The sequence below is a fragment of the Rutidosis leptorrhynchoides genome, chromosome 3, assembly GCF_046630445.1.
Source record: "Rutidosis leptorrhynchoides isolate AG116_Rl617_1_P2 chromosome 3, CSIRO_AGI_Rlap_v1, whole genome shotgun sequence".
NCBI classification, from domain to species: Eukaryota; Viridiplantae; Streptophyta; class Magnoliopsida; order Asterales; family Asteraceae; genus Rutidosis; species Rutidosis leptorrhynchoides.
Genome location: NC_092335.1, coordinates 192,252,325 through 192,324,413, shown reverse-complemented (window position 1 = coordinate 192,324,413; position 72,089 = coordinate 192,252,325). Strand labels below are relative to the sequence as shown.

Here is a 72,089-nt window from a genome sequence, read left to right as displayed (position 1 = left end):
TACTGAGATACGTATACACTGGGTCGTGGATTGATTCAAGATAATATTTATCGATTTATTTCTGTATATCTAACTGTGGACAACTAGTTGTAGGTTACTAACGAGGACAGCTGACTTAATAAACTTAAAACATCAAAATATATTAAAAGTGTTGTAAATATATTTTGAACATACTTTGATATATATGTATATATTGTTATAGGTTCGTGAATCAACCAGTGGCTAAGTCTTACTTCCCGACGAAGTAAAAATCTGTGAAAGTGAGTTATAGTCCCACTTTTAAAATCTAATATTTTTGGGATGAGAATACATGCAGGTTTTATAAATGATTTACAAAATAGACACAAGTACGTGAAACTACATTCTATGGTTGAATTATCGAAATCGAATATGCCCCTTTTTATTAAGTCTGGTAATCTAAGAATTAGGGAACAGACACCCTAATTGACGCGAATCCTAAAGATAGATCTATTGGGCCTAACAAACCCCATCCAAAGTACCAGATGCTTTAGTACTTCGAAATTTATATCATATCCGAAGGGTGTCCCGGAATGATGGGGATATTCTTATATATGCATCTTGTTAATGTCGGTTACCAGGTGTTCACCATATGAATGATTTTTATCTCTATGTATGGGATGTGTATTGAAATATGAAATCTTGTGGTCTATTGTTACGATTTGATATATATAGGTTAAACCTATAACTCACCAACATTTTTGTTGACGTTTTAAGCATGTTTATTCTCAGGTGATTATTAAGAGCTTCCGCTGTCGCATACTTAAATAAGGACGAGATTTGGAGTCCATGCTTGTATGATATTGTGTAAAAACTGCATTCAAGAAACTTATTTTGTTGTAACATATTTGTATTGTAAACCATTATGTAATGGTCGTGTGTAAACAGGATATTTTAGATTATCATTATTTGATAATCTACGTAAAGCTTTTTAAACCTTTATTGATGAAATAAAGTTTATGGTTTGTTTTAAAATGAATGCAATCTTTGAAAAACGTCTCATATAGAGGTCAAAACCTCGCAACGAAATCAATTAATATGGAACGTTTTTAATCAATAAGAACGGGACATTTCAGTTGGTATCCGAGCGTTGGTCTTAGAGAACCAGAATTTTGCATTAGTGTGTCTTATCTAGTTTGTTAGGATGCATTAGTGAGTCTGGACTTCGACCGTGTTTACTTGAAAAATGATTGCTTAACAAATTTTGTTGGAAACTATATATTTTTAACATGTGAATATTATGTGATATATTAATCTCTTAACGCGTTTGATATTATGTGATAGATGTCTACCTCTAGAACAAGTTCCATTGACTCACCTAATAATAATGAAGAGTCAAATGTAAATTGAAATGATTCGTGGACTGATTCACAAGTTCCCGAAGAGGAACCGGAAGAAGAGTCGGAACCGGAAGAAGAATCGGAACAGGAAGAAGAATCGGAACTGGATGAAGAAATAGAACCGGTGGGGGAAATAATAAAATGGTTAAGTAAAAGAAAATCCTCAACCAACCGACCAAGGTTAATTATGGTCAATGGTGTTTCCGCCAAGGAAGCAAAATATTGGGAGGATTACCAATTCTCCGATGAATCGGATTCTGACGAGAATTCCGATGATGTTATAGAAATTACCCCAACTGAATTTAAAAAGGCAAAAGAAAATAATAAGGGAAAGGGCATAAAAATAGAGAAATCTAATTCTAACCCCGATGAACTTTATATGTATCGTCAACCCCCTTAGTCCTTAAGTTGTAACAATGACCCGGGAACCTCTAAACCACCAGGTTTTTCTAAACCAATGTGGAAAATGACGGATCGTATTAGGGGAACATCATATATCCCTAGAAACTTGGCAAAACGAACCAAAACCGAAGAAGAAGAAACAAGCGAGTCGGAATAAGATAGTTATATTCGTGTGGTGTAATATAGTGTGCTTATGCTTTATGATATATGTAAAAATTGTTTGTATTAATAAGTATTTTTTTATGAATTTAACTCTTGTCTATTTTACAGTATAAAAACACAAAATGGATAGACAACCCAATATTTTAAGAGACCTACCCGGAGACATGATTGATGAAATCTTGTCTAGAGTCGATCAGAATTCTTCGGCATAACTATTTAAGGCGAGATCAGTTTGTAAGACATTCGAAGAACGTTCCAAGAATGCCTTGATTTATAAAAGGCTTTCGTTCGAAAGATGGGGGATATCACATTGGGAAATCCATAAGTTACGATGTGTTTACTTTGACGCATATATTGCGGGGAACCCAAATGCTATTTTACGCAATGGGTTAAGAAATTATTTTGACTCAATATATCCGAATATTGGACTTCGTGATTTAGAAAAAGCGGCTAACATGCAACATAAAGAAGCATGTTATGCTTACGGATTAGTAATGTTCGCTTCTCACCAAAGTGAGAACAAGAACATCGGGCTACAACTATTAAACAAAACGTTCCCACAAGTGACGGAGTCGGTAATTGGGGTAAGAAATGAGGTTTTTAGATTGTTACGGGACTATTGGACATTACGTAACCCTCATCCCTTTGACGACGTTACAACACGCTGTCTTATCAACGGCCATAACGGTTATGTTCCACAAGACCAAGGATGGGAAGTAATCCTAGTAAAACCAGAATGCATGACTTGTTTCTAGACGTATGAATTACGTGTCTTTATTGCCTTTGCTGAATGACTTGTGTACTAGCTAGAATTATCTTCACAACCATCTTGTATCTAATTTATTGTGTGCTATATTTCATGCTATATGTAAAATAAGCGGTATTGTAAGTTTGTAAATTATTGTGTAAAAGTTTGAACGCGAAATATTATTATAATCAGTTTTTCATATAGAATTGTAGTAGTTGAATTGTATATTAGCTACTAAGTATGAACTTAACGGGTAGGTACTACCCGAATTTAAACTTATAAAACGCTAATATGAAGAAAAAGCTTTTATAAATGAGTTCATATTATGCTACGAAATACTATTAACTACTCTTAATATTCTGTATGATTAACTTGTTCCATTTGACTATTTTGAAGGAAATGGCACCGACTACTCGACACACCGTGAATATGAATGAAGAGGAATTCCGTACTTTTCTAGCTTCAAACATAGCCGCAGTACAGGCTGCGCTACATACCAACAATAACCTTAGATCTAGCAGTACAGGAAATCGTGTAGGATGCACCTACAAAGAATTCACTTCCTGCAAACCATTGGAATTTGATGGAACCGAAGGACCGATCGGATTGAAACGGTGGACCGAGAAGGTCGAATCGGTGTTTGCCATAAGTAAGTGTACTGAAAAGGACAAAGTGAAGTACGCTACGCATACCTTCACAGGTTCTGCGTTAACTTGGTGGAATACCTATCTAGAGCAAGTGGGACAAGACGATGCGTACGCACTACCGTGGTCAGCATTCAAGCACTTGATGAACGAGAAGTACCATCCCAGAACCGAGGTCAATAAGCTCAAGACAGAACTTAGAGGGTTACGAACCCAAGGATTTGATATTACCACGTACGAAAGACGATTCACAGAATTGTGCCTATTGTGTCCGGGAGCATTCGAAGATGAGGAAGAGAAGATCGACGCATTTGTGAAAGGATTACCGGAAAGAATCCAAGAAGATATAAGTTCACACGAGCCCGCCTCCATACAACAGGCATGTAGAATGGCTCACAAACTAGTGAACCAGATTGAAGAAAGAATTAAAGAACAGACTGCTGAAGAGGCCAATGTGAAGCAAGTCAAAAGAAAGTGGGAGGAAAACGGTGATAAGAATCACCAATACAACAACAACAGCAATTACAACAATAATCGCAACAATTATCCCAACAATCGCAGCATCAATCGCAACTACAACAAATGGCCCAACAACAACAACAATAACAACAGCAACTACAACAATCATCCCAACAACAATAATAACCGCAACAACAACAACAATCAGAAGCAGCTATGCCAAAGGTGTGAAAAGTATCACTCGGGGTTCTGCACCAAATTTTGCAACAAGTGTAAAAGAAATGGTCATAGCGCGGCGAAGTGTGAGGTTTACGGACCAAGGGTTAATAGAACGAAAGGAACAAATGGTGTCGGAATGAGTAATGGCGGAGCAAGTAGTGTCGGAGCAAGTTATGCCAATGTAGTTTGTTATAAATGTGGAAAACCGGGCCACATTATTAGAAATTGCCCGAACCAGGAGAACACGAATGGACAAGGCCGCGGAAGAGTTTTCAATATTAATGCGGCAGAGGCACAGGAAGACCCGGAGCTTGTTACGGGTACGTTTCTTATTGACAATAAATCTGCTTACGTTTTATTTGATTCGGGTGCGGATAGAAGCTATATGAGTAGAGATTTTTGTGCTAAATTAAGTTGTCCATTGACGCCTTTGGATAGTAAATTTTTACTCGAATTAGCAAATGGTAAATTAATTTCAGCAGATAATATATGTCGGAATCGAGAAATTAAACTGGTTAGCGAAACATTTAAGATTGATTTGATACCAGTAGAGTTAGGGAGTTTTGATGTGATAATCGGTATGGACTGGTTGAAAGAAGTGAAAGCAGAGATCGTTTGTTACAAAAATGCAATTCGCATTATACGAGAAAAAGGAAAACCCTTAATGGTGTACGGAGAAAAGGGCAACACGAAGCTACATCTTATTAGTAATTTGAAGGCACAAAAACTAATAAGAAAAGGTTGCTATGCTGTTCTAGCACACGTCGAGAAAGTACAAACTGAAGAAAAGAGCATCAATGATGTTCCCATTGCAAAAGAATTTCCCGATGTATTTCCGAAAGAATTACCGGGATTACCCCCACATCGATCCGTTGAATTTCAAATAGATCTTGTACCAGGAGCTGCACCAATAGCTCGTGCTCCTTACAGACTCGCACCCAGGGAGATGAAAGAACTACAAAGCCAATTACAAGAACTTTTAGAGCGTGGTTTCATTCGACCAAGCACATCACCGTGGGGAGCTCCTGTTTTGTTTGTCAAGAAGAAAGATGGTACATTCAGGTTGTGTATCAACTACCGAGAGTTGAACAAACTTACCATCAAGAACCGCTACCCACTACCGAGAATCGACGACTTATTTGATCAACTACAAGGCTCGTCTGTTTATTCAAAGATTGACTTACGTTCCGGGTATCATCAAATGCGGGTGAAAGAAGATGATATTCCAAAGACTGCTTTCAGAACGCGTTACGGTCATTACGAATTTATGGTCATGCCGTTTGGTTTAACTAATGCACCAGCTGTGTTCATGGACCTTATGAACCGAGTGTGTGGACCATACCTTGACAAGTTTGTCATTGTTTTCATTGATGACATACTTATTTACTCAAAGAATGACCAAGAACACGGTGAACATTTGAGAAAGGTGTTAGAAGTATTGAGGAAGGAAGAATTGTACGCTAAGTTTTCAAAGTGTGCATTTTGGTTGGAAGAAGTTCAATTCCTCGGTCACATAGTGAACAAAGAAGGTATTAAGGTGGATCCGGCAAAGATAGAAACTGTTAAAAATTAGGAAACCCCGAAAACTCCGAAACACATACGCCAGTTTTTAGGACTAGCTGGTTACTACAGAAGGTTCATCCAAGACTTTTCCAGAATAGCAAAACCCTTGACTGCATTAACGCATAAAGGGAAGAAATTTGAATGGAATGATGAACAAGAGAAAGCATTTCAGTTATTGAAGAAAAAGCTAACTACGGCACCTATATTGTCATTGCCTGAAGGGAATGATGATTTTGTGATTTATTGTGATGCATCAAAGCAAGGTCTCGGTTGTGTATTAATGCAACGAACGAAGGTGATTGCTTATGCGTCTAGACAATTAAAGATTCACGAACAAAATTATACGACGCATGATTTAGAATTAGGCGCGGTTGTTTTTGCATTAAAGACTTGGAGGCACTACTTATATGGGGTCAAAAGTATTATATATACCGACCACAAAAGTCTTCAACACATATTTAATCAGAAACAACTGAATATGAGGCAGCGTAGGTGGATTAAATTATTTAATGATTATGACTTTGAGATTCGTTACCACCCGGGGAAGGCAAATGTGGTAGCCGATGCCTTGAGCGGGAAGGACAGAGAACCCATTCGAGTAAAATCTATGAATATAATGATTCATAATAACCATACTACTCAAATAAAGGAGGCGCAACAAGGAGTTTTAAAAGAGGGAAATTTAAAGGATGAAATACCCAAAGGATCGGAGAAGCATCTTAATATTTGGGAAGACGGAACCCGGTATAGGGCTGAAAGGATTTGGGTACCAAAATTTAGAGATATGAGAGAAATGGTACTTAGAGAAGCTCATAAAACCAGATACTCAATACATCCTGGAACGGGAAAGATGTACAAGGATCTCAAGAAACATTTTTGGTGGCCGGGTATGAAAGCCGATGTTGCTAAATACGTAGGAGAATGTTTGACGTGTTCTAAGGTCAAAGCTGAGCATCAGAAACCATCAGGTCTACTTCAATAACCCGAAATCCCAGAATGGAAATGGGAAAACATTACCATGGATTTCATCACTAAATTGCCAAGGACTGCAAGTGGTTTTGATACTATTTGGGTAATAGTTGATCGTCTCACCAAATCAGCACACTTCCTACCAATAAGAGAAGATGACAAGATGGAGAAGTTAGCACGACTGTATTTGAAGAAAGTCGTCTCCAGACATGGAATACCAATCTCTATTATCTCTGATAGGGATGGCAGATTTATTTCAAGATTCTGGCAGACATTACAGCAAGCATTAGGAACTCGTCTAGACATGAGTACTGCCTATCATCCACAAACTGATGGGCAGAGCGAAAGGACGATACAAACGCTTGAAGACATGCTACGAGCATGTGTTATTGATTTCGGAAACAGTTGGGATCGACACCTACCGTTAGCAGAATTTTCCTACAACAACAGCTACCATTCAAGCATTGAGATGGCGCCATTTGAAGCACTTTATGGTAGAAAGTGCAGGTCTCCGATTTGTTGGAGTGAAGTGGGGGATAGACAGATTACGGGTCCGGAGATTATACAAGAAACTACCGAGAAGATCATCCAAATTCAACAACGGTTGAAAACCGCCCAAAGTCGACAAAAGAGCTACGCTGACATTAAAAGAAAATATATAGAATTTGAAATTGGAGAGATGGTCATGCTTAAAGTTGCACCTTGAAAAGGCGTTGTTCGATTTGGTAAACGAGGGAAATTAAATCCAAGGTATATTGGACCATTCAAGATTATTGATCGTGTCGGACCAGTAGCTTACCGACTTGAGTTACCTCAACAACTCGCGGCTGTACATAACACTTTCCACGTCTCGAATTTGAAGAAATATTTTGCTAAAGAAGATCTCACTATTCCGTTAGATGAAATCCAAATCAACGAAAAACTTCAATTCATCGAAGAACCCGTCGAAATAATGGATCGTGAGGTTAAAAGACTTAAGCAAAACAAGATACCAATTGTTAAGGTTTGATGGAATGCTCGTAGAGGACCCGAGTTCACCTGGGAGCGTGAAGATCAGATGAAGAAGAAATACCCGCATCTATTTCCAGAAGATTCGTCAGCACCTTCAACAGCTTAAAATTTCGGGACGAAATTTATTTAACGGGTAGGTACTGTAGTGACCCGAACTTTTCCATGTTTATATATATTAATTGAGATTGATATTTACATGATTAAATGTTTCCAACATGTTAAGCAATCAAACTTGTTAAGACTTGATTAATTGAAATATGTTTCATATAGACAATTGACCACCCAAGTTGACCGGCGATTCACGAACGTTAAAACTTGTAAAAATGGCATGACGATATATATATGGATATACATATGGTTAACATGAGATTATGATAAGTAAGTATCTCCATAAGTATATTAACAATGAGTTATATACATATAAACAAGACTACTAACTTAAGGATTTCGAAACGAGACATATATGTAACGATTATCGTTGTAACGACATTTAAATGTATATATATCATATTAAGATATATTAATATATCATAATATCATGATAATATAATAATTTAACATCTCATTAGATATAATAAACAATGGGTTAACAACATTAATTGAGATCGTTAACTTAAAGGTTTCAAAACAACACTTACATGTAACGACTAACGATGACTTAACGACTCAGTTAAAATGTATATACATGTAGTGTATTTAGATGTATTAAAATACTTTTGGAAGACTTCAAGACATATATCAAAACACTCATACTTAACGAAAATGGTTACAGTTACTTTCCCATTCTTTTCTTTCATCAAGAATTCTAGTCGTATTCTTACCCGTATTATACACAGCTTCAAAACGTACTTACTATGGGTATATACCAATAGGAACTAGCATGGGATTCCACTCTTGATTATGTCATGTATGACTAATCAATTTTAACTTCTACCATGAGCTAGTCAACTAACTAGAACTCCTTTTAACCCCACTCACCACTCACCAATTACCACTCATCATTCACTCCATTTCACTTCCAATTCTCTTTCTAATTCTCTCTCAACACACACACACTATTATGAACGTATTTTTCCAGTAGTTAATCATCATCTTCATCAAAAATCACTTCAAGAATCAAGCTATAATCATCATAGGAAGAACACTTCAAGAACACTTCAAAAATCCCTTCAAGTTTACTAATTTACTTCCAAGCTTTCTAATCCATTCCAAGTAATCATCTAAGATCAAGAAACCTTTGTTATATACAGTAGTTTATCTTTCTTATTCAAGGTAATATTCATATTCAAACTTTGATTCAATTTCTATAACTATAAACTATCTTAATTCGAGTAAAAATCTTACTTGAACTTGTTTTTGTGTCATGATCCTACTTCAAGAACTTTCAAGCCATCCAAGATCCTTTGAAGCTAGATCATTTCTTGTCACTTCCAGTAGGTTTACCTACTAAACTTGAGGTAGTAATGATGTTCATAACATCATTCGATTCATATATATAAAACTATCTTATTCGAAGGTTTAAACTCGTAATCACTAGAACAAAGTTTAGTTAATTCTAAACTTGTTCACAAACAAAAGTTAATGCTTCTAAATTGACTTTTAAAATTAACTAAACACATGTTCTATATCTATATGATATGCTAACTTAATGATTTAAAACCTGGAAACACGAAAAACACCGTAAAACCGGATTTACGCCGTCGTAGTAACACCGCGGGCTGTTTTGGGTTAGTTAATTAAAAACTATGATAAACTTTGATTTAAAAGTTGTTATTCTGAGAAAATGATTTTTATTATGAACATGAAACTATATCCAAAAATTATGGTTAAACTCAAAGTGGAAGTATGTTTTCTAAAATGGTCATCTAGACGTCGTTCTTTCGACTGAAATGACTACCTTTACAAAAACGACTTGTAACTTATTTTTCCGACTATAAACCTATACTTTTTCTGTTTAGATTCATAAAATAGAGTTCAATATGAAACCATAGCAATTTTATTCACTCAAAACGGATTTAAAATGAAGAAGTTATGGGTAAAACAAGATTGGATAATTTTTCACATTTTAGCTACGTGAAAATTGGTAACAAATCTATTCCAACCATAACTTAATCAACTTGTATTGTATATTATGTAATCTTGAGATACCATAGACACGTATACAATGTTTCGACCTATCATGTCGACACATCTATATATATTTCGGAACAACCATAGACACTCTATATGTGAATGTTGGAGTTAACTATACAGGGTTGAGGTTGATTCCAAAATATGTATAGTTTGAGTTGTGATCAATATTGAGATACGTATACACTGGGTCGTGGATTGATTCAAGATAATATTTATCGATTTATTTCTGTATATCTAACTGTGGACAACTAGTTGTAGGTTACTAACGAGGACAGCTGACTTAATAAACTTAAAACATCAAAATATATTAAAAGTGTTGTAAATATATTTTGAACATACTTTGATATATATGTATATATTGTTATAGGTTCGTGAATCAACCAGTGGCCAAGTCTCACTTCCCGACGAAGTAAAAATCTGTGAAAGTGAGTTATAGTCCCACTTTTAAAATCTAATATTTTTGGGATGAGAATACATGCAGGTTTTATAAATGATTTACAAAATAGACACAAGTACGTGAAACTACATTCTATGGTTGAATTATCGAAATCGAATATGCCCCTTTTTATTAAGTCTGGTAATCTAAGAATTAGGGAACAGACACCCTAATTGACGCGAATCCTAAAGATAGATCTATTGGGCCTAACAAACCCCATCCAAAGTACCGGATGCTTTAGTACTTTGAAATTTATATCATATCCGAAGGGTGTCCCGGAATGATGGGGATATTCTTATATATGCATCTTGTTAATGTCGGTTACCAGGTGTTCACCATATGAATGATTTTTATCTCTATGTATGGGATGTGTATTGAAATATGAAATCTTGTGGTCTATTGTTACGATTTGATATATATAGGTTAAACCTATAACTCACCAACATTTTTTGTTGACGTTTTAAGCATGTTTATTCTCAGATGATTATTAAGAGCTTCCGCTGTCGCATACTTAAATAAGGACAAGATTTGGAGTCCATGCTTGTATGATATTGTATAAAAACTGCATTCAAGAAACTTATTTCATTGTAACATATTTGTATTGTAAACCATTATGTAATAGTTTTGTGTAAACAGGATATTTTAGATTATCATTATTTGATAATCTACGTAAAGCTTTTTAAACCTTTATTGATGAAATAAAGGTTATGATTTGTTTTAAAATGAATGCAGTCTTTGAAAAACGTCTCATATAGAGGTCAAAACCTCGCAACGAAATCAATTAATATGGAACGTTTTTAATCAATAAGAACGGGACATTTCATGAGTAACTGCTTCGAAGTGAACAAAACTAAGTACGCCTCCTGTAAGCTGTCGGAGGGCGCTTTAACCTGGTGGAAGACACACACCCAGGCTAAGGGAATTAACGAGGCTCATGCTACACCATGGGAGGAGTTTAAGAGTGCTATGATCGAGGAGTATTGCCCCTGAACCAAAATTCAGAAGATGGAAGCGGAGTTTTGGGAACTGAAAGTTGTAGGGACTGATCTTGATGGCTATAACTGAATGTACTTGGAGTTAGCTTTGATGTGCCCCACGGTGGTTACTCCTGAATTTAAGTGAATGGAACGGTATTTGTGGGGACTTCCCAAGACCATTCAGGGAAATGTTACCTCTTCGAAACCGGCAGATGTCCCGGAAGCTATGCGCATGGCGCACACTCTGATGAATCAAATTACCCAACAGGAGCCAGAGAAGGTAAAATCTGAATTGGGAACCAGTAATGGGAAACGTAAGTGGGACGGAAACAAGGGAAAGGTCTTTGATCAAAACCCAGCTAAGAGGTATGAGAATTTCAAGGGAAACAACGACTGGAAGAATCCTAACCCGAACCCTAGCTCAAACCCTAACTACAAAGGTAGCCTTCCGCAGTGCAAGAGATGTTATAAGCATCATACTGGGTACTGCAACGTGGTTTGTGAAAAGTGCAAGAGGACTGGACACATCGGCAAGAATTGTAAGATCACCACCCCAGCTGTGAGGACAAACCCGAATGGGCCAAGGAAGTGTTTTGAATGCGGCCAGTAGGTCCACTTCAAGAATGAATGTCCGAACAAGAAGAAGGATGGTGGGCCAGCATGTGGAACAGTCTTCAACATGAATGCCAGAGATTCCCGTGCGGATCCTGACTTGGTCACAGGTACATTCACTATCAATAACCTATTAGCTATTATTCTGTTTGATACCGGTGCCGATAGGAGTTATGTAGATAGACACTTTTGCTCTAATATAGATTGGTCATTAGTGCCTTTGGACGAGAGTATGCTTGTTGAAGTGGCCAATGGAAAACTTGAGAAAGTTGACCAAATTGGCCGAGGAGGTATTATAAACTTAGCTGGTGTAGATTTTGAGATTGAATTGATACTCATTAAGTTGGGAAGCTTTGATGTGATAGTCGGTATGGATTGGTTGTCCAAGGTGAAAGCAGAAGTTATCTGTGGTGAGAAGATTCTTCGCATACCTCGCGAAGATGGTGAGCCACTGATTGTTTACGGAGAGAGATGTAGTCCGAAGCTAAACCTTATTAGTTGCATGAAGGCACAAAAGGTTATGAAGAAGGGGCATTTTGCTATTTTAGCGCATGTGAAGAAGCTAGAGACTAAGGAGAAGTGTGTGGATGATGTACGAATTGTGAACGAATTTCCCGACATCTTTCCAGAAGAACTACCGGGATTACCGCCGCCGAGATCAGTGGAGTTTCAGATCGACCTAGTACCAGGTGCTACACCTGTAGCCCATGCACCTTATCGACTAGCACCTTCCGAACTGCAAGAGTTGTAGAGTCAACTGCAGGAATTGCTAGACCGTGTATTTATCCGACCGAGTTCATCGCCTTGGGGCGCACCTGTTTTGTTCGTAAAGAAGAAGGATGGATCTTTTCGCATGTGTATCGATTATCATGAGCTGAACAAGTTGACTATCAAGAATCGGTATTCCCTTCCCAGGATTGACGATCTTTTCGATCAGCTGCAAGGATCTAGCATTTACTCCAAGATCGATTTGTGGTCAGGTTATCACCAGTTGAGGGTGAAGGAGAGCGATGTGATGAAGACTGCGTTCAGAACCCGTTATGGGCATTATGAATTTCTTGTGATGCCATTTGGTTTAACCAACGCACCTGCCGTTTTTATGGATCTCATGAATCGCGTATGCAAGCCATACCTGGATAAGTTCATTATCGTCTTCATAGATGATATCCTCATCTATTCCAGAAGTGAAGAAGAACATGATCAACATCTTCGACTCATGCTTGAACTTTTGAGACAAGAGCAACTCTATGCCAAATTCTCCAAGTGTGAATTTTTGTTGAAGGAAGTTCAATTTCTCGGTCATATCGTGAGCGATCAGGGTATTAAATTCTATCCCGCGAAGATCAAAGCCATCAGCAAGTGGAAAACCCCCACTACTTCGACTCATATCTGCCAATTTTTAGGCCTCGTCGGTTACTACAGAAGGTTCATTGAAGGTTTCTCTTTGATTGCGCGTCCTTTGACTGCGTTAACTCATAAAGGGAAGAAATTCGTTTGGGCAACAGAGCAAGAGTCGGCATTTCAAACCCTGAAGCAGAAGTTAACCTCCGCACCTATCTTATCACTTCTCGAAGGCAGTAACGACTTCGTCGTGTACTGCGATGCCTCAAAACATGGATTTGGTTGTGTATTGATGCAACGAACAAAGGTTATTGCTTATGCCTCTCGCCAGCTGAAGATTCACGAGCGAAATTACACGACGCACGATCTCGAACTTGGAGTTGTTGTCTTTGCGCTCAAATTGTGGATACATTATCTTTATGGAACCAAGAGTACTATCTTCACCGACCACAAAAGCCTCCAACACATTTTCGATCAGAAGCAACTGAACATGAGACAGCGGCGATGGATTGAGACGTTGAACGACTATGATTGTGAACTTCGTTACCATCCCGGCAAGGCAAATGTTGTAGCTGATGCCTTGAGCCGAAAGGAGAGAACGGTACCTCTTCGTGTCCGTGCCTTGAACATCACCATTCAGACGAATCTCCACAGCCAGGTCCGAGTAGCTCAAGATGAGGCTCTCAAGAAGGAGAATATTTCTCATGAGCACTTGAACGTTCTCGTTTCCCGATTCGAGGTCAAGGAGGCTGGACTTCGATACTTTGCCGGAAGAATTTGGGTGCCTAAATATGGAGATTTACGGAGCCTAATTCTAGACGAAGCCCATAAGTCAAGGAATTCAATTCACCCAGGAGCTGGTAAGATGTACCACGACCTCAAGGTTCAATATTGGTGGCCGAACCTGAAGAAGGATGTTGCGACTTACGTTGGAAAGTGTTTAACTTGTTCCAAGATCAAAGCCGAACATCAGAAGCCGTCTGGATTACTTCAACAACCCAAAATCCCGCAATGGAAGTGGGAAGGAATAACAATGGATTTCATCACGAAGCTACCGAAGACGGTAGGAGGAAATGATACCATCTGGGTTATCGTTGACCGTCTTACCAAATCTGCACACTTCCTAGCCATGAAGGAAACTGATACGATGGAGAGACTCGCGCAATTATACATAAAGGAAGTTGTATCTCGACACGGTGTACCCTTATCGATTATTTCAGACCGAGATACCCATTTTGCTTCTAGATTTTGGCATTCCTTGCAAGAAGCCTTGGGAACACGTCTCGACATGAGTACCGCATATCACCTGCAGACCGATGGACAAAGCAAACATATGATTCAAACTTTAGAGGACATGCTGCGTGCTTATGTTATAGATTTCGGGAAAGCTTGGGAGAAGCATTTACCGCTAGCCGAATTTTCTTACAAAAACAGCTATCATTCGAGTATTAATGCCGCACCTTTCGAAGCTTTGTATGTCCGCAAGTGTCGTTCTCCTATTTGTTGCGCTGAAGTAGGTGAAAAGCAGCTCACCGGACCCGAACTCGTCTATGAAACAACCAAGAAGGTTGTCCAAATTCAAGCGAGGCTCAAGACGGCCCGTGATCGCCAAAAGAGTTATGCCGACCTTAAACGCGGGGATCGCGAATTTGAAATCGGCGACCGTGTTATGTTGAAAGTCGCACCTTGGAAAGGTGTAATCCGTTTCGAAAAGCGTGGGAAGTTGAATCCGCGATATATTGGTCCTTTTGAAGTCTTGGAGCGTGTTGGATCCGTTGCTTACCGTTTGGACCTTCCGACTCAGTTGAGCGCAGTTCACCCTACTTTTCACATGTCGAATATGAAGAAATGTCTTGCTGAACCAGAACTTGTCATACCACTTGAAGATCTTATGATTGATGACAAACTCCACTTCGTGGAAGAACCTGTCGAAATTATGGACTGTGAGGTCAAGGCCTTGAAACGCAACAAGATTCTAATCGTCCGAGTCTGATGGAATGCTAAACGAGGACCTAAGTTTACTTGGGAACGAGAGGATCAGATGAAACAGAAATATCCTCAACTCTTTACAACTCTACCATCTACCTCAGCTTAAAATTTCGGGACGAAATTTTCATTAACAGGTGGGTAATGTAACGACCCGACTTTTTCGACTTGCTTTTGTGCTTTGTACTTTTACGAAACTGCGTATTTGTGCGTACTGAGCTATATTATACTCTGGGATCTTACTACATGTGAATTACTTTCGTTTATATATTAAAACGTGCCTTTAAGTAAGTAGGTTACTTAACTTGAACCCCGGAAGCCTTTATGACTGTTAGTGTCACTTGACGTTTAGAACTAATTGCATACTGTGTACACGTTTAACTTCTGTCGTAACTGGAATATTACGACTACGAAATACTAATTGTTATTTTATAATAACAATTACTTGGGTTTTTGGATGCTTAATTACGCTTAGTAATTTACTAGAGCACACTAGTTAGTCTTGTTAGACTTTCTACCTTGTTGGACTTTAGCCCATCCTACACTAGCTAGTGGACTATTTAATTAGCCCAATTATAATAAGTTAGTGACCCATATTAATGAAAGACAGATGTCCATTTATTATAGGGAACATACTAGTATTTTTGTTAAGCATTATCTTTAATGTTGCATGGAATCCTAACATAAGCACCAACTTTAGACAACCATTAACTAAAAAGAAAAAGTTTGTCCCCCTTGTCTCCCCCCAATCCCACGGCCATACCACCCCACCACCTCTATAAATACCACTCAAACCTCACCTATTTTGCACTTGATCTCATTTGCAATTTACATACACTTACTCTCTAATTCTCTCTCTAGTCTTTCTCACTCTAAAAAGTGTAAGTTTTAAATTTTCTTCTTCTTCTTTTCTTCTTCATAAAGTCGACATCATCATCATCATTTTATGGATCTAGCTTTTAGCTTTTGATCTTGTTATATCTTATAGATTCAAACTTGGGTTTGGATCCTTCAGGAACATGAAATATTTAAGCTTTCTAGCTTGGAATCTTAATTTACTTGTTACATCTAGCTTGTAATTTCTTTGTTTTGTTATAAAGATCAAAACTTGTGTTTATGATCTTCATGTATCTTAAAGATCCAAGCTTTATGCTTTAAGATCTTCAAGAACACTAAAGATCCAAGCTTTCTAGCTTAGGCTTTCATTATTATGTTAAAGATCTTAGCTTTTTAGCTTATGGTCTCATTACTTTCATTATTTTGTTAAAGATCTTAGCTTTCTAGCTTATGGTCTCATTAATCTTGTAAAAATCCAAGCTTTCTAGCTTAGGGTTTTCTAAATACGTGAGATCTAAGTTATTATTGTAGATCTCACTTACTTGGAAAATTTTTGTGATTGTTGTGATGATAAAGATCAAGTCTTTATCATCTCATATGATGGAGATGCGTAAATTTGTGTAAAAAGGACAAAGGTTGAAGCTTTATTGGATCTATGCAATAAAGAGGCAATCTTGATGTTCAAAACTTGTAGAATGATATAATTTACTCTTAGTTGTGTATTGATGGTTGAAGCTTGGTCAAAGTGATGCTAGAACATCAAAGAGTTGTACACTTGAAGCTTACAAGCATCAAGGATGAGAACCTTGATGAGCATCAAGCACCAAGAACCTCACCGGAGCACTTGTTTGCTATTTTTTTGGGTCTGATCAGACTCCTAGACTTCTGGAAATTTGATTTTCAGATAGTTCGTTTCGATTAGATGACTTTTCGTTTAGGCCTCTACTTAATCCGATATACGGTTTAGGATTTATAGCCTTCCGAAAGTCACTACGCCTTTGTAACGGTGTGCTGAAATTTCTGACCTACTCGCACTTAAACCGTCTCCAGGGTCAAACGAAAATGAGTTAGGTTCTGAAAATTGGTTAGCCGTTATAGGACTCAAATACGGAGCCATGGCCACTAACTACGCGTCTTTTCAATTTGTATAGATGTCGTAACAGCTGTCCGAAGTCAGCCTTTTGTTTCGATCTCTGTTCTTGTTAAACTTACCTTAGTATTGATGAATGATGATGATAATGATGATGTTGTTGATGACACTTGAACTTAATTTATGCACTTTTAAATCTTTTGGGACAACATACTGACCTAGTGACCTTTGACTTAGGTTGACGACCTTTCGGACCGACTTACTACTTGCATACTTTGCATATCGACTTTTACTGCTTATTCACTGTGAGTTATAGCTTCCCTTTTTACTTATACTATTTTTGGGACTGAGAATACATGCGCTTTTTATGTTTTACATACTAGACACGAGTACTTAAACTTTACATATGTGTGGGTTATATGACGGCATAAACTTTCCCCTTAGCACGGTAACGTTTAATCATTGGTTTTTGAACCGGTGAACGCGAATATTAGATATGGATCTATAGGGTTTGACATCCCCACTCGGGCTAGTCACGCTAGCATTTAACAGGTGTTTGATATTTCGAGGACATATGCACTCACCAAGTGTACTTTTAGGGGGTTTTATTATCATGTTAAGTTAGTTACCGAGTGCCCATGGATAAGCACATATTTTTCATACTGTTTTGAATATGAAATCTCGTGGTCTACATTACATTACTGGAACAAACAAACTATAGCTCACCAACATTCGTGTCGACTTTTAAGCGTGTATTTCTCAGGTGCTTAGACGATGTTGCTTCCGATGTTAGACTTGCTGTCTTGGTGTTATAGACTTGCTGTTATGGACCTGCTGTGTTAGATTTCCGCTGCATTACTTAGAGATGTCTCAATCATGAAACTTTTATCTTGCATTCACAACTTATGTTATTTGAACAATGGCTTTGTAATGACCTCTGTGTCACGTTATCTTTTGTAAATGCTATCTTTTTATGAATGCAAAACTAGTTTTCAAACAAAATATAGTGTTTGACCGCGTAAAGATCCTGTTGTTGACGAATCGTACACGATGGTTTTGTACGGGGCGTCACAGAAGGGGATATCACGAATCTGACTAGTAGTACGTACAGCCCTACATATAAGAATAATACCGCACATTTATCCTTACCTGCCCTCACGACAAATCAAACACTTCCACCAACATCGCCTTCAACAGTTGCTGCTGATGCTGTTCATGGTTACACTATTGTTTCACCAACTGGGTCACCTTCTCGTATTTCAAATAGATATGGATTCAAATATCTCTCTGACAATGAGGTGGAGGAGTTATATCTTGCTGTGTTTGCTAAATTAACTGATCTTGATGAAGTTCGTGAGACTATGATGCTTTATCTTGAGCAAGCAAGAGTAGTATATCCTTGATCTCCGTGTAAGTCACCTGGATCAATTCACATGCCCGATCATGACGATTTTGATCCCGATAATCTTCATGAGGGGGAGAATAGACATGGTTATAGGTCCAGTGGTCCAGTGCAAAGATCACTTATAAAGCTGGTTCGTCTGGTCAACATTGGGATCACGATGTCATTTTTGAAATATTTGATTCTGAGAGTGATGAAATTGAGGAAATCCAATGTGAAAGTTTTCTAGATGAATCAGAAGTTCAGAGAGAGGGTGACTCAGGGACGTTAATGATTATGGATTGAGCTGAACAAACAGAAAACAAGTCAGCTCCAGAGGACAATCGAAATTTTGATAATATTGAAAATATTTTGAGGGGGTCTAGTGTCTCCAATGAATTTAATGAACATCAATTTGTCAACATGATATCACCAACTGATGAATTTGGGATACACTTTGAGAAGGAGATTTTCTCAAATGGCAAAGAAGATACTACAACTCCTCCTGATCTTAATGTTCCATTTCAAACTGCAGAGATTGTTCTTGAGCGTGATGCTGATTATAAACTTGATTAGGATGAAGAGAAGATGATTCTTCGATCACCATTCATAGAACAACAAGCTTACAAGATTTATGGTGATTCTGATCTTGTCCTTTCTACATCAATGAGTGTTCTGGGTGCATGGAAATATCATAAGAAACCGGAATATCTCAAAGCTGATCTGAGTGTCGCAACAAATTTAAATTGAAGAATGAAGAAAAACTTCAAGAACAGCGGAATTCAGAAATCAAAAGCATAAATAAGATTTCAATGATTAACAAGGATGAAGTGAAGATGCCATTGTTTCATGTGACAAGAATGGATGACGAGGACTATCAGTTCTCGGAAGTGGATTTTGATAGTTTAAAAATGGATGACATTATCTTCATCTACAATTACTTGATAGACTTGAATGAATCTGCAACAATTTATCATGCTACTGTAATGAAGGCAGTCTACAGATTTATTCTTGACTCAATGAGATGGATGTCTGTTCACAACTTTCAGTTGGGGTTGGAATCTGGAGACAAAAAGCTCAGAATCAAACAGCCAAATCAAGTGATTGAAGAGCTAAGATATATGTACGTACTTGAAGTAAGTGACTGTCCATATGGTTTTGTGTTTGTCAACTCTCATTACACAAAGGTCTTCATCATAGTTTCAGTCTTCAGAAGATATTTAGATGGAACATTGATGTATGGTTTCAAATATCTTAGATGGAGACTGATTAACAAATGCTACTCAACAGAAGATAGTGAGATAGTCAAATACATTCTCACAAGATTGAAGAGTCGTCTCAAAATGAGAGTAAACATAAGAAGATATGAGGGACTCAAAGGATTCAGATCAAAGATTCATTTCAGAGGAACAAAGTTCCTTTAGATGTTTCAAATGGGATTATATTGTAAATTTCACATTTAACACTAAGGGGGAGATTGTTAGGACCCCGAAGTTGTATAATGTTAATGTGAAACATGCTTAAATGAAGGTTCCTTAGAAGAGGGCTATATAAGGAACCTATGTAGTCCTAATTAGATAACCATTGTATTGTAACTGAGTTCTAGAAGCTGTGGAATGTAAATTTTACTGATTCTCTCTAATACCGAATTTGTTCTTCACTTACCGAGTCTCACTCTAACTCATCACATATTCTAATCTCACCATGATTTGACCTATCAGGTAGCAATCTTTGGGGCAGGCTTTATTGATATTTGTGAAATCTACACACATTCGCCAACCGCCGTCAGACTTTTTACCATGACGGGGTTGGCTACCCAAGATGGATACTTAGCTTTTCGAATGATTCCGGCTTTCAACAGTTCCTCCACTTCTTTGCATGCGGCTTCATCCCTTTCGGTTGCTAGGTTTCTTTTCTTTTGGTGCACTGGTTCCAGGTGTTTGTAAGCATTGAGATGGTATTCCGTAGAAAATAACGAACCCTGTATGTTGATAGACCTTGGGATTCCTTTCATATCACTGTATTCCCAAGCAAAGATGTCAACGTTTTCTTGTAGCAATTTTCGGAGCTTTTGTTTCAACTCCGGGGGTAGGTTGCTCCCAATACTTACCTGTTGCTCAGGGAACATTGGGTTAATGGATACTTTTCCCTCTTGTATTTTTTCCTCAGACTCCCCATAATATATCTCTTCGGGTGCTTCCTCCGACCTTTTAATGGCGAGCACTATCTTTTCTTGGTCGTAAGTGGAGATAAGTATTTCGATCCCTGCGGGAGTGTGGAATTTGACCAATTGATGCACGGTTGACACTATCATCCCACTTTTTCTCATTGCTCCTCTTCCCAACAAGATGTTATGCGGAGAGGTCGATCGCACCACTACAAGGTTTAAAGTTTCTGTTCTGGTGAAGGGCGGTTCTCCCATTGTAAAATCTAGTTCAATTTCCCCTAGAGGCCAACATATTTCTCCGGAGAACCCTACCAAGGGGTCTGGGATGGTGTTAAACGAGCCTTGATGGCTCGGCTAAGCTGAACAAAACAATGTTCGTACATGACATCGCAGGAACTTCCTTCGTCTAGGTAGACCCTATGGACCGTTCAGTTGAATATTTTCCCACTTATGGTGACAGGTAATTCTGATGGGGTGAACATGCCTATTGCCGGGAAAGTTACGTCGCCTTGCTCCTTCGTACCGTACCTTTTTTGCTTTTTTAGGTAGGGTATCTGGATATATATTGTCAGTACGGCCTTATCTAGGTGTAGTTTTTTCCAAGATGATTCCGTCTTACTCGTGCCTTTGCTCTGGGTGCCCTGTCCTAGAATGCCTGTAGACGGCTGGTCGGGAACAAATGGGGTATCCGGGTTATCGCTTGGATTCCTTTCAGGATTGTTTCCTTGATACTGTGCCCACTCGGTTTGTTGGTAATTCCAAGCAGGGTAGTTTTTTGGGAATGCTTTGAATATGAGTGGGGCATTTGGTAGGAGGGGTACAGGTATCATCTCTACGAAGGTTGAGCTCTGGTACACAGGTGACAAGGCTTGGGGTCCCATATATTGATTATAAGGTCTTAGTCCTTCCCAATTTGGGTATTGGAATAGCGCCAGGGCATTTGGTGCTGGGGATGAACCTACTGGTGAGGTTCCGAGGCTTACCTTGTGTTGTAAGTGGTGGGTTGTCCCTATATGCTGGTGAGCTCGCATCGATGCATCTGTTTTTCCTTTAACCGTCTTATTTTTGCGTGTAAGAACCCTTTTACCTTTGAGAATCCCTTTGGCTCTTAGCTCTTTGATGATTGTCCTGATATGGCTGTAATTGTCCAGAACGAACGTTCTGTTCACTACTGGTAACGATTTTTCTGGCGAGAAAACGTTACTGCGGATGAGAAGGGGTGTAGTTGGTGCACTCATCTTTCCAGGCTCCAATCGCGGTTGGTCTTGGGTTGTCGAACCCAGGTGGTGTGTGACTGGAGTTGGTCATGGCGCCAGTTTTGTACTTTTTTAAACAGATTGTTAATTTTGTCCCACCGGGTGTGCCTTTTATTTGTACAATTCTTGGCGGCCCTATTAAAGAGGTAAGTATACCAACTTTGAGTTACGAAAATAGCTTTAATACGGGTGAGTTAAGGGTGTATTTCTCTTCGTTGGCGATTCCCCGAAGGTAGCTAGTATGTGAACTGATTTACGCCACCGGAGAAAAGTTAGAGTGTGTGAGCATGAATTGTGATTCATTGTCTTTTGTGCTCTCATATTGTTCTTCTATTTATAGAATAAGCCTATCTATTGTTGAGTCCTAGATAGTTTTGGGAGCATTAGTTGAATTTCCTATTTTTCTTCTTACACCATGAAAGTCACGTTGTCCCCTTTCCTCCTTTGATTGGAGTCGCCGGGCTACCGGTAGTAGGCTACTATTCCTTTGACTTCACATCCTTCAAGGTTCGGTGCATGGGTTTGGGCGCCACCGCTTCGTCGATTTATGGCTTCATTCCCTTTCTTCGAAAGATTTTTCGTATTATCCCTTCGTGCAGGTAGGGTACGCTATCATGGTGCTATGTGTATATGCATAGGTATTGAATGTATGGTAGATCAACTCAGTAAGTTGTATGAATATTCGTATATTTATTCTTCTCACTAAGCTTTGCTTACCCTCGTTGTTTTTAATCTTTTTATAGATTGTGGCACTTCGAAGGTTAAGGGTAAGGGATTGGCTTAGCTTCCGTGATTAATGATTGTGGAAAGAATCTCCTTGGTAATGGTCCCAACGGTCATGCTCACTTTTGGGTTAATTTGGTTAATGGGTTGTGATAAACATTTGTCAAACAATGGGACTTGAGTTCCCGATGTTGTAAACTCGTACTTATGTATTTTTGATTAAACTCATATTGTTGTATTCGGGAACACATTTAGAAATTGTGGTGGCAAGTAAAACGTTGCGCTTGTGCCTTAAAAATATGTGCAACTGAGTTCTTTAAGTTCGGGTTTGAGTTGCGTAACTCAAACGAGTCAAAGGTGCTTAAAATGGCGAAGAACTGGATTGGGTGGTGTGCGCGCCGCGCACATGTATGTGTGCGCCGCGAACATATAAAGGAATTTCGGACAGGAGATTTAACACAGGGGTGCGCGTCGCACACCCCTTAATGGCCTGCCGCGCTAAAAAAAATTTGTCGTTTTTTATAAATCGAATGGGGTTAGGTCGTTTCAAAATTAAACTACAAATCAACTAGAAATAAGAAAGTACGAAATTTTTGTTTTGGCTATTTATTGATTAGCCGAATCAAAAGATAGAATTAAAGTAAAAACGTAAAAAAATATTTTTAGCTTTTAAAGTTTATGAAAAGTAAATGTCTTTGAATATGTAAGATAGTTGTGAAACAGATAAAACAAGAATGCTCGTTGAGACTTTTTACCCTCGTCAATAGATATTTTTAATAGTTAAGACCCGATCAATTTACTCATGCATGCAAATTACTCAGTCGACTCGCCAAGAGTTCTCTTTAACAAGTACTCAAACTAGAATTACCATATGGAGGGTTCCATTTTACCTAGGACCTTTTCATTCGTGACTAATCAATTAACTAAATCAAAGACTTGAATAACAATCGTGTTTGCATTCGCTCTACACAATTCAAACTTATATTGTCTAACCGTCAGAATTTAATCTACCCCCTTGGTCCAGTTTAGCACAAAATCAATTAAGACAAGTCAACTGTAAACTAGCATCTTAAATTAACAAGAGTTCTCTTTATCAAACAAATACACTAATCAATCAAATTTATAAGGTTTAACATTAACAAGTTTGGATCTTTTATTCGAACTATTGAATTAACATGCATAAGTTCAATCAATCATAAAAAACATCCAAAAACCTCGGTTATTTATCTAGACAATCATTAAACACTTAGCCAACAATCATGGTGATAAACAAAATCACAAAAAAATAAAAAGTCGAATTCATTGTGTTTAACAAAAAATCAACCTAATGATATAATCAATCTTGAAGGAGGAACGAATTGATGCGCGTTCCTAGAATGATCAAGATGTTTAAATGAAGATGGAGGTCTCCAAAATCACCCAAAATTTGTCTCTTGTGCTCTCAAAAACGGCTGAAAAAAGTGTATATGAAAATAGGGTTGAATATAACAATTAAAAGGCAACAACTACTTTTCTTCCGTCTGGCGTTTGCGAGTCGCGCAATTTATTGCGCGTCGCGATTTAATGAAGGAATGTCGTGCGTCGCGATTTTTTCTGCGCGGCGCGATTTAATACACGAACTAACCCTTTATTTCAACAACACCTTCGGTCTTCAAAATAAGTAGAACTGCGCGTCGCGCGCATGTTTTGCTCGACGCGATTTAAACCTAAATCTGAACCTCAACTCAAACCTCACCTACATATTGAAAACATGTGAATTTGCGTGTCGCGCCCTTGATTTGCGGGGGATTTAATACCTGAAAAATTCCTGAACATCTTTGTTTCAAACAACGAACCTCTAAAACACTTGAATTCTTCCACGAACAATCAAACAATCCATAAATCAACATTTAAAGCATTTACCGATGATTTTCGCCAACTTACTCTCAATCACAATCTTTAACGAATATATGCAATAAAGTCTTCAATAAATCAACAAATGGAGCAAAACAAACCTGATATTGCATGGATAAATATGTCCAAATCACGCAATATCAAGAACTCATACCTGTCACCCGAATATACAGAAAATCTCTCTGCAACAAACCTATTGACCCGATCCCTGACTCCGTAACCCTTCGCGGAAAATAAATCACCGTCATCATGCAATCAGCGTCTCGGTTACAACATAACTTTTAAGAATCGTCTCCTGTGATCAACTCTCCCGGATACATAGACATACCCTCATGAGTTTATTACCAACTAAGTCACCTGGTCTCGATACATGTTGCAAAACGACTTCTTAAGCCCGTCGTTTAATAACCCAATGATAGATCTCTAATCAATGACTTATCGAAAAACCTTGCTTCGAACCTTGGAGCTTTGATACCACATGTAGGATTATAGGACCCAACAAGAGGAGTGATTTAAACCAATCACCGAAAATCAACAAACGAAATAGCCAAAGGGTACGAACGATAAATAAATGTATAAACGACATGAGATTTTACGTGGTTATATTCCAACTTCAAAACGCAGAGAAGGGTTTACTTCAAGGACGTAAATCAGAGATTTTCCTTTAAAATTTTGTTCACCTAGTTACAGGTTATAAGGGTTTCTTTTATAGAGATAATAAGCAACGAATTAGAAGCAAACACGAAGTCCTAATCGCAATCCAATTCTGGCCGCCCAGGGACTGTTTCGCGATCGCGAAACGCTTTCTAATACGAATCTCGTGAATATGAGCTTCAGTCAAACTGAAAAATCCAAATCTAACTGGACTTTTCATTACATCTTCGTTTCCTTGTTTAATTCAAACTTTACACTCAAGGTATAGCATTTATCTTCACATATTTATCAAACAAATTAAAACCTTACCAAAACTAGTTAAGGGGGTTTCATTTAAGACCGAGTTTAACGCAAGCCTGTTGCACCCGTGCTTGCCTAACACGCCTAATAGCCTTAGCGTGTTTGTTTGTATGCTTCTGGCGTGCGTCAAACTTGCACGTAGAAGCAAGTAGCGTGCCACAATTTTCCTTTTTTTTATTGGTCAGTTTTTTATTTTTAATTATTTTTTATCCACTATTTCACCCAACTTCCAATCAGATTTTAACACATCACCCAACACGCCACTTAACACTCCACCCCTTTATTTACCAGTTTACTAGCACGCTCATCAAGCACCCCACCCCCACCCAACAACACGTCAACACGCCCCTTCAGGGATAAAGATGGTCTAATGTTCCAATCATTTTGCATGAGATTTGGTCTAATCATGTTGCGAGAAGATTACGTTAATTAGGCTGGTCCCAATGGTTAGTCCAGGAGTGCCGCCCAGCTCCGCCCAGCCTAGGCGCTGATGGCACGAGCTAGTCCAGGCCCCTGCCCAGGGTCTCGCCCAGCTCCTCCGTCCCCCACTTCGTCCGTTCATAGCATATTTGTGGACGGACTGGGCTAAATTTTGTGGTACTTTTTGCTATAGGTCTTGTACAATTGATTAATTAATTAATATAGTGGGTGAGGAAGGAGTGTCACTGTTGGGAGTATTTAATCCCGGGTTTAGTCCTGGAAAGAAAGTGAGATGAAAGTACTAATGTTGTGCTGAATGATTGGTTAGTCCTGGAGGAAATCTTGTCATGGTTGGGACCTCTCTTATATATATATAGATCAATGAATACTATAGCTTCGGCCTTAATCGGGAATTTGTGGTTTATAACTCATCTACGTATGAGATAATGCGAATGCAATTTTCCACCGCTTGTATCAATTCTTACTATATCTGGGTTGTCACAAATTTTGGTTTACTTATAAAAATAACAAAAAAGACATGAACGGCACCAACCATTAAATTACAAGAATTTTTATATGTAAGTAGATTAAATCACATATGAATGTTAATGAAGACTAAAATTGAATATAAAATAGTTTAAGAAAACTTCTAATTACCTGTATAATCATATATATAATATCTCATTCACATACGCACACATGTGTTTGTGAACATATGAACATATGGAGTAATTAACAATCTAATATGTAATGTAATATGTAACTTGTGGTTTTTAACTTTTGTTTCTCAATTATAAGAGCATTAATTTTATAAATTATAGGATATCTTTATGTATTATAATATTTTATATTAATATAATTAATTAATTAACTATAGTGATAAAGTAAAAATAAATAGTACAATAACTTAACTAAAAATGAAAAAATATATTTAAATTAAGCATACTTCATCACTAGTGTAAACCTTTCTTCAATCACATTTATGAGATCACGACTATAACTATCAAATAAAGTCCCACCACACCCGGCTAAACCATCACCAATGAAAATGGTATAACGGCACTTTTATTGATTCTCCATTTTCATTTCAACCTGAACGACCAGAGTCAAATATTGAGACGTGTAAGGCGTGCGGTCGCACACTGCTCAATATCTATAAGACCCCATAAAATAAATCTTAATATTACATACCTAGGTCCATTATACATACATACGTCGATTTGTTAATTAATAATTTAAAATAAAAAAGAAAATACATAATCAATGTAATATTCAACTCCAATACTTCTCATTTGGCTCCAATACTTTAACAACGATTCTATTAATTTATAGGTAATAATTTAAAAATTACGTTTACATATATATAAAAGGGTTCACTTTTATTTTTCGAAGTGCCCATAAAATTGACAACCTTAGTGAACCCCTCCTCCCTTTAAATATAGCAAGTTCTTAGCCATCTTATTTGCTATCTTCATTCAATAAAGATGATACTATCCAATAAAGATGATTTAACGCTCGCTTCACTCACCTTTTTAGCAATCATATTTGCTATTTCGTGGTACAAATCTACAAAAGATAGGTCCAGGTTCCCGCCTGGACCTATCGGGTTGCCAGTTTTGGGCTACATACCGTTTCTCGGTCCAAACCTGCACCACGAGTTTACAAAACTAGCACAACGTTACGGCTCCATTTTCAAACTAAACCTAGGAAGTAAAACGGTTATCGTTGTGAGCTCTTCAGACCTGGCTAAAGTTGTCCTGCGTGAACAAGACGATATTTTCGCTAACCGGGACCCACCTGTTGCTGGTTTAGTAATCACGTACGGTGGCCAAAATATACTTTGGTCCGATAACAACTTGTATTGGCGTAACTTACGTAAATTGTTAGTGCACGAAGTGTTGAATAATAAGAATTTACAGGATTTTAGTAGCTTACGACGAAGTGAAGTAAGGAAAACTCTCAAGTATGTGTATGAAAATATTGGAAAAGAGGTGGATATAAGCCGGGTCGGGTTCTTAACATCGATGAATGTGGTAATTAACATGATGTGGGGCAAAAGTTTGGTTGAAGATGAAAAAATCAATAAGTCTGACGTCGAGTTTCAGGTAATGATAATATAATTTATGCAAATTTTTTGTTTCTTTGATTTGTGTTTTAATTTATTATAAAGATTCTTTAGAAAAAATTCTTTAGAAAAATAAACACTTTAGTTATATATTTTTCGGGAAAAAAATAGACTTCGGGGGAGAACCTTTTTCCCAAAAGTAGATGATGAACAACCACCAAAGTAAGTGAACAAGTACCGGTGGAACCGAGGAAAATGACCATCTATTTTTTAAAGAAATAGTCTGTTTGTCGGTTATAAAGTATATTTCTATATGTCTCGAAAAAATTAATAGTTTTTTGATGCGGTTTATGATGTTGTAGAATTTTTAAATGTTTAGGTGAAACTTTTTAAGTTTGAATTTAACGTTTACGGAGTAGTTTATTTAGTTTTTCTGCATTGTTTTCGACAGCCTGACTTATCAGTTTTTAATTATTACTATTATTATTATTAAAAAATATATTAATGTTAATTACAACTCTTAGGCCTTAGGGTTCTAGATTAAGATATGCAATACTTATACCCAATAAGAATCAACCACCTTTTAACTAGGAACGATAAGTTGCAACGAAGCTTCGTTACAACAGAAAAGACAACGGGTGGTTGATTCTTATTAGGGTACCCTCCGTAAGGGTGATTTTTTTTAAATAGTAATTTTTTTAAAGAGACTTGCGAAAATGGAAATTTTATCAACATCATTTCGAAAATGGTAAAATCGAAATTCCAAAGTTCGGTTCTGCCAAATCCGAAGTTCGGAACTTCGGTTTTTTTTTTTTACAAAAAAAAAAAAAAAAAAAAGCAAAAACTTCGGTTTTGTTTTTTTTTTTTTTTTTGACCCTATACCTAAATAATTAAAACAAGGTATTGTACTATATATAAAAACCGTAGATAGATATTGAATAGATAAAATGCAAAGTATTACCGTGTTGTAGTTATTATCTTAACTATTAAAATGTTAAAAATTTTAAAAATGCATGAAGAATTAGAAGAAAGCTAGATGAAGCAAATGACCACTGTCAAAATTTATCTCGAGAATAAGTATTATTGATTTATGATTCTATTGGTTGATATTGACGGTTTACATAATGAAAAGTTCGAACGAATTTTGTAACTTGAACCGGATATGGGAACGTCTGTAGTTAAATCGGGATGAGGAGTAAACATTAAATTTAATTGGCTTTTCTCATTGGAAAATCAAACTTAATATTTTGTATCTCATCGTAGATTTTGTATTTAATTCAAAATTAAATAATTAAAATATATTTAAAGATATTTTTTTTATTAATATATATAGGTATATAAAAAAATATATATATTATGAAAGCTCGTTTAGGCTCGCGAGCTTATACGAGCTCGACATATGAAGCTCGAGCTCGAGCTCGTTTATAAAACGAGCTCTACCTTAAGCTCGAACTCGGGCTCTACCTAAAGGGAGATGATACTCTCACACTAAAAAGTGTGTATGAATCAAAAACTAGTGTGTGAGTATCACCTCCTCTACCTAAATCAATGTTATCCTATTATTATCATCCTCATTAATTATATGGGCATAGGGTTTTACAAAAAAAAAAAAAAAAAAAAAAAAAAAAAAAAAAAAAAAAAAAAACCGAAGTTTGAAACATCGGATTTGGCAAAACCGAAGTTCCAAACTTCGGTTTTACCATTTTTGAAAAAAAAAAAAAAAAAAAAAAAAAACGATTTTTCCATTTTCGCAAGAAGGTTCAAAAAAATTAGTATTTTAAAAAAAAATCCCGTAAGGGTTAAGCGAAAAACCTTACATATAACAAATCGGGACAGTTCAATCAGAGAATGAAACTCAAAACAAGCGAGCAAACGAACATCTGAGCTCGGCCAAACAACTAAGAAACCTAGACGAAGAGTTCATTTACGAACAAATTATTATTATTGTTATTAACCTTTTTTAATAATAATAATAATAATAATAATAATAATAATAATAATAATAATAATAATAATAATAATAATAATAATATTCAATAGGAGGTTATTTCCAAGATAGTTGAGCTTCTAGGAACAGCAAACCTGTCGGACTTCTTTCCGGGGCTGTCGAGACTTGATTTACAAGGCGTAAAGCGACAAATGAAGCAACAATTAAAGACGATGGACAATATCTTCGAGACAATGTTCCAAGACAGAATTAAACTTAATAATAATGCGTCTAAAGCGAAAGAGCAAGAGGGAAAAAAAGATTTCTTGCAGATTTTACTAGAGCTTAAAGATCAAGATAATACAACATCATTTAAAGATACCCAAGTTAAAGCTCTTCTCATGGTATTTGTTTATTGACGTTAAAAGTTAAAATCTATATATTTAATTTGTTTGTTGCAAAATGCAAGTCTAGTATGTTAACTTTTACAATATACACAACTAATAGAGTGTTAATAAAAATAGGACATTTTTACGGGAGGAACGGATACAACATCAACAATGGTAGGATGGACGATGGCAGAGCTTATGCAAAATCAAGATGTTATGAAAATAGTACAAAATGAATTAAAGGAAGTTGTTGGATTACACAATATTGTCGAAGAATCGCATCTGTCAGAATTACATCACTTAGAAGCAGTGATCAAGGAAACATTCCGGTTACATCCTCCACTTCCTCTGTTGATCTCGCGATCACCAAATCAGTCTTGCATGGTCGGTGGATACTCCATCCCAAAAGGTTCGAATGTGTACTTAAACATATGGTCAATTCATAGAGATCCTCATTATTGGGACGAACCCTTAAAATTCAATCACAATAGGTTTTTAAATCTTGATGGTGTGACAAAGTTTGATTATAATGGAACCAATTGCAACTTTCTTCCCTTTGGGTCGGGTAAAAGAATGTGTCCTGGAGTTCGATTGGGTGAAAAAATGTTGATGTACATTTTAGCTTCGTTGTTACACTCATTTGATTGGACTTTACCGGATGGTAATAAGCTTGATTTGTCTGATAAATTTGGTATTGTCATGAAGAAGAAAGAACCTCTGGTAGTTATTCCTTCAAAGCGGTTAGCACAAGAAGACTTGTATATGTAATTGGAATCATATTGTCCGTGTTAAACTATGTATTGCGTATTTTACGATCTGTATTCTACGTATTTTTATGGGTCATGTTCAATAAATAAAAATGGGTCTTTTATATACGAAAGTTTTTCATATATCATAATAATAATAAGTTCAACAATACTAAAAATGTGATAAGTACTAACAACAATCAAAATAACAGTTGTAGAAAACGCCATATCAAATTAAATGGACTTAAGTATGCAATGTAGGGTTATATGTTTTGGTCCCTTTTGGATATCGGGCTCTGAGTGATGGTACGCCTTGCGAATACATAAATGTATAAATCACATGCTCTAAACGTGATTATAAATGCATACAAACAATTATATATCTCTAACTCAACATTTGTGCATACATTCGAGCTCAACTACAGTTGTGTTATATCATTGTAAACATATGCACATAATTCTGAGTTTGAAAATGAACCTTCTTTTGTTATTTAATATTTACCTATAAATAAAACTTAAAGAATACATTGCCTGACTAGAAGAACCCCTTGATGCTGGACATCTGATCGAAAAATACCCGATTTAAGAGCCGGATGCAATTTTACAAGATGTTTTGAGATCGAGTAAATACAAAGACTCCACCGCCTCCCACTGCTCGGCCCACAAGCATATTCCTGTCCAGATATGAAAGGTAGTACAGTCCTCCTACCGAGCGCCTGCCATTTTATAATATAATACAATAAAATGTTCGCTTTCAAAATTCATAAGATAAGCGTGCTTAAGCGACTTCATAATCACATTCACATCTTGTTATGAAACAAAAGTTGAATGTACATACCTTCCTGGACTTGTGTTTTCCACCGGAACTTGAGCTTTATACGTGCAAATTGCTTGCAAGATCTAAAAAATAAAACCATAAATGAAACAATGTAGCTAAAAGTTACACGTCAGACAAGTTTTGTTTGTGACAAGTTTACCTGCAGGCTTAAAAATGAGCGTGGCAGCAATGCGGGGGCTATTAGGGCTTGCAACTCTTCACTGATTTTTATATTTTGAAGAGCTATCTGCCATTACAATAAAAATAGGGATTTTACAAAATATTCAAGAAAGTGTATTAAATAAGCTATTTTAAGCTAAAATTAACTGACCTCTTCAAACTGAAGGTATATGTTACGACGTGACACAATAGAAAATTTTGCTGAAACAAGAAGGGTGGCACCTTCGTTCTCCTAGAAAAATCATGTTAATAAAAATATTACTACGATTAGAAGTTTCTGAAAGAACAAAACCATTTACACGAGCTTCAGTTACATTTTGTCATGCATTCATTCAGGGGTGGATTATACGTAGGACGGGGTCGGGCACCCAACCCAACTGGATTTAAAAAAAAAAAATACACTAAAAATAAGATTTTTTTTTGGTGGTTGACCCAGCTATCAATGAAAAATTTAATGTTTAACGTTATCAATCCACGTTTCTGTAATAGCAAGAGCAAGTGTGTATATCCCATTCCGAATACGCTAAAATAAAATTCTTAGATAATAGTAAGATTCTAGAAAATACAAAGAAGGATAATGTAGAAATAAAGATAACTTTGAATGCAGTAGCGGAACTTGAACCCGACCACATATAGGGTTGTTCCGTCTCAAACAATAAGCAAAGATATATACCTAATGATCAAACGATAAATTTACAATATAGAATCAAAAATAAACTAAAAAAGAAAGTTAGTGTACCTCCAATAAACCGGGAATGCTCCAACGTACAACATTGCGGACATATCCTCCATCATCTTGACCTATACATTCAAACTTTTGAAATATTTGGCCAACCTATTCATCATATCACAAAACGACACATGTCAACTACACCCATGGCAAACACTAAAAAACATCAATTCAATTTTTTAATGTCCCTTCAAAACTTTCTTCATAAGTTGCTTGTTGGTAGACGAAAGTATGAAACAGGTATGATATAAACCAAACTCAATCAACGATATGAATTTTAAAGAACTCCTAACACACGTCCATATCTACATACAATGTTAAATACAGTAAAATATAAAAGACTACACTATATTTCCCTGTTCTTAATTTTAGTATGTGATACCATGTTGCCAGAACGTATTCAATCACATTTCATTGTGTAAACTTTGAGTATTGAGGTGATCAAACAAACATTAAAACAAAGTTTAGTCCCTTTGAGTTTATGAAAGTAGAAACTATATTGTATATAAGAAAACATCTAGCGCTAAACATAGCACGAGTGCTGCTGCACCATTTTGTACAATTTGTGGATTGTACAAAATGGTGCATTACGACCCGTGTTAGCTCCGGAATCCTTGTTACTTAGTGAACGGCTGTTTTCGCCTAAACTTCAAAAAAAAAAAAATTAAAAAAAAAAAAAAAAAAAAAAAAAAAACCCTGAAAAAAAGGAAGTACGGAGGAAGAATCAAGAAGAATGAGAACATCAGAAGCAGAAGTATACTGCAATCTCCAAGTCCCATCCAATTTCCCCAAATCAATTCCTTTATTATCCGCTTCATAACTCTCTAATTCAACCTACAAAACCCCCCAATTATTTCACACCAATATAAACTACAGAGCAATCAAATTAAATAATCCAATTCTAAAATTATTGCAAGTAAAATTAAACCCAAAAGGATTAAAAAAAAAGAAAAGGAAATGGTGGTATGTACCAAAGTTTCCTCAATTTGGGAACGTTGATTAGGGGTAGTGAGGGAGCCACGTTGAGTGTCTTGAATAGCTTTCAGCAAATCATATTTCTTGTTTTCTATTTCTGTTTCGTTTCTCTATCAGCCAATTAAAAAAAAAATGAAATCTTCAATCTTAATAATAAAAGTGTATAGAATACAAAAGTAAGTGAAGATTCAGAAGGTGGTAAGAAATGAGTTATTACCAGTTGCTGTTGAGGTGATGATGTTAAGGATGTGGCTGAGCATTGAAATTGAAATCTATTAGTACTAGTTGAATTGTAATAAGAGTGTGAAAAATATAAAGACGTTGATGTTGTTGTTGACGGTGGTCGGAAGTGTGAATTAAGCGGTGGTCGGAAATTGCTAGTTGCAGGGGGCAACGGGAAACTCATTTCTCCCGGTTGAATATTGAGATATTTATTTATTTATTTATTTATGACAGCAACGAGTTTTATATTGGCGTTTGGTTATAACCCAAAATAGGTGGAACGGTAATGGGTATGGTTTGGTAGGTTCAGAACAACCATACAAACATACAAAATTATTGCTTCTAAGTTCTAACTCTTTGATTACATAGTTTTTGTATATCGATAGAATTTATAAATTATTTTGTCTATCGCTAAAGCATTAACAAGCTGGGAGAAGCCTTGTTTAAGTTGTGTAAGCATTAATTTTATCATCTCTAACTACTTAGTAATGTAAAACCTTAACTTTTAAATGAGCAAGTTAGTTAATTGAAGTTTTGATAAGATGGTTTATAGAAAATAATGCACCTTATTTCTAGATGAGAAATCTTTTAATTTTATGTATGAAAACAACTTGTAAGGTGTCAATTGGCGTAAGGGGTTAAGGTTTGTAGAGAAAGTTCACAACTTGAATGTGAAAATGATTAGTGGATGAGTTTAGAAAGTAATATGTATGTGTATGTTTTGTGTTATTAGGTTGCTAAGGAGCTTACTTCTTGTTTGTGCAAATTTTGTGGAAATTTTAAAATACAAGGTAAATTTTGTGCAAATATATGTTGTAAATGGGTCACATGTCATTGACTTGCAATTGAGCAAGTGATGACATGTAATTTGAATGGGGATTATATTTCAAATGTGCTTAGTTAACTAGCTTAAGCTAGTATGCTTAGGTGGCAATAAGTCTTGTGCGGTTGTCACAATTGATCAGGCTTTAGATCCATTAGCAATAATTGTAGTAAGTGTTACTACTTGATTTTGTGATTGTGTTGTGCCTAGTTGTTTGGTTATTTACACTTGTATATTCACTAAGTTTTTGCTTATTTCGTTTAGTTGAATGTGTATTGTAGGTAACATTGTATCCAGTGACAAGGGCAAGAATAAGGCTTAGTTAATTAGCTTGAAGCACAATCTTTTGGTTAGTGGAGGTTCCACTTTCTAGACCCCGTGATGATATCACAGCTCAAATGTAAAAACGCTTTCTTCAACTTTTGAACTTGTTTAATGAAAGAATTTATGATAGGTGTTTTGTCAATTTGATGTCATTTATATGTTTAGAAATCAAAGAATCCAAATGAATGTATCTTTAAGTTTATGTTGTAAGACGAAGTGTACTTGACTTTGAAAGGTAGCTAGATTTATTTGGTAGATGAAAATATAGTCTACGGATTATTTATTCAAGTGTCAATTTGAGTTGAATTTGTGAAATTGGGAATAGGTCTAATGCAGTATTATTACGCGTCGCGTAGAATGACAGTGCGCTGCGCACCGCGCAATACAACATGATTTGAAATTCGAAGCTTAACTCCATTCTTGGAGTCAGATTTAGTTATGTTGCAGGCCGCGCAGTATAACATGTTTTGAAGTTTAAAGTTAAACTTATTTTGTGTGTCACACTTAGTTATATTGCGCGCCACACAACTGTTCGGGTGACGGGCAGTATAACTTAGTTTAGGGTCAGTCTTTTTAAAATTTATATATATATATATATATATATATATATATATATATATATATATATATATATATATATATATATATATGGGCAGGATCAATGGGGAAGTAACCAATCGGGGGGAAGCGGAGGGAAGCAAAAAAAAAAAAATTTCGCTTTTTTGAGAAAACTTTGTTCACGAACATTATAGATTGGATGAAAATAAGAACATTTAGAAAAGACACTTCGTGATGAATGTTATTATTTTGGCGGGAAAACGATCGACAAAAATAACATTCAAGATAATATTGTTCGTGAAGAATATTAACGTTTTTTTTTTCATGTTTTGTGAAGTAAAATTTAGCCCGATTTAGAGTTTAGGGTTTAGGGTTTGATGTTTTGGGTTTATTCCATAAACCCAAAACACCAAACCCTAAACCCTAAACTCTAAACCGTTCGTGTTAAAAACTCAATCTAAATCATAAATCTAAACCCTAAACCCTAAATATCTAAACCCTAATATCTAAACCCTATAAACCCTAATATCTAAACCCTAATGTTTAAAACCTCAACATACGCTCGAAAAACACGATAATTGTTATATATTACTTCTTCGAGCGTTTTCCCGCCAAAATATGTAACAACCCAAACCAAAACCACGACAATTCCCGTTAAATTTCACAACTAAAAAAAAAAATTTCTGGTGCAGTTCATTTGCGCGGCGCGCCAGGTGGGTGCGCGGCGCGCCAAACCACCTGGACAGCCCGCTGTCCCCGGAAGTCAATTTAACGAAAATGTTTGACTAGTTCCCGACATTTTTAGCCAAAACGCTTTTAACCATAAATTCATATATATAAAACTAGCACGTTTAATTAATAAAATTAAGTTTACGAAGCGGGGCCCACATCGACCCAAATCACCCTTTAAGTATCAAAATACAATTTTTGACCATAAGACTCTTAATACGAAACAAGGCCGAGCATGGAGATTGGGGATACGCTACCCAATCCTAAACAATCCAAAAGCAAGCCTCTAAAGCAACTATGCAAGTCTTCTAGTCCCCGCGCTTACCCGAGCCAACGTCCGCATGCAATCTATAAAAAGAGTCAACAACGAGAGGGTAAGCTAACGCTTAGTGAATGATAATATACTACATACATATATATGCATAAAATGGACACGCCACATAAATAAACAAATACCGCATACCGGAGCGTCCAAGCCTAAAGGCAAGCTAATCTAAGTATACCATACGATCACTAAGCAACAAGCTACTAATACCATCAATAAGGTAAGTTCACCAACGTCAATGTGAACAACGCCAATAACTACCCCCGGAGGGTTAACTACATCACGACAACACAACATTAATCACGAATTAGCAATTCGACAATCATGCAACATATCGTGCATATACCAATAACCGCAAGTCCACAATAGCTACAATACCAAAAGCATATAGTTCATAATTAAATATGCCAATACATAACTCATACAACCATGGTTAACCAAGTACACAAGAGAACGGTACATGAAAGTCCGTTGGAGTTCATAACATCCACTAGTGTTACTTACACACCGCGTAATCACTAGTCCCCCGGGTGATGTCTTAAACACCGCGACTAACTCACCCTTACAACAATGTGGCGTCTTAAACACCGCGACGAATCCACACTTCATTCAATACAATGAGTGGTGTCTTGAACACCGCGACACTTCCACTCCCATGACATTGTGGTGTCTTAAACACCGCGACAATACCACAAGTCAATTACACAATGAGTAGTGTCTTAAACACCGCGACAATACTACTCGTCAATTCCACAATGAGTAGTGTCTTAAACACCGCGACAATACTACTCGTTTCATAGAACGTGGTGTCTTAAACACCGCGACAATACCACATTCGTACAACACAATTAAATACATTACATACATACACGCATAATTATTCCACTCACAACCACGTGTGATAACGTACACCCAAAATGTGTACTTTGCCAAAGGTAGTCAACCAAAACGCACAACCGTGCCAATTGGACCTATGCACAAGTCCATCAAATCCACCTATATGTGAAGTGAGCTCTATAGCCGAGAATCACTTCACCCGACCCGCACCCATCCTACACATACATATGCATATAGGATATTAACACTCACCTTGAAGTCTTGATGAAAGCTTCCAAATAATCTGCAACTCGCCAATGGAAAATACCTATTCCATTATCACAATTACAACAATACACTTAGAATGGATTCACAAATCAACCCAAATTGACACTTAGTGCAAATTTGACCCAAATGCACTTCCAAGTACAAAATGCACCCAAAATTAACCAATAATCACTAACACAAGTGAGAATGGTCTTAATACGCCAATTAAACCCGATCATAGGTGTTAAACACCTATCTTGCCCAAAATGACACTTAAACCCTAGTTTGACCCAAAGTCAAAGTTAGTCAACCAAATAACCCTAAATAGGTTTCAATACTTCCACAATCACTAAACCTAGTGATTAAACCCAATTTCAAGTTCTAAACATAACCAATTTGTTCACCAAACCGAAATCCACCAACAATAACAATAAACCCGATTACTAGCATCACTAAAGTCACTTCATGAGTCTAAATGGGTTTATCAACAAATCAAGTTCAAACCCTAACTTTGAATAGCAAAATCAACAATGAAATTCGGAGTTAGAACTTACCAATACCGCCAAAATGATGCCGTTGACGAGTGGAACAACTTTAATACCCGAGGTTTGACCCGAAACACCCTTCTTCTTCTCCAATTGGAGCTCTCTCTCTCTAAAACTCTCCTCTCACTCTAGGGTTTGAAGATGAGAGTTTGTGGTGGGTGAGAATGTGATCCAAACTGATCAAAGGATCAGTTTTGATGACCCCAAACCGTCCCCAAGTGAAAAGACCAAAGTACCCTTCATTTAAAGCCTTTAAAAAGGCTGAAAATTGCTTCTGACCCATTCGGCGCGCCGCGCCACATTGTGGAGCGCCGCTCCACTCTGCAGGTCAGATTTCAGAAACTTGTTTTGGCCATAACTTTTTGACCGTAGCTCCGTTTTCGATGAATCAAATATCGTTGGAAACGTAATAAGATTTTCTTTCCAATGGTAAGGCTTTGAAACATCAACATAAACTTTATTTGGGGTTGAAAAGGTACGTACACACCTTGTACCTCAAACAACGTCCAGTTTTCCTTCGACGGTCGAGCAAGCAACACCTACATGCTGTGCACACTCCATACACACATAGTACACCTTAAATACATTATGTACAATAAATATTTGGGTCTTACAACTCTCCCCCACTTAGAATCGATCACGTCCTCGTGATCCTCGTCACTTAACCAAACGGACCACACTCCACGGTCCTCAACATAAGTCCCAATCCGACTTTCCCAAGCAATTCTTCCCGACGAATCGCCTTCCACAACTAAATAGTCATCCACGATTTTTTCTCAAATCCACAATCCGAGCACTAAAACCATACTCATTCCCTCGCATCGGGAAACTCATCACATTTCTAACCGAGATATCACTCCTCTAGCGTACCATTACCAAGTACCGTGCTAAAGCAACCAAGTCTCAACCTAAGGTCAACAACCCGAAACGATGAAGACCGAACCAAACGAATCCTTACGGATAACACCAATCACTAAACATCCCTTGTAGCGCGCAATACGACCAATACGCAACTACCGTAACATCATAAGCGAACGACTAGAACCACTAGCGTCCAATCGACTATAACAACTTAAAACCCTAGGCGTACAAAATCGACCATTGTCATGCCCGTAACGACATGTGAGCGAAATACGGCTATCGCATCAGTAATCACACAATACGGTCCTCACGATCCCACCATAGGAGTATAAAACAACTGATAGATCACTCAACACCGGATGAAGTCAGCGGACCCGAAAGTCATGCTCCACCGATATAACAATACCTCATGATGAAGTCAGCGGACCAGAAAGTCATGCTTCACCATGATAACAATACCTCATGATGAAGTCAGCGGACCAGAAAGTCATGCTTCACCATGATAACAATACCTCATGATGAAGTCAGCGGACCCGAAAGTCATGCTTCACCATAATAACAATACCTCACCCAACGAGTTGTGCAACATCGCGCTTCGCTACACTATAGTGAACCCTAACGGATACCACTAACCACCCACAATCGAGCAAGAACCACCTATATCAAACATAGGAACCAAACAATAATTCTCTAAAAGAGAATCCGACACACACACATCCCTTAACCGAGGGATTTCACCTTGCTCGCCAAACACATCCATTATCTCTCAATGAGATTTACCACATTACCACCTCGGTGGTAATTTAAATCCAAACCAATAGTACAACTTGAACCAAAATTGTACTCCACCACAAATCGACCAAAAACTAGGTCCCAACACAAGTTTCGGATCTACCATAAGCACTATCCGAAATCTCACCCTAAAACTTCCTCGTGCGGGAGTGTAACTCCCCCACTTGGAACTACGTTCCATATCCATAACTCGTACTACCGTACAGTGCTACCAAATGTAGACTTTACCAACGATTGGGTACACATGACCCATCACCACATCTCGCTCTAACCTCGAGTTCACGAAGGATTTTAACCAATCCTTATACACTTTGAACGAAAGCGTACCGCAACACAATCGGAGTCGAACACCACGCTAGTAGGTATAAAAGAGGCACCTAATGTTGCATCATGTAGACTCCATTACCAACACACATCGAGATTAAAAACACTCGATCTCAAGGGTTCCAACCACCCGACGAACCTCATGGTTCATCACTTCAACATAAAAGCGAACACGCGCTTAACAATCGAACACCAAAACCATTTCCGTGGCTTGGTAGAAACATTTCTCAAATATCAAGGAATGCTTGGTTGCACCAAGTCTTACGCCCTTCGCCCGACAATCAAACGTCACCATAGGGTACTTCCATTAGGAACGTCACCCATAACAACAATATGCACAACACAAGGCATTAACAACTCAAACTCAAACAGCATCGAACATTCCCAAGACTTGTGACCCCTCATGCCACCATTGTAACATCTAGACGCGCTAGAATTCGATATACTCGTCCGCGTACCACCCGTGCTCACACTCGGACCCTTAGTCCTCTTACTCGGAGCACCATAAGAAACAACCCTTCTATCCCTTGAAGGCTCACCCTTCTTCGATCGTGTATGCGACTCGAAACCCCTAGCCAAGTCGAATAATTCCGAAAACGATTTCGCTTGACCACGTCTAATTTTTCTTTTCAAGTCGTCATTCAAAGTCCGATAGAAATCCCCCATTAATAAACGATCACTTCCCAAATACTCCGGACAAAACGAGCCTTCGCCATAAAGGTCGTCTTGAGAGTACTCAAATCCATAGATCCTTGTCGCAAGTTTCGCAACTCATTACGCAATTCCCACAAATCGGCCGAAGTCCGGAACTCCTCGAAGAATTCCTCCTTAAACTCGTCCCACGATAATGCCATAAACGTCTCGCCACCGACAAGATCAATCTTACCATCCAACCAATCCCTTGCCCTACCCCGTAACAAACTAGTAGCGAGCCTCGTCTTCTTCTCGGGAGGGCAATCAATCGTACGATAACACCCTTCGACGTCCGAAATCCAAGTTGTGCTCACCAAAGGATCCGACTTTCCGTCATACATCGGGGATTTAGTCCTCATGAAGCCCTTAAGATAACGCTCCATTTCACTACTACTTTGAAGTTCGGAATACCTCCTTTCCATTCTTTCTTCCAACGCACCCATTTGCTCCGCAACGGCGGCTGCAACTCTAGCGTTAAACTCCGCGTCATTCGCCTCGGTCTCGTTTCGCGTCGTCATTCAAAAGAATGCAAAACGATTAGTCCACGAACGTATAAAACCGCACGCACAACACTGTCCCATCTTGCTAAACACTCGTCGTACATCACTTGTTAGACACGATTTGTACCCGTAATAAGGTTTGCAAGTTCTTATTACGCACACACGCCGCATCGACTCGTTAGTACAACGACCGCCTCGCTCGATGATAAGAACAAACACAACCAAAATTCTACGCGATACAAACACACGCGAGAATTATTACCACAACACAAAAGCATATTAATAATATCCGCATTACTAATATATACGTTAGCCGACCTATAAACAAGGCACTAACTAAACCCATTCCGACCCGAAATCCTACAAGTCCCGCAACAATTTAAGCACACACAAAAGTCTAAGTCTAGGCACCTATCTCAAGTCACCTAAATCCCTTAGACCATGCTCTGATACCACTTGTAACAACCCAAACCAAAACCACGACAATTCCCGTTAAATTTCACAACTAAAAAAAAAAATTTCTGGTGCAGTTCATTTGCGCGGCGCGCCAGGTGGGTGCGCGGCGCGCCAAACCACCTGGACAGCCCGCTGTCCCCGGAAGTCAATTTAACGAAAATGTTTGACTAGTTCCCGACATTTTTAGCCAAAACGCTTTTAACCATAAATTCATATATATAAAACTAGCACGTTTAATTAATAAAATTAAGTTTACGAAGCGGGGCCCACATCGACCCAAATCACCCTTTAAGTATCAAAATACAATTTTTGACTATAAGACTCTTAATACGAAACAAGGCCGAGCATGGAGATTGGGGATACGCTACCCAATCCTAAACAATCCAAAAGCAAGCCTCTAAAGCAACTATGCAAGTCTTCTAGTCCCCGCGCTTACCCGAGCCAACGTCCGCATGCAATCTATAAAAAGAGTCAACAACGAGAGGGTAAGCTAACGCTTAGTGAATGATAATATACTACATACATATATATGCATAAAATGGACACGCCACATAAATAAACAAATACCGCATACCGGAGCGTCCAAGCCTAAAGGCAAGCTAATCTAAGTATACCATACGATCACTAAGCAACAAGCTACTAATACCATCAATAAGGTAAGTTCACCAACGTCAATGTGAACAACGCCAATAACTACCCCCGGAGGGTTAACTACATCACGACAACACAACATTAATCACGAATTAGCAATTCGACAATCATGCAACATATCGTGCATATACCAATAACCGCAAGTCCACAATAGCTAGCAATACCAAAAGCATATAGTTCATAATTAAATATGCCAATACATAACTCATACAACCATGGTTAACCAAGTACACAAGAGAACGGTACATGAAAGTCCGTTGGAGTTCATAACATCCACTAGTGTTACTTACACACCGCGTAATCACTAGTCCCCCGGGTGATGTCTTAAACACCGCGACTAACTCACCCTTACAACAATGTGGCGTCTTAAACACCGCGACGAATCCACACTTCATTCAATACAATGAGTGGTGTCTTGAACACCGCGACACTTCCACTCCCATGACATTGTGGTGTCTTAAACACCGCGACAATACCACAAGTCAATTACACAATGAGTAGTGTCTTAAACACCGCGACAATACTACTCGTCAATTCCACAATGAGTAGTGTCTTAAACACCGCGACAATACTACTCGTTTCATAGAACGTGGTGTCTTAAACACCGCGACAATACCACATTCGTACAACACAATTAAATACATTACATACATACACGCATAATTATTCCACTCACAACCACGTGTGATAACGTACACCCAAAATGTGTACTTTGCCAAAGGTAGTCAACCAAAACGCACAACCGTGCCAATTGGACCTATGCACAAGTCCATCAAATCCACCTATATGTGAAGTGAGCTCTATAGCCGAGAATCACTTCACCCGACCCGCACCCATCCTACACATACATATGCATATAGGATATTAACACTCACCTTGAAGTCTTGATGAAAGCTTCCAAATAATCTGCAACTCGCCAATGGAAAATACCTATTCCATTATCACAATTACAACAATACACTTAGAATGGATTCACAAATCAACCCAAATTGACACTTAGTGCAAATTTGACCCAAATGCACTTCCAAGTACAAAACGCACCCAAAATTAACCAATAATCACTAACACAAGTGAGAATGGTCTTAATACGCCAATTAAACCCGATCATAGGTGTTAAACACCTATCTTGCCCAAAATGACACTTAAACCCTAGTTTGACCCAAAGTCAAAGTTAGTCAACCAAATAACCCTAAATAGGTTTCAATACTTCCACAATCACTAAACCTAGTGATTAAACCCAATTTCAAGTTCTAAACATAACCAATTTGTTCACCAAACCGAAATCCACCAACAATAACAATAAACCCGATTACTAGCATCACTAAAGTCACTTCATGAGTCTAAATGGGTTTATCAACAAATCAAGTTCAAACCCTAACTTTGAATAGCAAAATCAACAATGAAATTCGGAGTTAGAACTTACCAATACCGCCAAAATGATGCCGTTGACGAGTGGAACAACTTTAATACCCGAGGTTTGACCCGAAACACCCTTCTTCTTCTCCAATTGGAGCTCTCTCTCTCTAAAACTCTCCTCTCACTCTAGGGTTTGAAGATGAGAGTTTGTGGTGGGTGAGAATGTGATCCAAACTGATCAAAGGATCAGTTTTGATGACCCCAAACCGTCCCCAAGTGAAAAGACCAAAGTACCCTTCATTTAAAGCCTTTAAAAAGGCTGAAAATTGCTTCTGACCCATTCGGCGCGCCGCGCCACATTGTGGAGCGCCGCTCCACTCTGCAGGTCAGATTTCAGAAACTTGTTTTGGCCATAACTTTTTGACCGTAGCTCCGTTTTCGATGAATCAAATATCGTTGGAAACGTAATAAGATTTTCTTTCCAATGGTAAGGCTTTGAAACATCAACACAAACTTTATTTGGGGTTGAAAAGGTACGTACACACCTTGTACCTCAAACAACGTCCAGTTTTCCTTCGACGGTCGAGCAAGCAACACCTACATGCTGTGCACACTCCATACACACATAGTACACCTTAAATACATTATGTACAATAAATATTTGGGTCTTACAAAATAATAACATTCATCACGAAGTGTTTTTTTCTAAATATTCTTATTTTCATCCAATCTATAATGTTCGTGAACAAAGTTTTTTTAAAAAACGAAAAAAAAAAATTGCTTCCCGCGATTGGTTATATATATATATATATATATATATATATATATATATATATATATATATATATATATATATATATATATATATATATATATATATATATATATATATATATATATATATATATATATATATATATATATATATATGGGGAAGTAACCAATCGGGGGGAAGCGGGGGGAAGCCAAATTTTTTTTTTTTTGGAATTTTTTTTCCGGCATCAAGATCACACAAAAATATGAACATTTAGAAGAGACACTTCGTGATGAAGGTTATTGTTTAGGCGGGAAAACGATCGACAAAAATAACATTCAAGATAATATTGTTCGTGAAGAATATGAACATTTTTTTTTTCATGTTTTGTGAAGTAAAATTTAGCCCGATTTAGAGTTTAGGGTTTAGGGTAGGGATGGCAATGAATACCCGATCCAGTGGATATCCATCCGATCCACCCGATTATTCGTGGATATGGACGATCTAAATGGATATGGGTATGGGTGTGGATGAAAAAATTTCATCCATGGATGAACCCGCTTTCACCCGAAATAACTAAATATATAAATTTATCACTTAAATTAGTATCATTTATGTAGTGATATTTCATTAATTATATTCATATTCATCTTTCTTTATATTTTCTCTAAAAATATAACTTTCTTCTTATATTTTGTTTTGTTTAAATAATCAAATGTATTTATCGTACTTTGGTGGTTCAAATGTGATTTCATGTAACTAAAAGTAAGCAACTTACATGTCGATATCTTTACACGTTTAATAGGTTATCTATTGATTATTTGTTATATAGATTAGTAAAATGTGACTTTCGATCGCATAAACTATTAAAAATATTACTTTTGATCGTATATAGTGAACCACCGCTTATAATTGTTAAAAATAAAATAAATTTAAACGGATATGGATAATTATCCATTAACCCGCTTCACCCGACGGATATGGATATGAATGGATGAAAAGTAAAAAAAATAAATGGATATGGATATGGATACGGCCTCACCCGATCCATATCCGATCCATTGCCATCCCTAGTTTAGGGTTTAGGGTTTAGGGTTTGGTGTTTTGGGTTTATGCCCTAAACTCTAAACCGTTCGTGTTAAAAACTCGATCTAAATCTTAAATCTAAACCCTAAATCTAAACCCTAAACCCTAAATTTCTAAACCCTAATATCTAAACCCTAATATCTAAACCCAAATAGCTAAAACCTCAAAATACGCTCAAAAAACACGATAATTGTTATATATTACTTCTTCGAGCGTTTTCCCTCCAAAATAAAAACATTTATCACAAAGTGTCTCTACTAAATGTTCATATTTTCATCTCATCTATAATGTTCGTGAACAAAGTTTTTTCAAAAAACAAAAAAAAAAAAAAAAAAAGTTTTTGCTTCCCCCGAATGGTTACTTCCCTCTTAATCCTACCACTATATATATATGGTATAAACGATTGTGACTTGTCCCTCTACGCCACGCATCAATGATTCCTCAAGATTACGACCTTTACCATAATAATGATGTTGTCATAGATCAAATTATTTCGGGAGTTAAAATTCACTTTGATATAGTTACAAATAATCCGGCCAAAGTATAGAAATTTTCTATCACAATTCCAAATAGAAAAACTTCAAACATTTCATTTTGTTTGAAAGGAGAAAAAAGAGAGAACCTCAACAAAAAAAGTGTATGTTACTTCCATTCTGCTACAAAGTAAGTCTAATGGTGAAAAGAAAAAAAAAAAAAAAAAAAAAAAAAAAAAACTTAGTTCCAATCAACTTCAAGATCAATCAATATTGCTTTGAAAACCACCTCTATTTTACAGGCGAACCAAGCAACAAACTCAAGAAAACTTCACGCACCTGACGGTTATCACCATAAAAATTCTTACAAAAATTCTTCCAAGTCAAAACACAAGGCGTAAACACCAGTTACGCGTATCAAAGATGGTTCCCATTCCATATCTCTGATCGTCGTCCTATTGTGGTTTACGTGCCAAGAAGAAATACATTGGCGTAAAGATCTCCTTCCTGCCCCACAAATTTATATGATAATATTAATGACTGTATTGTTAAGTTCGTAAGGGAAAAAAAAACAATAAAGCAATAAGTGGGCTGATAATATTAACTGAAAATGTGATAAGAAAACAATAGTTTTAAGAATGGAGGTAAGTTCTCACTTTCCACCAGCAACAAGTCCTTCTGCAGCTTTCTCTAAAAAGGACTGAACCCGTTGGCTGCCTTTAGGTGCAAGTCCCACGTATTCAAGAGCCACAACCTACAAATAACAACAAACAAATGTTGCAGTAATTTGAAGCTACCTCTATCAAAATCAGTAGCATCCTATTTCGAAAAGCAAATAAAAACATAGATCGTACCATATTTCGTGTGATAAAGCGTCCAGCAGTGGTTAGACGGAAACTGCTAAGAGATAAACGACTTGGATCCAGTGGCATGTACCATTGAAGTGGCGAATCTATTGCCAGATCTTTTTCCCATATTACCTTCAAATATAAAATATATGTCAATTTCTTTACATGAAGAAAAAAATGAAAATAGTTATGTTTTACTCACCTCAAAACCTGCTTCTTTTAGAGCTGCAAGACATTGTTTGGTTGATCTTATGTCTGGAAGCCCATCACCAATCTCAATTTCTGCCTGTTACCATCAAATCATATTTAATTAGTAGTAGCCAAATTCTTTTCAGATTTAGTGAAAACCTAAATCGTATCGGGCTGGTTAAGATGGCTTAACACTCGTTGAACGACAAACAAAGTTAACTCAAATCTGTCTGTACCTTAATTTTTTGGTGCTCTTGGTTATTTGGGTCAAATGCATCAGTCATGCACCACTCATATGCGGCAAATGACTGTCCAGGCTTCAAGACTCGAAATATCTCTTTGTAACATCCAACCTTAGGTCAAAGTGAGGTATCTAATAAGTAATAAAAGACATATAAATTGTAAAATAAAAAAAGAGCAACGTTTTGTCATGTATATATACCGCATCTGGAGCATGGCAAGTAGCCTCAATGGCATACACTGCATCAAAACTGTTGTCAGGAAATGGCATCTTCATAAAATCAGCCTGCACAATTAGAAAATCACAAAAAAATAAAAAAATAAAAAGTAAATAATAAATAAAAAAAATACATCATTTGCACCATAACTGTATATGCTATAAAAACTAACTACAGCAATACAAGGCATATCTATATCTATAGTCATATAAAGCTCTAAAATGATGATGTCATCATTAAGCTAATTACCCTTTAATTTTTATAATGATGATGTCATAATTATATATTAATTTAATTAAAAAAATAATACGAAATCTTTTATAAAAGGAAATACTAATCTCTCCTAATTTGTAATTTTAATTTTCTAAAAAAATTTAAAAGCCATTTATTATTACTACTAATTATTATTATTATTAAAAATATAAATACTCAACTTTGAGCGAACTTTATTATTATTATTATTTACTTTTAATATTTACTTCTAATATAATAAATATAATTATAATTATTATATTATTAATATTCAAATATGAATTCTTTTTACGAAATTAATTATGTTACATATGTATGCGAAAATACATGTCTCTATATATTTGTAAAAACAACGACAAGTTTCTTACTCAAACGGGTCATTAAAATAAATGATTTTAGCATTTACATTCACTTAATACATAAAACAAATACATAAAACATGTCATTAAATTGTTTCGTTTAAACAAATCCGTGATTTCACGGGTCATTTCACTAGTATATGAATTAAAAGGTCAACACAAACTGACCTTTGTAAAGTCACATGTCCTTTCTACTCCAGCAATGCGGTTCAATTTCTAAAAAGAATACAAAAAACATAACGAAAGCTTCACTTAAGATACTACAAATGAAATTTTTTGTTGTTAACTAAAGATTCACTACACATGAAACTTACCTTGCCTCTTGTTATCTGATATTCGTTGTTGTTTATCCCCATCACAGATGTTGAACTGCCAGAAGTAGAGACCAAGGTCAAACACTCAAATAACAATTATATTTTTTAATTTTAAAGAATTTTAGGTACCTAAATCTAGCAATTTCCCTCAATGGTCCACCAATTCCACACCCAACATCCAGCACCTTTTGGAAACAGAACAAAGTTAGAATTTAGTATAAGCATCCAAGAATTGATACCAATTACACCATCAATTAGATAACTCGAAATCTGATGCAAGACCTTTTGTCCAGGCTTCAGACCTAGCTGTAAAGCAAGAAAATGTTCATGTCGCTTAATGCTCTCTCTAAGTGATTCCCCATTCCATCTGCAGATATAAGAACAGTTTGAATGTGTTGGTAACAGCTTAAATCATGAAAACCTTTATGGTAAAGTAAACACTTGTATCTCAACCTATGGGCAAAATGGAATGATTCTCCCCAACCATACTCGTAAAAGCTTGTAACAAGATCATAATACTTGTTAACCTAAAACAAAACAGAAGTTCATAGTCATGGCATGATAGCGCAATAAACGAAAACCGAGTTTTAGTACTACACTACCAGTAGTTGTTTCGGTAGTTGGATAAAAATATGATTAATATAAGTAAATCATCAGAGATCACATAGAAGACAAGTTAAATTAGTTGTAACTTATAACAAAAAAAACAAGAAAAGGTTTTAAATCTCAGTATCAGGTTGATCACTTGCATAGTGATTAATAGCCCCAATAAAAAAACATTAAAGTTTACAGAGAGATGAATATTTACCCATAAGTACGCGTGGAATAAAACGCATCTACATGTGCTGACTGATGAGGGATATTGTACCGAATAGATAAATAAAGTACATATATACTTGGATAACTTGAACCATTATCTAATAATCGACAAATGTTTCTTACCATGTCTGTATAGTTGGCCTTTCTGTCTTCCTCAACACCACCAAAATCAGAATGATACTTCTCATACCTATAGAAAATTTGACTTATGAGCTGAATATCCATAGCAACATGCCTTTATTAAAGTATTGGGAACTTAAGCTACAGGTTTTTATCAGATTATCCTATTTGTACTTGATCTCCTATGGTAACATTGAATATTTAATTCTAAAAGATGAAATACAACGGTTAACCATCTGTTCCTCTACTTTTGACATTGGATATCAGATATTTAAACTTATAGTTATGTTGACCAAGACTTATTAATTTCCATTAAAAAATATACATATACAATTTTTTTTTAAATTCAAAAGAGCTCAAATTACATTGTTTCATCTTCATAGCTAGACCAATACACCTAACGGAGAACATAGCCATTTGAGGAACTCCTTTTTTATGGAGAAACCGTATAAAATAAACGTGCACACATGTTCAAATCAAAATACCTATAAGCATTATACTCATATATAGGTATTTTTCCGGATGTGATCAATTTTACTATTAACAAAAACGCTTTCCGTTTGTAAAATCATAAAACCACTTCAAATACACATCCAAACAACACCGTATAGGTTCTATCAAGGAGTTTCACAAATTCGTAAACAGCATTTTTTACCGGATAACACTTAATAGAATGCTACCAATAGTCAATCCATATAGTTGCCACATGCAGGTTACACAATAGAATGCTACCAAGCATAGACAGTTATCAACATTTCATTCAATAAAAATCAAAATCATTCATAAACATATGCAGGATACATATAACTCTGTTACACATAAATGATCAACATCAGTCTAGTGGTAGTGAGCTTGCATATAGTTGCGACAGTTATACAGATCTCAACATAATCTCTTATATTCACATATACTTCTCAACAGTTCAGATCTAGATATAATCACATATTCACATATATACTCGCTCAAAACCTAAACAGAGAATGTGTATATACACAATATATATAACTAAATAAAAATTAATCCAAACGAGCATGTGTATATATACTTATCGACAGCAGAAAGAACGTCATCTTTCTCAATTTTTCCACCGAGTCCAGTTGCAAGATCAAATGCTCCAGTTTTCGACATGCTAGCAATGGCTGCAATCCGATTAAAATTAGGTCATGAAATTGAAAATTAAAAGAGGCATTATAATTATTATAAAGTTACAAGGAGATAGAAAATGTACAAAGTGAAGAAAAAAGGATCTAGAATCTGGAATTGAATCGATGAACAGTAAAGTAAAGATAATTAAGGATTTAAGGATGAATATAATAGTGGTGGATGGATCGCAATAGCAAATACACGTGGTGGTGGGGATTCAAATAGCCGGCTGAAATGATCTGCTTATTTGTTGTTTGCACTTTGCATAACTCCAAGTGTGCAGTAGGGGTGGTCAGTATTTGGTTTGAAACCGTAGAACCCGAAAACCAAACCGAAACTAAACCGAAAAAAAATCAAACCGAATTTGAAAAACGGTTTTCGGATCGAGTCAAACCGAAACCGAATTTGAATTCGGTTTTCGGTTCGGTTTTCGGTTTTCGGAAATTATGAATTCGGTTTAACCGAAAACCGAATTCAAAACCGAATTCAAAATTTTTATATATTTAATTTGTATATTTATGTTTTAATGTCATTATAATTTGAGATCCAATCAATAAAATATGTTCTCACCCATATGACGATTTGGTAACTCACATTATAATTATGTTACTCAAATTATTATGTTCATTTTCTTAATAACAGAAGCGGTTAAAGTCATAATTAAGCTGTAAATATTAATAAATCATCGAATTCTTGATAATTTAATAGAACGTCATTGTTTTAGGATATAAATAACTAAGGCATTAGTAACGCCACAATTAAAGTACCATCATTCTCAGTTTTTTCATAATATTCGGTTTTAACCGAAAACTGAACCGAATCCGAATTTGAATTCGGTTTTCGGTTCGGTTCGGTTTTAACTTTGAATTCGGTTTTCGGTTCGGTTTTCGGTTTTGCCCAAAAAAAATTCAAAACCGAATACACCGAACCGAATAAACCGAACAAACCGAAAACCGAACCGATGAACACCCCTAGTGTGCAGTAACTTGATTTGGAACAGTTTATTTTATTAGTAGTACAGTAGTATTTACACTTTGGTACCTCAAGTATTATATAGCATGCAATATGTGTCCAAAGTTTACAATCAGTGTCAGGTTCATCACTTGCATAGTGATATAAGCAACAAATATAGCCCCGTTAAAACTGGGATTTATCCGACACACCTTTAAAGTTATCGTTAACGTGAATAAAAGTGTTATGCATAACTTCTAATTACTAATATATCATCTAAGTACACCTGATTACTGTTCATCGAATTATTTTATTGATTTAATTAGCCATTAATTTATTGGTATATATATTAAGTTTTTGGTTTAGATCAAATATTATGTGAAACGATTTTATATATGTTAAAGACATATGTAAAGACTGTCGTTATAAATATTCTTAAAAATATTACGATACAAAGAAAGGTGAATATTTAATTATAAATATAATTGAAATAAAACTCAACTAAATGTGATTAATGATAACTGATGAGAACTATTGCACGGAATAGATCATTAGAGTACATATGCTTGGATAACTTGAAATTAAAGGTGTGTGTGTATATGGTGACAAGAATCGAGTAAATCTGAAGACAATAAGGAACAATATTGATTGTACCCAGGGTTTTTCAGTCTAGTCTTTGACATTTAATTACAAGTTTTATGGCCGTAAGTATGGAACGGACCAAACCGGAGATCAAATTTTGGACCATACCAAAATAGAATTATTTTATTATTTTTTTTTATCATGATATTAATTTTTATGTAACATTGAGTATTAACATTATTTATGAATAAGTTTGGTACTTTTTCATAAAATAAATTAATTAACGTTCAATGTTATGTCTTCAATATTTTGTGTGGAAATAAAGAATGCCAATTAAATAATATAGACATTATTTAGAAAGAAACATTATCTATTAAATTTTTTAAAACGTCTAGCTAGTAGTGGCATACCTTCAGCAAACCCTTCTACATCATTACCATAACTAATTTCCTCTGAATCAGTCACACTCACTTCATTATCTTCTGTTGTCTCTTCTTCTGTCAACAGTTTAAACCAGCAAGGCTTTCCGTGCCTTATTTTTGGAAGCCGCAACAAGAGGAGCATCTTCTGACTTAGAAGATTTCGAGGTAATAGGGACAGACTTAAAATTTTCTTTTAGGTTCAACTCAAGCCTTGCTTCTGCCCTCTCATTGTTCCAAAGAGTACCATATGGAGAGAACATGTCAAAAAATTTAAGGTCTGAGTTGTCTAAAGAGGGTGAGTAACATGTTTCCACTTAGCAGGTAATGAGTCAATAAATTTATTGACATGTTCAAAGTCAGTGTAAGTGAATTTCAGACAATCCAGGTCAGTTACCATATAATTCAATACGATAAAGATTTGTTTCAGAGTCTCATTTTTGTAAGCAAAGAAAAGTTCATATTTTCGTTTTAAAGCAATGAACTTGTTTTGCCTAACCTCATCTTTCCCATCATAAGTGATGTCAAGATAGTCTAAGATAGCTTTTGAGCTTGGTTTCCTTTTAGGCATTTTAAAAATATGATTAGATAAAGTTATAGCTATAATAGTTTTAATTTTGGGTCAAGTCCAACACAACGCTTGTCTTCATCCTGCCATCTAGATGGAGGAAGAATGATCTCTCTAGCTTCAGTGTCAGGAGATTCTGCAATTGCAGGTCTAGCATCAATAATTTCAATAGGAATATGTGGGTCATTATTTGCAATGCCAGACATGAGTGGATCAATTGACTCAAAGTGAAACATGAATCTATCTCTAAAAGTTTCATATTTATCTTCATCAAACTTGGATGATCTATTAGTATAACCATTTTCGAAATAGGACGATTTGTTGTAAGCGGCCATTAGAGAATTCAGATCCAAGATATTAGATTATCAAGACTGAAGCTCTGATAACAGTTGTTGGTCCCGGTAAACAACATGAAGTATTGTAGAGGGGGGTTAATACAATTTCTTATGTTAATTAGAATGTTTTTTCAATTAAGCATGTAATTAACAAATAATTAAATCAGAGTCAATTTAATTTTCAACGTAATTTTTTTATTGAAATAATATCAAAGAATCACAGTTATCTTTAAGCTGAATATATAACCGATTGATACAGATTACACCTATATAGCTTTCGAACTTCTTAAGCTTATACAAGGTTGGAACTCTATCGACTTACAGTAGAGATCCTATTTATAGAGTAGTGAAATTCAACTATTTATAGAGATCCTAATAACCGTGTAAATAGTTTATTTTCTGTTGGTACAAAGGATGTTTATACTTCAACTGACAACTGTGCGAGAGAGCACATGGCTCCCTTTCCTCTTCGGTAGCTATTTGCACGAACACCCCAAAATAGTTAGACATCCTATTTGAATAAAAAAATAGAAAGTTGAGTTTCCTAGGCGTTGATAAAGTGTTAACCATGAACTGCGTATGGGTTAACCTTCTGCATTCCTTATTTGTCTTGTAAGGTCACTTGTCAGCCTACGATTCGTGTCATTTTCTCTTCAACTTAGTCTTCTATGTCAGTTGAATATTACTCTTTGATGTAGACAACACAGGAAATGATTATGCTTGTAATGGAGCATAATTTATCTAAGTGTTGTGCGTTGCTCCAGCTTGATGTTGGTTCTTCTCGTGCTGGTTCTTTTATAGATCTTCTGCTAGTTTAGGATACATCATATGCTGGTTCTGAAGAACCCTTGAATCTTTAACTATCTTGTGCTGATAGTTAAAGCATCACACTAACTTACTCAGACACAACATACATTGTTGTTCATAGACTTAAAAATATATAAGTAAACCTATGATGGTCGCACATAACAATTATTGTTCATAATCATGTTTGGTCATTATTAAATCATTGATTATGTAGGGGACTCAACAATCTCCCACTATTTGATGATAAAAAAAACATGTAACATGAAAAGAAAAATACTAAGGCCCATCACTAAAGGACTTAAGAAAATAAGCAGTAAATTGTCCCTTAAGTTTACTTTTCTCGGATCTTTAGCTGAGTTATCTATATCTTATAAACTGATATATATATATATATATATATATATATATATATATATATATATATATATATATATATATATATATATATATATATATATATATATATATATATATATATATATATGATAACTCATTTAATAATATCCATTATTTTCATTCAGTGTTGATTAAAATTTTAATGGAATATTACAAAAATCACAGATAATCAGAAGAACTAAGTTCTAATCTTCATCGGATGGTTCTTCTTTAATCTTTATATTTGAAAAATTGACATATGTGAAAAGTTCAGGAAGATCTTCTATTCTGAGCTGCGGTATGAATAATGGTAGTATGATTGGATCATTTTTGGATGGGCCAGTACCAGCTTTCTTCTTCTTTGTCATCAATGTCAACTGCTGGTGCATTGACATACAAAGTGGCCTTTTTGAACAGTTCTTTCAACTCTTCAAGTACATACCTTTCATATCACTGTCATTTTTTCCTCTCAAGTAGTCAAGTATCTCCATCCATTCAAAATGATCATATCTTCATAGATCAACCAGTTCAACCCGCTCAAATACATTGTTGTCTCTGCTGATGTTGAAGACATTTTTTGTGCATCTTCGACACTTGATAATTTTTTCTAGATTTAGTTTTCGTGTCATTACATCAGCATATCTTTCCTTCATCATCTTGTCCCAGGCAGCTTGAGATTTAGCACTGAGAGCAGTGATGGATTTAGGATTGGTGATCACTGGTGTCACCGGTTGAAACTCAAAAAAAATTCTACTAGATGACTTATTTCAATAGTTTCATACAAAAACTTTTACACTATCCACTAGTACACTAGTTAAAACCCCCCCCAAAAAAAAAAAAAATCCACTTCATCGTGTATTTCAGCGGTGTCACGTGCAACCACTAGTTACACACTACATCCGCCCATGACTGAGAGTAGGCTTTACTTACTTTGCTGCCTTTTCAGCCGCCTCTCTCTGTCTTGAGCAGAAACAAGTGATTTAGTTGCCTTAAGATTTTGATCATCAATTTATTTTTGCTGTTGAGCAGCCAACTTTTCTTCTTGTTGTTGTAGACTTATACGTTCGGCTAGCTCAGCATTAGATTTTGCTTGCTGTTCCAGTTGAATAGACAATAAATACTCTTCAAGGGATAAGTTCAAGTATTTCGCTGCAGCTGCCATCAATCTTCCTTCCTCTGTACTCACTAGAATTAAGTACTCTTCCAAATCAATGCTAAGTTTGCGAGCCTCAACATACATTAGATTTTCAACCTCATTACTTAACCTCAACCTGTTAACCTCAAGGTAGTCTTCTATACGCATGTTGAGGTTGGCAGCAAGAATGTAGTGTTCTTGATCTAACGGATGATATTGCAGCCTGATTCTTCTTTCATTATTAGCTCTAATAGCTGCATCCTTTCGCAGCCATTCCTTAACAAAAATGTTCAACCTTTGGGCTTCTTGTTCTTCGAATGAAAGTTTTGGAGGAGAAGGAGGTTTTACTAGTTTGGAAGGTTCATCTTCCCAAACTGCGTGTTTATCATTTAGCTTGGGGGAAGATGGAGGATATGTAAATGGTACTTCTGTTATACGTGAAGGACCTGATGGTTCATCTTGTTTCAACTGTTCCATCATTCATTCCCATGCTTTTGGTGCTAAAGGATTTAACGATCCAGCTAGTTGGTCACCAGAAACACTGGTTGGTCCTTCACCAGCATAAGTAGTGTCTTCTGTAGGAACTAGAGGGGGGGGGGTGAATAGTTCCGAAACAATTTATTAAAACTTTTTTGATTTAGATGATACCGCGATCGACTCTATGGTCGACCGTGGATTCGACTGTGCAAGTATGATGTTATTTTGTTTCAAATTCAAAATACTAGTTTTGAAAAAATGGTACGCTTATGTTTGTTAGACTATATATGAAATAAAGTAAAATGCTCAAACACAAAGATTTATAGTAGTTCAGATGGATGTTAACTAATCCACCTTAATCCACTCCTCGACTCATTTAACCGAGAGTTAGCTTCACTAGCATTTCTTCAAACCCGGTGGAGGTCCGATTACAACAATGTTTCCTTAATAAGCCACACCAATAATCTTTCTATCTCGTTGAAAGATTAAAGACTACTTCAATCACCCATATCTACAATGAGATAAGTATTGTTCTTATCACAAGAACAATCAATTTCCTAAGTCCCTTTAAGGAAATTGGTTAACTAAGTCAAATGGTATTCTTATCACAAAAACAATGCCACTAACTTGATCACCCCAAGTTAGTAGCTTACAATCATCTAAGTTTCAATTTAAGTGAAAGCAGATGCTACTTCTTTGATTACTTCAAAGAAAGTAGCTTACAATGTAAACTCACTAATGATAATGAAGTAAGATTAGAGTTTACACTAATTCTATTTTGGATACAAGATAGAATATCCCTCTAGCTAATCACATATCTAAATATAAGAATATGAAGTGCTATGCGATCTTTGTTGTAGTTGAATGGAGTGTGTGAGGTTTATCTTCAAATGTCTTCAAGCCTTCGCTTTTATAGATCAATAGTCCATTTGAATTAAATCCGTTAGTGTTTGAATGGATACTTAGCTTCAATGTTTGATATGGATCTTACAAAATCATGTAAGAAGTATGACATCTTTTGACTTGCTTCTTATGTCTTGAATATATCAGTTGATGAGTTTTCTCCATTTTCCATTGACAAGATTCTAAGAAACCAAAGAAAAACAAACAAATGTTGTCTCTTACTTTTGATGACACCATTTTACTAGCCATGTACTACATACTTGAAGTCTTTTGGATTTATTCCATGAAAGTGACTTGTTAGATTTATTCCATGAAAGTGACTTGACACCAACCAAATGAGTAAGTCTTCCATTCTTGACTTTTCATCTTATTTACCAAAAGAATTAAGTGTATAAATTTGTCACCATATGAGCCAAAGTAACGACACATTTTTGAACACAAATGACTTTTAAGTTTCCAACATAATATAAAAGAGGGAGACATCTTTTCTTGGTTTACTATTGTCATAAGCTTGTTCACCCAAAGAGGTAAGTAGATGTCATTGTTCTTTGATAAATAGCAACCTTTCAAAATTCTTTTTGTAGGACTTACATGCATGTGTCAACATTTAATCTTGGAAGCATGCATGTGATTATTTGACTCAAGAAACATATGTAATTAAGCTTAAATAATTCAAGTATCAATATTGACATGTCATGCCCTTGAGATCAAATATGATGCATTAATTAACCATTGAAGTATAATGCCATCAATAGATAAATAAGCATATGTGAACATTAAGTTGATAATGCTAAAAACGAACATATATTTCATAGCATTATCCCTCAAGAAAGACAAGCTTTTAGTTGCAATTGTTCTATTTACAAGTGATATTCGTTTAAATAATAAAAGGTGAAGACAAAAGACAAATTTGACGAATTGAAGACGCAAACGACCAAAAAGCTAAAAAGTACAAAGTACAATCAAAGTGGTTCAAATTATTGATGAGAAACGTCTAGAAATTACAAGAATACGAGCCGCGAAACGTAAAGTACAAGATATTAAATAGTACGAAAGGACGTTCGAAAATACGAAACCGGGACCAGAGTCAACTCTCAACGCGCGACGCAACAGACTAAAAATTACAAGTCAACTATGCACATGAATATAATACAATATATAATTAATTCTTAAATATATATATATATATATATATATATATATATATATATATATATATATATATATATATTATATATTAAAAACGTCGGTAAACTAGCAAACAAAAGCATGTGGCCTGATCCAGCTGGCCATGCGATCGCATGGCCTGGAAGAACAAAACTCATGCAATCGCATGGCCCCAAAAGTTGGGTCAGGTCCTATAATTTTCGCGTGTTTTGGTCGAATTTCTTACATAATTTTCAATCTCTCTCTCTCTCACAGATATATATATATATATATATATATATATATATATATATATATATATATATATATATATATATATATAATTTATAATTTTAATTTTAATTTAAGATTAATAATAATAAGGGTATGTTAGCGAATGTTGTAAGTGTGTAAGTCGACATTCTGTCCGTGTAACGCTACACTATTATTAATCATTGTAAGTTATGTTCAACCTTTTTAAATTAATGTCTCGTAGCTAAGTTATTATTATGCTTATTTAAATCAAAGTAATCTTGATGTTGGGCTAAAATATTAAAGACGGGGCAATTAGGCTTTGTACCATAATTGGGGTTTGGACAAAAGACCGACACTTGTGAAAATTGGACTATGGGCTATTAATGGGCTTTATATTTGTTTAATTGAATGATAGTTCGTTAATTTAATATAAAGATTTACAGTTGGACGTACCTATAAATAACCATATACACTCGATCGGACACGATGGGCGGGATATTTATAAGTACTAATAATCGTTCATTTGACCGAACACGGGAATGGATTAATAGTCAATGGACTCATTAAAACAGGAGTGGATTACATGCAAGGACACTTGGTGTAATTGATAATAAAGTATTAAAACCTTATTACAGTTTAAGTCCCCAATTAGTTGGAATATTTGACTTCGGATATAAGGATAATTTGACGAGGACACTCGCACTTTATATTTATGACTGATGGACTATTATGGACAAAAACCAGATAGACATATTGAATAATCCAGGATAAAGGACAATTAATGTGACAACCTGAAAATTTTTGACCAAATTTAAACTTTATCTTTAAATGATTTAACGTTTTCGACACGATAAGCAAAGTCTATGAAGTTAAATCTCAAAATTTTAGAACTGTTTCATTACATTTGACTGCTCTCGACGATTCATGAACAATTATATGTATGTATGTATATATATATATATATATATATATATATATATGTACAAGTAAAAACGACTTTGCTACAGTAAAACACTATTTACTAAAGTAAAACACTATTTGCTACAGTGAATCGTATTTTGCTACAGTGCTACAGTGATTTGCTACAGTAAACCTATTTGCTACAGTAACACACTATTTGCTGCAGTAAAAACACTATTTGCTACAGTAAACACTATTTGATGTCGACGAACTAGCAAACAAAAACGGATAAGGCGGCCATGCGATCGCATGGTAAAAACACTGAAAACTCATGCGATCGCATGAGGTACTGTAGCAGGCCACATACTATAAAAGCTCGATTCATTCCTCCGTATTATTATTTTTTTATATTATTATTATTATTATTATTATTATTAATCTTATTATAATATTATTATTAGTAGTATATATACCTAAAATACTACGACGAGGTTATGAGCGTGTCACCTTCAAAATGGGTTTTTGAGCGGGATAGAGCTAAGGAAATTATGGGTTATTGCCAAGGAGGTTATGGGTAATGTTCGAGGGTATATTTGTGAATTAAATCTAGTGTTTATCATCTCTGTTGCGTCTACGTACTTTCCTACAATATTGAATCTCAATATTGATACGTAAGCACTCATATTTTATCTTTTATACATTAATTGTGTATCCATGTCTAGTGCTCGAGTATATATATTTATGCATGCTTGTATACTAAATTTTGTCGTTAAACAGTTATGATGAATCACGAAGTAAATACATATATTACTGATAAAAGGTATATGATATGCATGTTTTTGGAAAGCTGGCGAAAAATCAATAACTTTTCATTTAGAAATCGCGTAATTTCGGTGAACGAATTAAAAGATATGATCAACTGAATTATGATTGACATTGATTGAAATTGCTTTTGAAACTTGTTTGTAAGAATGATAAATTGGATTTTTGAATATTACCAGCCAAGTAAATGAATCCATATATAAGGCACGTCTCGTTTTGTTGAATTATTGTCAAAATTGACTTTTTGAAACGACTTTGGATAACTTTTGTATGTCGATCTCGAGCATTAGGATTGTTATACACTATGACCTGACCTAGCTTGATAGACATTTATTGACCAACATATGTTCTCCAGGTTGAGATCTACGGTTATTTGGTAATCTGAGTTTCGATCACATTTTGGTGAACGACTTTATATGCTGCTAAGGTGAGTTTCATTGATCCCTTTTTAATTGCTTTTGCAATATATTTTTGGGCTGAGAATACATGCACTTTATTTTAAACGCAATGGATACAAGTACAAACTAAATTCTACACTGAGTTTGAACCGAAAATCCCTTAGCTTTGGTAACTAGTAACTGCCAGCTATAAGAACTGGTGGGCGCGAGTAGTAGTATATGGATCCATAGGGCTTGATATCCCCATCCGAGCTAGAGCACTAGCCTTTTAACGGACGTATGCTATTTGAGAAGCGTACACGTTGGTTTGCGTGTATTATTAAGATGATTATATAAAGGGTACAAATTATATATACGTTAAGTTTAGTTACCAGGGTGCTCAATTTCGTAGAATATTTTGATAAACGTTTCTGGATTGAACAACTGAAATCTTGTGATCCACCTTTATATACAGATTATGCGCAACATTAAAACTATGAACTCACCAATCTTTGTGTTGACACTTTTTAGCATGTTTATTCTCAGGTTCCCTAGAAGTCTTCCGCTGTTTGCTTATATGTTAGACAAGCTATGTGCATGGAGTCATACATGGCATATTTTTCAAGGAAACGTTGCATTCACCAAATCATCACCATGTATCTTATTTTAACTGCATTATCAACGGAAGTATTATTGTAAATTATTATATTACGGTGATTGTCTATATGTAGAAATCATCAGATGTCGAAAACCTTTGATTTAAATATTCATTTATGATGTGCCTTTTCAAAAGAATGCAATGTTTACAAAACGTATCATATAGAGGTCAAATACCTCGCAATGGAATCGATGAATGACGTGTTCGTCCATATGGATTTGGAGCGATCGTCACAGTTAACCCATGGTAATAAATTAAAATCAATACGTCAAACATCATGATTACATTAGTTTAAATAAGCATAATTTCTTTATTTCATATTTTATCGCACTTTTATTTACTATCATTTTATTTATTGCACTTTTAATTATCGTACTTTTTAATTATCGCAATTTTATTTATCGCACTTTAATTATTGTCATTTACTTTACGCTTTAAATTAAGTTATATTTATTTTTAATATTTTACATTAGGTTTTAACTGCGACTAAAGTTTTAAAATCGACAAACCGGTCATTAAACGGTAAAACCCCCTTTTATAATAATAATATGTGACGATCGCTCCAAATCCATTTGGACGAACACGTCATTCATCGATTTCATTGCGAGGTATTTGACCTCTATATGATACGTTTTGTAAACATTGCATTCTTTTGAAAAGGCACACCATAAATGAATATTTAAATCAAAGGTTTTCGACAGCTGATGATTTCTACATATAGACAATCACCTTAAATAATAGTTTACAATAGTACTTCCATTGACAATGCAGTCAAAATAAGATACATGGTGATGATTTGGTGAATGCAACGTTTCCTTGAAAAATATGCCATGTAAGACTTCATGCACATAGCTTGTCTAACATATTAGTAAACAGCGGAAGACTTCTAGGGAACCTGAGAATAAACATGCTAACAAGTGTCAACACAAAGATTGGTGAGTTTATAGTTTTAATGTTTTGCATAATCTGTACATAAAGGTGGATCACAAGATTTCAGTTGTTTTATCCAGAAACGTTTATCAAAATATTCTACGAAACTGAGCACCCTGGTAACTAAACTTAACGTATATATAATTTATACCCTTTGTATAATCATTTTAATAATACACGCAAACCAACGTGTACGCTTCTCAAATAGCATACGTCCGTTAAAAGGCTAGTGCTCTAGCTCGGACGGGGATATCAAGCCCTATGGATCCATATACTACTACTCGCGCCCACCAGTTCTTATAACTGGCAGTTAACAGTTACCAAAGCTAAGGGATTTTTGGTTCAAACTCAGTGTAGAATTTAGTATGTACTTGTATCCATTGCGTTTAAAATAAAGTGCATGTATTCTCAGCCCAAAAGTATAGATTGCAAAAGCAATTAAAAAGGGAGCAATGAAACTCACCTTAGCAGCATATAAAGTCGTTCACCAAAATGTGACCGAAACTCGGATTACCAAATAACCGTAGATCTCAACCTAGAGAACATATGTTGGTCAATAAATGTCTATCAAGCTAGGTTAGGTCATAGTGTATCACAATCCTAATGCTCGAGATCGACATACAAAAGTTATCAAAAGTCATTTCAAAAAGTCAATCTGACTCAATACAATAGTTGAATGATCATGGCAATCGAAACATTTTAACATTTCACATAGTTTCCTAATTTTTGTAAAATTAAACTATAGTTTTTATAAGGCTTTAAAATATGATAAAACAATCAATTTTGACAATTGTTCAACAAAACGAGACGTGTCTTATATAAGAATTCATTTACTCCGCTGGTAATATTTAAAAATTCAATTTATCAATCTTATAAACAAGTTGTTTAAATATTAATTGCAGATTCAAAAGCAATTTCAATTAACGTTAATCATAATTCAGTTGATCATATCTTTTAATTCGTTCATCGAAATCATACGATATCTAAAAGAAAAGTTATTGATTTTTTGCCAGCTTTCCAAAAACATGCATATCATATACCTTATATCAGTAATATATGTATTAAATTCGTGATCTATTATAAACTATTTAACGACAAAATTAATCGTACTAGCATGCATAATCCTATATACTCGAGCACTAGTCAGGGATACACTATTAATATATAATAGATAAGATATAAATGCTTACGTATCAATATTGTGATTCAATATTGTAGGAAAGTACGTAGACGCAACGGAGATGATAAATACTAGTTTGACTCACGAGCAAAACCCTTGAACAATACCCAAAACCTCTTTAGTAATAACCTATAGTTTCCTTAGCTCTATCCCGCTTGAAAACCCATTTTAAAAGTGACACGCTCATGACCTCGTCGTAGTATTTTAAGTGATATAATTAGTAATAATAATAATACTACTACTAATAATAAAATAAATAATAATAATAATCTTAATAATAATAATAATAATAATAATAATAATAATATTAATAATATTAATATAAATAATAAATAATATTAATATTACAGAGGGAGTAGTATAAGTGTAAACAAAACTCGAGCAGAAACTGACCTTTTATAGGCAACATTTTAGAATCTGATGCCCATGCGATCGCATGGGTTTTATGCCTATTTCTCATGCGATCGCATGACCCCAAAATCCAGCTCACAATTTTTTGTCGACATATTTTTATAATATATATATATATATATATATATATATAATATAATTTATATTAATTAATTATATATTATATTATAGTCACGTATATAGTTGACTTTTAATTTTTGGTCCGATGACTCGTACGTTTACGCTCGACTAATGTCTCAGTTCCGGTTTCTCGAACGCATTTTCGTACGCTTAGAAAACTCGTAATTTACGTTTTGTGACTCGTACCTTTGTCAAAATATAGTCTTAAATTATCAATAAACTATATCATTCAAAGTGTATCTTAAACTTTCGAGTGTTTGGGTCATTTACTTCTATAAATAATTGTCTTGCTATTTGTTAATATATATATAATAACAAATCATTTTATGACCAAGTTAATATATATTTTCAACATTCATAAACACGTTTTAAATATACGTCGCAAGTTATTCACATAATTAATATTCCAACTTATCATAAATATTCAAATAAATATTTAAACCAATAAGTTTAATGTACGGTATCAAACAGTGAATACATTGTTATGTTTTTAAGTTATAGTATATATATATATATATATATATATATATATATATATGTATCTATATACATATAATTGTTCGTGAATCGTCAAGAACAGCCGAAATGTATTTGAATATATGAAAGTAGTTCAAAAATTTTGAGATTCAGTTTTACAGACTTTGCTTATCGTGTCGGAAATGTTAATCATACAAAGATTAAGTTTAAATTTGGTCAGAAATTTCCGGGTCATCACAGTACCTACCCGTTAAAGAAATTTCGTCCCGAAATTTGAGTGAGGTCGTCATGACTAACAATAAAAATGTTTTCATGACGTATATGTGTTGATAAATAGAGTTTTATCACCGTTGAATAATATGGATAAAATAATCCGATTATTCAAAGCGTATGAGAGAAGTTATCGTAATAAAGTGAAATGAGGGAATAGAGATTCATCTTAACTTTTGACGTATTAATGATTGATTTCCGGAATTTAAGGAATAGAAAATCTTCATAATCTAAATAAGATTTGATTCTTCGGAAATTAAGGAGATTAAGATCTGCTTTAATTAAATGCGTAATCTGCCTCGATTGCTATGTCTGATATTTTACTATAAATTGACCTCTTCCGTTTCATTTATTTTCACCACTCCTATAAGCTTCTTTCTTATTTCATACTTCCTAATAGATTTTGAAAATGCTTAATCCAGTTCTGATTCTTGATATTTTCTGGGCTATCGTATCCTTCATTCTTCTTTTTCATCTGCCACCAGAGGAGGTTATTTTCTTCTACTATTACCATGGGGTTATAGTGTTTTTCATTCTCCCGTGTCTTTATATTGCTATACGCATTGATATACACGATTTGTAATTTCGGGGTTTTTATCGAGCTTTTTATTCTCCATTATATTTCGGAGCTTCATGCTTTTATTTTTCCTTCCCGACTTCAAGTCAAGCGAATAATGGTCCAAAATTCTTAGGTATGGAGTTTTGGATGAACATAGTTAATGTTCTAAGAAGGTAATCGTAATGGCACGATCTTGATTTGTCAAATTACTAGAATATCTGGAAAGATAGAACTATCATGAAGATATGTTCTTAATATGTTTGGAGATTGGGTAGAATGTAAGAGTCGTGTAACATGGCACATGATGACGGTATGATCTGTGAACCTTTATCACGTTCCATTAGAAACTCAACATGACTTACTGTAATATAATCACGTTGATCAAGCGTCATTATATTATACTAACTCATGCTTCAGTTCTCAACACTACTTCAAACACATTCATATTTTAAACTCGAAGGTTTCAGAATTTAGAAACTAAAATAGTTTCTTTTATGATGTAACACGGATATTGTGAGGATATAAATGATTTCAGATAATAATAGTTATGAAAATATCTTCATAAATATCGAGGATATTTATAATGAAAGATACGATAATATCTTAGAATTTCTAATATTAACGGATGGTGAAGAAGATTTGTCTATGAAGGTTTAGAGTTAGGAGCAAGGTATTCGTTAATGACTTCAGCAGATACTGAATCATTTGTATTCTTTGAAGGCAGGTTTAGTATTTGTGATTTGTCCACAGCCTCCTTCATACTTTGCTCAATTCATTTTCCAGTTTCAAACCTTCTCTTTTTCTGAGCTTTGCCAACACACTATTCTTTATCATCAAACTTTTTACTGTTAAGGTCGTTTACAGTTTTTGCTGCTTCATCAGAATCTTTCAAAATTTCAAGAATTAGTTCGCATTTAGGGTGTTTTTCAGAAACTTCACATTCAAAGTACGTACGTATAGGAGATAGATGTTATATATACACATATAACTGTTGGTATATACATGCTGCGAGATTTCAAAATATGGATTGCTGATTCCCAGTAATTGGCAAGACAATTCTTGTTACAAGATGCAGATGAGTAAATGATGGGGTTTCAATAAATATAATGATTTTTCGAAAATTCAAAGATCAATGAAGTTGTTGGTAAGTTTATTGCTAATGTGGTGGAACATAAAATGGTTCCCCGGTAACTATGGCGAAAGAGGCAACGTATATATCAAGGTTATAATAAGGCCGTTTCGACTGAAGAATCGAAGTTGACTTGCTGGAGATGTGACAAAACTGTCTATTTTGAAAAGGGATTGAAAAGTTATTTTAGCTAATAAATGCCAAAGGGTATGACACGGATACGTGTTAAACTATGACTTTGGTTTTGAGGGTTTTTCAGGTACAAGACTGCGGTTAACATGTGGTTGGATCATCATCTCGATTGTTCATTATTTGAAGTGTCTTCAGGAATTTCGAGGGATTTGAACATAGATTGTAATCGTTAATATTCATATAATGTTCTAGGAATTTGAATGATACAAATACTTTTCTGGGTTCTATGATGTTCTAGCACAGTTTTGAAGTCAAAGTATAGCTTCGAAAGATGTAGGAATCTAAGAATGATGTCTTTTGTTAAATCTTGACTTGGATTTTGATTTGTCAAAATCAAAATATGTAATTAAATTTGGATGAGGATGGTTGCTTTGATTTTTATAAAAGTATATATATTGTTGTGAAAGTAGTGAGTATAGTTGAGGATTTGTTGAATCAGAATCGAAGAATGTAACATATTAATTGTGAATTTATATATCTCTCGGGTATTACCTACCCGTTAAAATATTCTCACCATTAACAGTTTGTACAAAAGAATTTTCTTAATTACAATCTTTATGAAAATATACCTACATATATATTTTTCTTAGATGTAATCATGGATTTAATGAGTTAACATAATATTAATCTCATCTGGTTTTCGACTAGGACTAGAATATATAATCTCTAAAACATTTAGAAACTACATATTCTCTGCATAATATTTTATCGATGAAGTTATTAATCAATACTTCATCGTTTGTTGTTGTTGGTATTCCTTGGTATCTATGGTGCTTATGACGTTGATGTTTGAGGTACAGATTATGATGTTGAGGTGTGGGATACGGATATTGTTGTTGGTGGTTGTGATGGTACTGTTGGTGTTGCTGATGGTGGTACTGTTGCTTTCGGTGCTGCTGCTGGTGCTTGTAACCTTTGCACCACATTCTCCAAAGCCACTACCCGAGCGCGAAGATCGTTGACTTCTTCTATTACACCGGGGTGATTGTCGGTTCGGACGAGTGGACGAATAAGATCTAGAATTTGAGATAATATATAATCGTGACGAGACACTCTGGAAATGAGAGAGAAAATGGTGTCTCGAATAGGTTCGCCGGTAAGTGATTCAGGTTCTTCGCCAAGAGGGCAATGTGGTGGATGGAAGGGATCGCCTTCTTCTTGTCTCCAATAATTAAGTAGGCTACGAACCCATCCCCAATTCATACAGAATAGGTGATGGCTGATTGGTTGATCCATTCCGGTTACACTGTCTTCGGAATTCAGGTGAATATCCATATCGGAATAGCTGTCGGAGTTTAAGGAATTTGAACTAGATACGGGATCCATCTTGTATAATTAGGGAGATGATTTTTGATATGAATTAGATTATAGAATTTAGTTTGGTATTCTTCAATACATAATTTACATATGTATATATAATACCAAATTCCATAAATCACGGAGAAATTTTCGGAAGATGTCAGGAAAAGTTTACAGTAACAGATACGCTAAGATATGAATTTTTGTCTATACACTATTTATGCAATAAATGCAAGAAAATGTGTCTAGACTTGAGAATGATAAGAATGTTATTTCTGACAAGAAATGATAAGCAAAACTTTTAACATGCAGACACGGTCGAAGTCCAGACTTACTAATGCATCTTAACAACTATCAGTTAGACACACTCAAGCAAGACCTGGTTCGCTAGGACCAACGCTCTGATACCAACTGTGACGATCGCTCCAAATCTATATGGACGAACACGTCATTCATCGATTTCATTGCAAGGTATTTGACCTCTATATGATACGTTTTGTAAACATTGCATTCTTTTGAAAAGGCACACCATAAATGAATATTTAAATCAAAGGTTTTCGACAGCTGATGATTTCTACATATAGACAATCACCTTAAATAATAGTTTACAATAGTACTTCCGTTGACAATGCAGTCAAAATAAGATACATGGTGATGATTTGGTGAATGCAACGTTTCCTTGAAAAATATGCCATGTAAGACTTCATGCACATAGCTTGTCTAACATATAAGCAAACAGCGGAAGACTTCTAGGGAACCTGAGAATAAACATGCTAACAAGTGTCAACACAAAGGTTGGTGAGTTAATAGTTTTAATGTTTTGCATAATCTGTACATAAAGGTGGATCACAAGCTTTCAGTTGTTTCATCCAGAAACGTTTATCAAAATATTCTACGAAACTGAGCACCCTGGTAACTAAACTTAACGTATATATAATTTATACCCTTTGTATAATCATTTTAATAATACACGCAAACCAACGTGTACGCTTCTCAAATAGCATACGTCCGTTAAAAGGCTAGTGCTCTAGCTCGGACGGGGATATCAAGCCCTATGGATCCATATACTACTACTCGCGCCCACCAGTTCTTATAACTGGCAGTTAACAGTTACCAAAGCTAAGGGATTTTTGGTTCAAACTCAGTGTAGAATTTAGTATGTACTTGTATCCATTGCGTTTAAAATAAAGTGCATGTATTCTCAGCCCAAAAATATAGATTGCAAAAGCAATTAAAAAGGGAGCAATGAAACTCACCTTAGCAGCATATAAAGTCGTTCACCAAAATGTGACCGAAACTCGGATTACCAAAGAACCGTAGATCTCAACCTAGAGAACATATGTTGGTCAATAAATGTCTATCAAGCTAGGTTAGGTCATAGTGTATCACAATCCTAATGCTCGAGATCGACATACAAAAGTTATCAAAAGTCATTTCAAAAAGTCAATCTGACTCAATACAATAGTTGAATGATCATGGCAATCGAAACATTTTAACATTTCACATAGTTTCCTAATTTTTGTAAAATTAAACTATAGTTTTTATAAGGCTTTAAAATATGATAAAACAATCAATTTTGACAATTGTTCAACAAAACGAGACGTGTCTTATATAAGAATTCATTTACTCCGCTGGTAATATTTAAAAATTCAATTTATCAATCTTATAAACAAGTTGTTTAAATATTAATTGCAGATTCAAAAGCAATTTCAATTAACGTTAATCATAATTCAGTTGATCATATCTTTTAATTCGTTCATCGAAATCATACGATATCTAAAAGAAAAGTTATTGATTTTTTGCCAGCTTTCCAAAAACATGCATATCATATACCTTATATCAGTAATATATGTATTAAATTCGTGATCTATTATAAACTATTTATTGACAAAATTAATCGTACTAGCATGCATAATCCTATATACTCGAGCACTAGTCAGGGATACACTATTAATATATAATAGATAAGATATAAATGCTTACGTATCAATATTGTGATTCAATATTGTAGGAAAGTACGTAGACGCAACGGAGATGATAAATACTAGTTTGACTCACGAGTAAAACCCTTGAACAATACCCAAAACCTCTTTAGTAATAACCCATAGTTTCCTTAGCTCTATCCAGCTTGAAAACCCATTTTAAAAGTGACACGCTCATGACCTCGTCATAGTATTTTAAGTGATATAATTAGTAATAATAATAATACTATTATTAGTAATAATAATAATAATAATACTAATAATATTAATATAAATAATAAATAATATTAATATTACAGAGGGAGTAGTATAAGTGTAAACAAAACTCGAGCAGAAGCTGACTTTTTATAGGCAACTTTTTGGAATCTGATGCCCATGCGATCGCATGGGTTTTATGCCTATTTCTCATGTGATCGCATGACCCCAAAATCCAGCTCACAATTTTTTGTTGTTTTGTTTGTCGACATATTTTTATAATATATATATATGTATATATATATATATATATATGTATATATATATATATATATATTTATATATATATATATATATATAAATATATAATATAATTTATATTAATTAATTATATATTATATTATATTCACGTGCATAGTTGACTTTTAATTTTTGGTCCGATGACTCGTACGTTTACGCTCGACTAATGTCTCAGTTTCGGTTTCTCGAACGCATTTTCGTACGCTTAGAAAACTCGCAATTTACGTTTTGTGACTCGTACCTTTGTCAAAATATAGTCTTAAATTATCTATAAACTATATCATTCAAAGTGTATCTTAAACTTTTGAGTGTTTTGGTCATTTACTTCTATAAATCATTGTCTCGCTATTTGTTAATATATATATAATAACAAATCATTTTATGAACAAGTTAATATATATTTTCAACATTCATAAACACGTTTTAAATATACGTCGCAAGTTATTCACATAATTAATATTGCAACTTATCATATATATTCAAATAAATATTTAAACCAATAAGTTTAATGTACGGTATCAAACAATTAATATATTGTTACGTTTTCAAGTTATAGTATATATATATGTATCTATATACATATAATTGTTCGTGAATCGTCAAGAACAACCGAAAGGTATTTGAATATATGAAAGTAGTTCAAAAATTTTGAGATTCAGTTTTACAGACTTTGCTTATCGTGTCGGAAATGTTAATCATACAAAGATTAAGTTTAAATTTGGTCAGAAATTTTCGGGTCATCACATAATACTACTTATATATATATATATATATATATATATATATATATATATATATATATATATATACAAATATAGTTTAAAAATATAGCATTAAACTTGGCTAGTTCCCTGTGGACGAACCGGACTTACTAAAAACTACACTACTGTACGATTAGGTACACTGCCTATAAGTGTTGTAGCAAGGTTTAGGTATATCAACTCTATAAATAAATAAATAACTTGTGTAAAATTGTATCGTATTTAATAGTATTTCCTTGTAAAAATTAATAGTATTTTGTACCCCTTCGCTTTAACATCATAAGTTCATCTCAAGAAAGCAATCATTCATCATATTAATGTTTACAAATCATGCTAGATAATTAATGACCTTTTATAGATATTGTAAAGCACACTTTGTCACACAAGTTATTTAAATAAATTGAGTATAACGTACACTCAATATTCCGACACATGTATTAGGGATGAGCATCTCCTAATGGGACTTGGTGACCATCCTAAGATTAAAACGATGTTTTGCAACACTTATGTATTTTATCCTTAATCACTAGCTAAAGTGTCATTAAGGACGTCATTAGGCGTGATTAATCAAGATTAGTGTCCTAGCGACCAAAACTCTTTTGGATGTGAAAAGGGCAACTATATAAAGCATGTTGAAAAAGGTTTAGTAAATTATAGATGCCCCGAAGTGGTCAAACTAAATTTGATAAAAATTTGGACGAAACCTTCTACGGTCGACCCACGGTTCACCGTGGAGTCGACCGTGCACTCCTGGTTTCACAAACGAGGGTGCAGGGTTCCACGGTCTGACCTGCGGTCGAATGTGGACCGAACCGTGAAGTTTATGCTCTCATTCTAAGCTCTGTTTGATTTTGGTCTTTTGCTAGAGTAAGTGTGGATTAGTGAACTTGTATATGTATGTCAAGATGTCTACCATCACCTCTAGTTATGTGCATGTGTCATCATCA

The 72,089-nt window shown here is 35.3% G+C and overlaps 3 protein-coding genes across 3 annotated transcripts; 1 reads left to right on the top strand and 2 right to left on the bottom strand.

The window, feature by feature from the left end:
* The first annotated feature begins 27,138 nt into the window (after positions 1–27,138).
* LOC139897126 (cytochrome P450 71AU50-like) lies at positions 27,139–31,002 on the top strand. Its single transcript, XM_071879781.1, has 3 exons — positions 27,139–27,846; positions 29,847–30,137; positions 30,258–31,002. Exons 1-3 carry the CDS (start codon positions 27,226–27,228, stop codon positions 30,888–30,890), a joined length of 1,545 nt encoding a protein of 514 aa, XP_071735882.1. The 5' UTR covers positions 27,139–27,225; the 3' UTR covers positions 30,891–31,002.
* A 190-nt stretch (positions 31,003–31,192) lies between these two features.
* LOC139897125 (probable plastid-lipid-associated protein 10, chloroplastic) lies at positions 31,193–34,033 on the bottom strand. Its single transcript, XM_071879780.1, has 8 exons — positions 33,788–34,033; positions 33,567–33,680; positions 33,294–33,429; positions 32,605–32,702; positions 32,017–32,097; positions 31,846–31,932; positions 31,707–31,768; positions 31,193–31,584 (listed from the first exon to the last, which is right to left on the bottom strand). The coding sequence occupies exons 1-8, from the start codon at positions 33,974–33,976 to the stop codon at positions 31,470–31,472; spliced, it is 882 nt and encodes a 293-aa protein (XP_071735881.1). The 5' UTR covers positions 33,977–34,033; the 3' UTR covers positions 31,193–31,469.
* Positions 34,034–46,336: 12,303 nt separating this feature from the next.
* Positions 46,337–50,767, bottom strand: LOC139897124 (cycloartenol-C-24-methyltransferase 1-like). Its single transcript, XM_071879779.1, has 14 exons — positions 50,713–50,767; positions 50,530–50,623; positions 49,488–49,554; positions 48,999–49,072; positions 48,828–48,912; positions 48,675–48,730; positions 48,546–48,600; positions 48,400–48,447; positions 47,605–47,688; positions 47,399–47,515; positions 47,176–47,259; positions 46,980–47,105; positions 46,782–46,879; positions 46,337–46,632 (listed from the first exon to the last, which is right to left on the bottom strand). Exons 2-14 carry the CDS (start codon positions 50,610–50,612, stop codon positions 46,581–46,583), a joined length of 1,029 nt encoding a protein of 342 aa, XP_071735880.1. The 5' UTR covers positions 50,613–50,623; positions 50,713–50,767; the 3' UTR covers positions 46,337–46,580.
* Positions 50,768–72,089: the final 21,322 nt, after the last annotated feature.

What these genes read in the sequence shown, in the direction of transcription:
- LOC139897126 (XM_071879781.1), top strand. Translation starts at nt 27,226, where the DNA reads ATGATACTATCCAATAAAGATGATTTAACGCTCGCTTCACTCACCTTT. An exon ending in AGTCTGACGTCGAGTTTCAG is followed by an intron (nt 27,847 to 29,846) that starts GTAATGATAATA and finishes AATATTCAATAG; the next exon opens with GAGGTTATTTCCAAGATAGT. An exon ending in AAGTTAAAGCTCTTCTCATG is followed by an intron (nt 30,138 to 30,257) that starts GTATTTGTTTAT and finishes TAATAAAAATAG; the next exon opens with GACATTTTTACGGGAGGAAC.
- LOC139897124 (XM_071879779.1), bottom strand. Translation starts at nt 50,612, where the DNA reads ATGTCGAAAACTGGAGCATTTGATCTTGCAACTGGACTCGGTGGAAAA. An exon ending in TCATTCCATTTTGCCCATAG is followed by an intron (nt 48,913 to 48,998) that starts GTTGAGATACAA and finishes TTATATCTGCAG; the next exon opens with ATGGAATGGGGAATCACTTA. An exon ending in GCTTTATCACACGAAATATG is followed by an intron (nt 46,880 to 46,979) that starts GTACGATCTATG and finishes TGTTATTTGTAG; the next exon opens with GTTGTGGCTCTTGAATACGT.
- LOC139897125 (XM_071879780.1), bottom strand. Translation starts at nt 33,976, where the DNA reads ATGAGTTTCCCGTTGCCCCCTGCAACTAGCAATTTCCGACCACCGCTT. An exon ending in TATACCTTCAGTTTGAAGAG is followed by an intron (nt 31,933 to 32,016) that starts GTCAGTTAATTT and finishes TTGTAATGGCAG; the next exon opens with ATAGCTCTTCAAAATATAAA. An exon ending in GCTCATTTTTAAGCCTGCAG is followed by an intron (nt 31,769 to 31,845) that starts GTAAACTTGTCA and finishes TTTATTTTTTAG; the next exon opens with ATCTTGCAAGCAATTTGCAC.